At 48.7% G+C, this 60,563-nt stretch overlaps 1 protein-coding gene across 4 annotated transcripts; it reads right to left on the reverse strand.

Annotated features, from left to right (window-relative positions):
• Window positions 1–934: 934 nt before the first annotated feature.
• On the reverse strand, window positions 935–52,838 carry LOC115078780 (oocyte zinc finger protein XlCOF6-like). Of its 4 annotated transcripts, none has more exons than XM_029581824.1 (5): window positions 52,241–52,838; window positions 50,801–50,946; window positions 28,496–28,609; window positions 14,920–15,024; window positions 935–4,126 (listed from the first exon to the last, which is right to left on the reverse strand). In XM_029581824.1, exons 2-5 carry the CDS (start codon window positions 50,844–50,846, stop codon window positions 2,520–2,522), a joined length of 1,872 nt encoding a protein of 623 aa, XP_029437684.1. In that variant the 5' UTR covers window positions 50,847–50,946; window positions 52,241–52,838; the 3' UTR covers window positions 935–2,519. The 4 variants fall into 4 exon arrangements, with proteins under 4 accessions (XP_029437684.1, XP_029437677.1, XP_029437668.1 ...); XM_029581817.1 differs by having other exon boundaries at window positions 52,204–52,838; XM_029581808.1 differs by having other exon boundaries at window positions 51,537–52,838.
• Window positions 52,839–60,563: the final 7,725 nt, after the last annotated feature.

The raw sequence follows: 60,563 nt of genomic DNA on the forward strand, positions 1-60,563 counted from the left end.
GTCTCAACCTCAAAACATTCATTAACCAAACCACCAAAGATTGCTTCTACAAATTACATATCCTGAAAAGAATAAAACCGCTGTTTCACACTCAGGACTTCAGAACAATCTTGCAAGCAATAATCTTTTCCAAACTAGATTATTGCAACTCATTACTATTAGGCCTCCCAGCTTCTTACACCAAACCTTTACAAATGGTTCAGAACTCTGCAGCCAGAGTCCTTACAAATTCCAGGAAAATTGACCACATTTCACCTATTCTCAAAAACCTTCATTGGCTTCCGATCCACTATAGAATCATGTACAAAACCATTAACATCATTTACAAAACTATCAACCAACACACGCAACTCGACCTACAAATACCACTTAAAAAATTCACCTCCGCCAGGCCTATCAGGGAACACTACAAAGAGTCACTCCAAATTCCAAAGGCCAAAACCTACCAACATAAATCCTTGAGTCTCAGAGCCTTCTCATCAGCAGGTCCAGCTCTCTGGAACTCGATCCCACCTGATTTGAGACAAGAGCCATGCTCTTTAACATTTAGGAAAAGACTAAAAACTTGGCTTTTCAAAAAAGCATTTCCAAGCCTTGAATAAAACCTCCTCTCACTAGCACTAACTCGTATGCAATAATGGAATGTAAACACGAATCAACCAACCTCAAACCCTCTCTCACTAATTCCTGCTGAATATTTATCATACTATTACCATTCACAACTGTGTCATATTTATTCATTTGATTACCTATGTACCGTTTCATAGTCTTATTTTTTCACTTGCTATTCTAATGTATGAATAGGCTGAAATGTAAATATTGTGCTGTTCAATTTCTCCCCTTCCATCCCAAGTTTATTTTCCTTGTTTTTTGTAACTTTCCCTCTCCCTTTTTCTGATTCACTGTATTTAAAGTTCAAGGTTCTTATTGAAAATATTGTTTTTTACGTTACGTTATGCTTTACACTCCTTGTTATTTGTAAACCGGGTTGATGTGATGCCTATCATGAAACTCGGTATAACAAAAACAATAAATAAATAAATAAATAACCCAGTGCATACTGGAAATATTAAGTGTCCTGAGATCTACTGGCATGCTGCTTTCATCTGAGTATAGTGTGAAGTGTCCCATGGCTCTTAGGGTCTTGTGTCCTTACCATGCCATATTTCTGGGCAGAAAACGGGCGCTCAGGGTTGAGTGCCCCTTTTCTTAATGCGTGCGCAGTCACCTCCTGGGCGTGCAATGCAGTATTAAAATTAGGAGTCATGCTAAAAAGGAGGTGCTAGGGAAAATGTGTGCGTCCCTAGCTCTTCCTGGGTATTGGGTGCCCAGGAGAGGTGGCTGTTTAGCGGGTTGGGAAAATGGACGTTCAATCTACGAGCGTCCGTTCTCTGCCGCTACCGCTATAGTCATGCACAAGCTACAAGGCCTGGACTGTGCATCTTGTGTGGGTATATTGGGCAGCCAGAATTTTTTTCTTTTTTAAACTAAATCTGCTTTATTTGGTTCCTCCTACTTTGTATCACTACGATACTATTAGGAGGAATCTCAAAGCAGGATTTTTTTTTCTTCAATGTGCCCTTGACTGTGGCATACCTTTATGCCAGCCCCGGGCTGGTGTAAAATTCGCCGCGTTGCAATGGGCCCCATTGACCGCGCGGGAAATTTTCTGCATGGCGGGGATTAGCCAACAACCTCATCTACATGGAATTTACATGAGGTGAGCGCCATTAGCTACGCGCATTTTGAAAGCACGCTAATCCCCCCGATTGCATCGGGGGTTATGGATGGGCATCCGATCGCCTGTTAAGCTGTAAGCAGTATCGCAGCGGCCCCCACCCTGTCATGGAACCAAGGGACCCGGGACAGAATGAAGAATCAGCAAAGGAATTAATAAGAACGATGGATAAGTGGGGGGAGGGGGGGGGGGAACCCAATCCAAGGCCTGCCCAGAAACCTTAGGAGAAAGAGAGGTAGTTTTTTCCAGGGCGGGATGAGCCCAAGGCTGTAGAGATGATGGCAAGAAAAAGGGAGGAGCCAGCAAGCACAGGACGGGCTGTCAGACAATGCAGAAGGACAGAAAAAGCAGATCAAAAGGCGGCCAGGAAGATATCAAGAGCCTCCGAATAGAAAAAGAGGACCAGAACCACAGCCAGCAAGGGGGTAAAGAGAAGGTTTCGTCAAGAAAGGCGAAGGGAAGAGACCTACCTGAAGGCAAAAACAGACAGAAGGGAAGTATTAAAGGAAGAAGAAATCGGGGTTAGGGGGAGAAGGCTGCTTTCAGATAAGAAGCAGATTCATGAGTTCATCTTTACAAAGCAGCAAAGAAGACTGAAGTGAAATGAAAACAACGGAAAGGTCAGGCGTACATGGGGATACAGAGGAACTAACATCCGTTTTAATTATGAAGGAATGGTGGAAAGAAGCAGGTATGAGCAGAAGGGAGTTTAGAAGGAGCGGGACAGAAGAGTTGAAGAGACAAAAAAAAAAAAATCAGAACTTGCCTTTTTTTCTACTGCTCAAACTGCTTTGCCTACTTTGAAAAGGTGGGTTTTGTAATGTTTTGTGAGGTATAACTTCTGAGTGTAGGTTTTCTCACATTTAGTACATGAAAACGGTCTCTCAGCTGAGTGGTTTCTCTGGTGTTTTAAGCGATCTGAGCTACATCTGAAGGTTTTCTCACACACAGGACAGGAATACGGTCTCTCGCCCGTGTGGATTTTCTGATGTTTCAGCAGAGCTGATAAGTCCCTGCAGCTTTTCTGACACTCGCTGCACTTGTATGGGCGCTCGCCGGTGTGAGTTCTCATGTGAACTTTAAGGCACGAGCTCATAGAAAAGCTTTTCTCACATTCAGTACAAGTAAATGGTTTCTCTCCTGTGTGGGTTCTCATATGGACTCTAAAAGTTGATTTGTCTTTGAACCTTTTCTCACATACAGTACAGGGATATGGCTTCTCACCTGTGTGGACTCTGGTATGAACTATAAGATACTTCTTCAGATGGTAGCTTTTCTCACATTCACTACATTTATAGGGTCTCTCTCCGGTATGGGTTCTTAGATGACCTTGGAGCCTGGAAGTTGTAGTAAAGCACTTTTCACATTCAGTACATTTATAGGGTCTCTCTCCAGTATGGGTTCTTAGATGACCTTGGAGCCTGAAAGTTGTAGCAAAGCACTTTTCACATTCAGTACATTTATATGGTCTCTCTCCTGTATGGGTCCTTAGATGAGTTTGGAGCTGGGAAGTTGAAGTAAAGCACTTCTCACACTCGGTACACCTAAAGGGTTTCTCGCCATAGTGGAGGCCGTGTCTACTTATGTGGCTCATGAAACGTGTGTACTTGCTAAACCCTTGCCCACTTTCAGTGCATTTAAATTGTTCTACTAAATGAGCTTTTTTATGGCATGAAAAATGTGAGCTAGAGCTGAAAGTTTTACCACACACGCTACACTTGTATGGTTTCTCTCCTGTGTGAGACCTTTTATGGATTTTAAGTTGTGAACTTTTGATAAAGCTCTTCTGGCACTCAGTGCAATTATAAGGCCTCTCGCCAGTATGAATTCTTAAATGTACTTTCAGAGACCTATTTACGCTGAAGCATTTCTCACATTCAGTACATTTGTAGGGTTTTTCTCCTGTGTGAACCCTCTTATGAACCTCAAAATGACAGAGGTAGTGGAAGCTTTTGCCACATTCAGGACATGTATGTGGTCTCTGGCCTGCAGGAGCCCTCACCTGATGTTCCAGATGTGTTTTTCTTTGGAGCATTTTCTTCCTTTCAGGATCCTCACACTGTTTTCTTTTTAGGTGGGTGTCCTTATGGATTGTAAGCTGGGCTTTTTCACTGAAGCTCATCTCACATTCGGTACACGAGTACGGGCTTTTCCTTGCCTGAGCTCTGGTTTGGACCTTGGTATTCCTCAGATTACTGAAACTCCTTTCTGGTTCTCTGTGCAATCTGCTCCTCACAGGTTTTCTCCAACTCCTCTTTGTCTTGGGCTGGCTTGTGTGGGTGTTTCTCTGGTTAGAACACAGAAGAACATTTGCTTGCAGATTCACTATTTTGTGAGAGCCTGGAGATGGCACCTCTCTTCCTTCTCCATTCTGTGACCCATCTGCTCCTGAATTAAAGTGAGAATTCAGTGAATGTATTTTATTATGTGCTTAAGATGCAAAAAGCACAAGCCATTGTGGCAGCGCCAGTGCAAGCCTATTTGCACCCTAAGTAAACCTTCGCTCATTCACATCCCCAGCTTCCCTATTGGCAGCAGCTCCCTCCTACTCAGGGAAGTGGCGCCAGACAGTTTTCTAGTCTTTGGCAGTACTGCCTCTGATACAGCACTACCCTGGACCTCAACATGGGTGTGGGAGTTTGCCACCTCCAAAATCTTGGCTCTCTAGGTGACCACCCAGTTTGCTTAATGGAAGCGACCGTCCTGCAATTTTGGTAATGAACATTATGTTGCTGTGGGACCACCCCTCTCCCCCATGTTTTAATTGGTCTGATCCAACATCCTCTTTCACACTCGGGAAACCATCTACTCAGCTGAATAAAGACATTGGGGTAGATTTTCAAAGGGGTACACGCGCAAGATACGCGCGTACCCCCCCGAAAACCTACCCCAAACCCTCCCTGCGCGCGCAGAGCCTATTTTGCATAGGCTCGGCAGCGCGCGCAAGCCCCGGGACACGTATTTAACCCTCTTACATGCAAAGAAACTATTTTTAACTCTTTCCCCATGGCCCAGTTACATCCCCTACTGTTAAAACCCTGCTTATATTCGTCTCCCCTTCCCTCCACCTTCCACTCTGGTTGTACAGGCCTTTTTCACTCCCTTCCTGCTCTCCCTTTCCTTCTCTCTAGAACCCAGTCTCAACCAAAATCCATCTGCCATCCCTCCTGAAATAAATGACCTTACAGAGGATTAACAGCACCAGCCAATATTGTAGCAGTGAAATAAGCCACTTGAGAGAGAAAAACAGAAAAAAAAATCTTTAAGCCCTCATTTTTTAGTCACAGTTCTCTGGAATTCAAAATAGCTGCAATACTAGTCCTCCTTAAAACGCACTTCCTTGTCAATGCACTTATTGAAAAGTTCCTCTCCCCTCATTTCCTCTTTCCATAAACCCCTTAACTCTTTGCTGCTTTCTTGTTGCCTGCCAGTATTCTCTACCATCTTGAGAAATCTCTCTTTGGTAATGGTGTTCCCAGTTCTCTATCTGCCGCCTCTGCTTCTCCACCAGCTCTGCAACTTCATTGATGCTAATAATATCCTCAATCAATATCAGTTTGCATTCAGAAAACACCACAGCCCTGAATTACTGCTACTCTCCAGTTTTGATATTATGAGACAGGGCTTTAATCAAGGCTCACCGTTCCTTCTTTGTCTTCTCAACATATCTGCTGCATTTGACACAGTCAATCACTCCTTCCTACTCTCAAGACTGCGTTCCTTTGGTATAAATGGCTCTGTGCTGGCCTGGTTTTCCTCATACTTCAATAATAGGACCCAACAAGTCCAAATTGATTCTTTTGCCTCTGAGCATATCTGCCGCAATATTTAACCTCTACCTAACTCCTTTATGCCGCACCCTTAATAACCTTGGAGTGTAAAAAACAAAAGTGTAAAAAAAGTTAACTTACTGGTGGGAGCCGGCGGGCGCGCGTTCAAGGCGGGAGCGAGTTCATCGAGGCGGTAGCCAGCGGGCTGTCATCGAGGCGGGGGCGGGTGGGCGCACGTTCATCCAGGCGCGGTGGGAGCCGGTGGGCGTGCGTTTATCCAGGCGGCGGCGGTGGGAGCCGGCGGGCGCGCGTTCATCCGGCCGGCTGTCATCGAGGCGGGAGCCGGCGGGCGGGCGTGCAGTCATCGAGGCGGGAGCCGGCGGGCGGGTGATTGTCAGCCCTCTCCCCTCCTCCCGAAGCAAGGCGCGAAAGCAGCCTTGCTCCGGGAGGAGAGGAGACAGGACTGGCAGTGTAAAGCGGAAAAAAAAGTAGCAAGGGGAGAGAGGACGGGCAATCCTACACTCGGGATTGCCAGTCCCCCCTCCCCTCTTCCCGGAGCAAGGCTGCTTTTCGCGCCCTGCTTCGGGAGGAGGGGAGGGGGGACTGGCAATCCCGAGTGTAGGATTGCCCGTCCTCTCTCCCCTTGCTACTTTTTTTTCCGCTTTACACTGCCAGTCCTGTCTCCTCTCCTCCCGGAGCAAGGCTGCTTTTCGCGCCCTGCTTCGGGAGGAGGGGAGGGGGGACTGGCAATCCCGAGTGTAGGATTGCCCGTCCTCTCTCCCCTCGCTCTCTTGCTACTTTTTTTTTTGTTTTTTTTGCTTCGGGAGGAGGGGAGAGGACTGGGGCTGCCCCGGAGACCAGCACCCATGGACGCGGCCAGGGCAGGAGAGCAGGGGCTGGGGGAAAGTTTGCCGCCTACCCTTACCCCTGCCTCTAACGCAGGGGAAAGGGTAGGCGGTAAGTTAGCAGGTTAAATGCGCGGCAAAACTGCAGGTTAAAAAAGCGATAGTCGTGGGCGCGCGTTACTGTATGGGAGGGAATAGCTAATTCGATCGTTTACATCTCATATACATGCCACGTGCGGAAGGGGTTACCCGGTGATTTAAAGAGGCGGTAAGAATGGGTTAAAGGGGATAGTGTATCGCGGGTTGGACTAACGCGTTCGAAAAGTGAGTAGAAAGCGGGTTAGAAGCAGGGTAACCGCGGCCCCACTATACTGTATTGACCTGTTAGGGAATAGCCACTGCTATTAATTGCATCAGTGGCATGGGATCTTCTTAGTGTTTGGGTACTTGCCAGGTTCTTGTGGCCTGGATTGGCCTCTGTTGGAAACAGGATGCTGGGCTTGATGGACTCTTGGTCTGACCCAGCATGGCATGTTCTTATGTTCTTAAGATTTACACTGTGACTCTGGAAAGATTTACATAGCTCCTCAATCCTAATTGCCAATGAAATATAGGAAGCGTGATCAGACATAAAACAATTCGTCTGATCATATTTCGGCCTGAGGCAGTGATAACAGAGATCATGGCCATTAGTGATGGACATTACCTTGCCACAGATTCAGTTTCTGAATCCAGTCCTCCTCCTTCTGGCCTGACATGTTGAGGATGCAGGGCCTTGGGAATTTTTTACTCCCCCCCTCCCCCCCCCATTTTTTTTTTAGTAGTACTGAAAAGTGCTGTTGTGGATGCTGCACAGACAGCAATGCAATTAATAAGGGAAAATATGAAGATCTCAAAATTTAAGTAGTTTTAAAAAAATGTGAATGGAGAAACCGAGTACATGTCCATGCTTGTGCTCGGACAAAAAATGACTGAGGCATCTCATGAAGCAATGCTAGCATGGGAACTTCTGCACATGCTCAGTAGAGCTGAAAGGTCTACTAGCTTGGCGAGATGAGTCCATTTGGTGCTGCCAGAAAAATGCAATGAAATTGTACTTTGGAGGAAGACGAATGGCAAGACAGATTGACAGTGGCAAGATCTTCCATATCTGCTAATCTAGTTGAGAATGCTTATAAACTATATTTTTAGATGGTATCTCACAAGTCAGAGATTGAAAATAATTTAAAGCCAAAACACTGAGCTGTGTTGGTATGGATTTGGAGAAGTAGGCAAAATGGTTCATATGTGATGGGGATGTATAAACATTGCATCTTTTGGGGGCATAGTTAAAAACCTTATCTATGATATCACTAAAGAGAAAATAAGAATGAAATAATAAAGTTTGTCACTTAAGCACACTGGTAGAAAGAAAAAAAAAGGGCAGATTGGTTTCTCAAATAATTTTGGCAGTCGCTCCCAGCTCTATACTCTTATACAAATGTATTTATAATATATACCAAATAGAAAAACTAACAGTGGTACGGAGAGATAAACTCCCTTTTCAGAGATGAGAGATTCACAGTTTTGAGCAATTATAACTGGAGCAATACTGGATTTTCCCTTCCACGATTTGTAGAAACACTAGGATTAAATACAGATGTGAGTCTGTCTGTATTCCTTTGATGTTATATATCATATGTAACAGTTTTTGCTACGATGCTTCAATCTTTTGTTCAGTGAATCAGATACAGAAAGTGTATAGGAAATGACATCACTGGCAGGAGATGATGAAATAGAAGATGGCATTCCAAGTCCATTTTTTAAGAGTATTTCTAAGAAAAGGAACCATGTGTCGATTAAAAAAAACGCAGCCAACAGTACTTTGAATGGTTAAAATTCTTTTCCCCAAGGTGGGGAACTTGTTGCACAAGTTTAAGTAGCATTTAAGTCCAAATCAGATCAGAGAATTTATTCCTTGAAATAGTAGTGACTTGAATGTGAAAACCATATAGGATGAAAGTTAATGGACAATTGTTGCACATCAGAGAGAGAAGCTACTGTACATACGATACTGCTTTGGATGCTTATTTTAGGAAAAAATTGCACAAAAAAAGGTCATTAAAATATTGAGGATAAATGATAGACATCCACAGTGTGCAACTAAAGTTAGGACAATGTAAATAAACCATATCACCAAATAAAAGTGCCTGATATCTTCATATTCAACTAAATATTTTAGTTATAAAATTATTAAATAAATGCTGGGACAAACTCTAAAATAACACTGAAAATATATTTATTCTACACTCCTTAACTGCTTGCCCACAAAGCAAGCAGAAACCCAGTTGGCGGGTAGGAGGTTGCCGGGGAGAGGTGCGGACATAATATACAGACCTCCACTGCAGGCAGAAGAAATGGATAGAGACTTAAAGGAAAATTGGGTTCTTACCTGTTAATTTTCGTTCCTGTAGTACCAAGGATCAGTCCAGACCGCTGGGTTGTGTCTCCCTTCCAGCAGATGGAGTCAGAGAAAAAACTGAAAGGCACTCCCTCTTACCCTGGTGTGCCACCTGCGATCCTTCAGTATAATCCATACCATAGCAGAATGAAACATATCATAACCTCAGCATAAGAACCAATGGCTATATCAAACCACCTAATGAAAGAAACTGCATAACTTCTGGAACTTATGTACATGGAGGGAGTACTTCCATATGCAACGTAAATGCTGTCAACTTGAGAATATTCTGCAGAATAAAAAACAATAGCGAACGGACTCTCCAGATTCCATGGGCGGGCGTCTGGACTGATCCTTGGTACTACAGGAACAAAAATTAGCAGGTAAGAACTCAATTTTCCTTTCTCTGTACGTACCAGGATCAGTCCAGACCGCTGGGATGTACCCAAGCTGCCCTAAATGGGGTGGGACCTGGAGAGTCCTGCTCGAAGAACACTACTGCCAAAACAGTCGCCATCCGGAGTACGGACGTCCATACGGTAATGCTTAGCAAAAGTATGTAAAGATTTTCAAGTAGATGCTCTGCAAATTTTCTGCGGCGAAACAAACTGACTCTCCGCCCAAGATGCCGCCTGAGATCAAATTGAATGCGCTTTTAAACCTTCCGGCACTGCGCGCCCAAGACATATATATATATGTCAAAGTTATGGCTTCCTTCAACCATCTGGCAATAGTGGCTTTAGTTGCCTTATGTCCTTTCAAAGGACCACTCCATAAGATGAACAGAAGATCAGACAAACGAAAAGCATTGGTTACCTCCAGATAGCGAAGCAGAATCCACCACACATCTAATCTTCGCAAGTTGCGAGCCTGAAGCGAATTCCAATCCAAATCTGAGAAGGCAGGCAACTCCACGGTCCGATTCAAATGAAATTCCGACACGACCTTCGGTAGAAAGGAGGGCACCATCCTAAGGGATACCCCTGAATCCGGAGAAAAGATTCCCTACATGACAACGCTTGAAGCTCAGAGATGTGCCGTGCCGAAGTGATAGCCACCAGGAAAATCGTCTTAAGTATCAAGTCTTTCAAGGTGGCCTGTTTCAAAGGCTCAAACGGAAGACCGCACAAGCTCAAACGGAAGAACCAGAGGGTTCAAATGTTTAGCACCTCTCAGGAAACGAGTTACATCCGGATGAGCCGCCAGGGATGTCCCGTCAGTCTTCCCCCGCAAACATCCCAGGGCCACTACTTGAACCCTGAGAGAACTGCATGCCAAGCCTTTCTTCAGACCCTCCTGTAAGAACGCCAGATTATGGACAATTGAGGCACGCCGCAGGGACACATTCAACCCGCTACACCAGGAATCGAAAACCTTCGTGCTTGCAGGAGGATGGAAACAACGGAATCAGTATAACCTTTCTTCCTCAACTGCTGCCTCTCATAAGCCAAGCCGCTAGACAAAAGCGATCCACTTGATCGAAAAATACTGGACCTTGCCGAAGGAGATTTGGTAGATGACTGAGCTGAAGAGGACCATCCACCGCTAAGTTGATTAGATCTGCAAACCACGGCTGCCGTGGCCACTCCGGAGCCACGAGAACGACTGAGCCTGTGTGAGCCTCTATCCTTCTCAAGACCTTGCCCAACAACGGCCAGGGAGGAAAGACATACAGGAGAATGTCGCGAGGCCATGGCAGGACCAAAGCGTCGACACTTTCCGCCCCGTGTTCCCTCCTGCGACTGAAGAACCGAGCCGCCTTCGCATTTCTCTGAGTTGCCATCAGGTCCAGGCAAGGAACACCCCACCGACGAGTCACAAGATGCATTGCCTCCTTGGAAAGTTCCCACTCTCCGGGATCGAGATGCTGGCGACTGAGAAAATCCGCCTGAACGTTGTCGACCCCGGCTATGTGGGAAGCTGCCAGCCGGACCAGATGGCGCTCTGCCCAGAGCATTAGCCTATTGGCTTCCAATGCCACTGGACTACTTCTGGTTCCCCCCCGACGACTGATGTAAGCCTCCGTTGTCGCATTGTCGGACAATACTCGCAATGATAGACGGCTCACCAGGGGAAGGAAACTGCGCAATGCCAGACATACTGCCCTGGTTTCCAAGCGATTTATGGACCATTTCGTCTGCTGCCCTGTCCAGTGGCCCTGTGCTGCCCTCGACTGGCAAACTGCACCCCAGCCAGAAAGGCTCGTGTCTGTTATCACGACCACCCACTAGGGCTCCTCCAGGTCCATCCCGCACTGCACGTGGGCTGGAATCAACCACCAACGGAGACTGGACCTGGCAGGTTCCAAGAGCGGCAATCGGATTTGGAACTCTTCTGACTTCGGGTCCCAACGAGAAAGTAATGTCCTCTGCAAGGGTCTCATATGAGCAAAGGCCCAAAGGACTAATTCTAGAGTAGATGCCATAGAACCAAGCACCTGCAAGTAATCCCAAACCCGGGGTAGCGGTAGAGACAACGGCCGCCTGATCTGCCTCATTAAATTGTCAATTCACTCCTGCTTGAGAAAAACCTTGTCGATCGATGTGTCGAACCAAGCACCCAAGAAGTTCAGCACCTGGGACGGGACTAATTGGCAAAATTGATGACCCAACCAAGGGATTGGAGCCGGGCCACTACTGATTGAACTGCTGCCCTGCAAAGCTCCTCTGCCTTTGCGCAGATGAGCCAATCGTCCAGATAGGGATGAACCGAAATCCCCTCCCGCCTGAGGGCCACAGTTACTACCACCATTACTTTGATGAAGATGCGGGGAGCTGTCGCCAATCCGAACGGGAGTGCCTGAAACTGATAATGCTTGCCCAGAATCATGAACCGGAGAAACCGCCAATACTGTTCGCGGATCCCTATGTGATGATACGCTTCTGTCAGGTCTAAAGAAGCCAAATATTCGCAGGAGTGGATGGCCGCAATGTCTGAGCAGAGAGTTTCCATGCGAAAACAGAGTACCCGAAGCGGTTTGTTCACCTTCTTCAGATCCAAGATCAGGCTGAAGAAGCCTTCCTTCTTGGGAACCACGAAATATATGGAGTATCTGCCGGTCCTGCATTCCTCCGGCAGGACCGGGACAATGGCTCCCAGCGCTTTCAACCGGCCCAGGGTTTGACGCACCGCTGCCCATTTCGCGTGGGCCCCAGAGGGCAATGTCAAGAACAGGTCCCGCAATGGGCATGAAAAATCCAAAGCGTAGCCATGTTCGATGATGCTTAGGACCCACTGGTCTAAGGTAATCTTGACCCACTCCTTGAAGAATAGAGACAGGCGTCCGCCTATCACCGGAACAGAGGAGTGGGCCAGGTCACCTTAATTGGGAGGACTTGCCCCCAGAAGATCCCTGAGCACCCCCATCGCGGAGAGGCCTGCAGCCGCGAAAGGAATGAGACCAAGCCTGAGACCTCGTCGACGACTGACATGGAGTGAAGGCCAGAGCCCTGGCCTGCCGAAACTTGCGCTGTCCCTGGTACCGAGGGCGCACTGACCCAAAGTACCTGGAGGTTCTAGGCTTGTCCTCCAGTAACTTGTACACCTTATTGTCACCAGGGGATTTGATAAGGGCTTCCAGATCATCCCCAAACAAGAATTTCCCTTTAAAGGGGAGATTGCCTAGCTGGGCCTTGGAGGAAACATCGGCTGACCAGTTGCGGAGCCACAGAAGCCTTCTAGCAGAGACCGCTGAAGCCATAGTGCGCGAAGATGCCCGAAGATGACCATACAAGGCATCTGCGGTGTAAGCCACAGCTGCCTCCATGCGATCTGCCTGCTCTGCTTCAGCTGGAGGCAACTCCAGTGTGGTCAGCAACTGCTGCACCCAACGAAGAGTTGCCCTTTGCATGAGGCTACTGCAGACCGCCACCCTAATGCAAAGCGCCGAGATCTCAAAATCTGTTTCACAAGGACCTCCAGCTTCCTATCCTGAAGACCCTTAAGAGCGGCAGCCCCTGCTACCGGAATGGTCGTCCGCTTAGTGATGGCTGAAACAGCCGTGTCCACTTTAGGGACCTTAAGGGACAGCCAAGGACTCATCTGGCAGTGGGTAGAGCTTCTCCATGGCTCGCCCCACCCGAAGGCTGGCCTCGAGAGCTTCCCATTCTCGGGTCACTAGTTCCAGTAGCATCGGATGAAAAGGAAAAGCTTTAGAAGGGGCCCGAAGCCCCGAGAGAACGGGGTCCCCCTTAATAGCCTCCAAGCTCGGCTGCGGCGCCTCAATACTGAGCTCCGTCAGAACATGAGGGATTAAATGATCAAGCTCCTCCCTCCGAAACCACATGAGGTCCCTCGGGTCATCCCCCTCAACTGGGGTGGGCTCATTAACATCCCTGCCAATAGCCACGAGGAGAGGGTCCAGCGAAGGGGGATCCGGTGGATCGGAAGCTGGGGTCCTGGAAGGATCCAAAACCGCACTGTCTGCCCTCCCTCTGGAGGAGTCAGAACCCCCAGAAAGCCTAGCCACCTTCGCAGGCGAAGGCTCCTCAGCCTCGGACTCCAAAAAGGCCTTCTGCATTAAAAGCACAAATTTGGAAGAAAAGGGATGCTGTCCCTTTAAGGCCCCCCCTCCCGTGGGAGGGTCAGAGCTTGAAGGGGAGCTCGGACCCTCCCACAGGAGGGGAGCCGCTGTCTAACAGGGCTCAATTTTGGCGGAGAGAGAGGAAGAGGGATCTTCCCTCCCCCTGCATCCAGCCCTCCACTGGCGCATGGTGGAAGCAAAATGGCCGCCATTCCCACGCTAGACAGTGATGGGCAGGCAGAGACGCAAATTCCTCCCTGTGTCCGGGGAGCGCGCCGAAAACGACCCGTTGCTGCTCCTCAACGGTCCCTCCCCTCCCGGGAGTCACCGTGTACCAAAGGCCATCGCGAAAGAGCTGCACCACCGGCTCCCCGCATGCTGAACTCGGCGAACCCCGCGGCATGCCTGCGGGGAGGGAGTGAGCATGAGGCTGAAAAAAGCGGCGAAAATCGCCCTTCCGGAGCCCTGGGAAACCTGTGCGCACGGTAGCAAAACAAGTTTTTTGGGGGTTTTTTTTCAAAAACGCTGACACACAGCATACAAGGGGGAGGGACCGGCCCACCGGTTAATCCCCCTACTCACCGGCAGAAAAACGGCTCCGGGAAAACGGCTAACGGGGTATCTAACCCCAGCCGTGCCTCAACCAAGGCAGCAGCTTCGGGAGGACTGACACTGTCTCCTCCAGAAAGAAAACTAACTGCTTTTGTTCTTTGATGGGTTTTTGTTTTTTTTTAATTTAGCCACTGGTAGAAAGCAAACTCCTCTAGGTCTTACTATTGCTGGCTTGCTTTGCTTTGGGTTTTTTTAATGGATCAGGACCACAGGTTCTGTTACCCTCATCTGCTGGAGACAGAGAAATACTGAAGGATCGCAGGTGGCACACCAGGGTAAGAGGTGGTGCCTTTCAGCTTTTTTCTCTGACTCCATCTGCTGGAAGGGAGACACAACCCAGCAGTCTGGACTGATCCTGGTACGTACAGGGAATGAATGATATTCTCAAAATTGTAATGAAAGGGGAGTTGCTATTACATTTCAATCTGCCAAATGTTGACTGGGACATCCTGGCTGCAGTGTCTTCCAGGAGGAAGATCCTGGATTTTCTGCAGGGAGAATTGTTTTGTCAACTAGTACCGGAGCCCACACAGAAAGGGGGTGATACTGGATCCGGCGCTTACCAATTTCTGGCGTCATAATGGACAACCATCTGGGATCCAGCATTCACGAGTGGTGTGGTTCAGTATTAGAATATAGCTGGTGACAGGTCATTCAAAAGCTAAGGGTCTTAGACTTAAGGAAAATTTGTTTTGCTGAGATTAGGAAGTACTTACAGGAGTTGATGGGTTGGGGGAGAGAGAGAGTGACTGATGGAGGCATGGAAAAGGTTGGGGGAGAAGGCGATTCATGCAAGTTTCTTGATTTATGACAGGATTGTGGTTCTTGAAATATTTTGGACAAAGGAAAAAAAAACCCACAAAGAAAAGACTCTTCTCTTTTGAAAGGTTGCAGACCCCTGCCCTAGACCATATCCCTTCTCCAAGCTGCATGCCAGCTCTGCTTTCCTCTTGTCATACAAAACATGTTGAATCGTCTCTTACAAGACTTACCACAGCTGAGTTCACTGCATTCTCCTTCCTTCCAGTACCAGCCATCCACGCAATCCCTCTCTTGTTTAATCTGTGATAAACTGGGAAGATTCAGGTTGTTGCTACCTATTAATAAACCAATAAATGGATATTTTTAGAACGTGCATTGGGAACTGGCTCCAAGGTATCTAGAAAGGGCTTTGAACCCACTTCTCCAGAGAGGACACACACAGTCTGGGAGCTACAGCAACATAACAATGGATTTGACAAACCAAAGGCGTCATGAGCTGGTATTCAGATCAGGAGGGGGCACTCTTAATTACCTGGCATTAAAGTGAACGCAACTCAAGTAATGCTCAATAGTACACAACTATGATCTCTAAACTAAGCATATATTCCCCAAAGAGAATCTGATGGAACCCCATCAAGAATATCCTCCACCCCATGTCTAGATTGCAACATTGTAACTTAATACGACATTTTTTTTACCCCAGAAGCTTCCTCTTGCTCCAACTGGGCTTCCAGCTCAATCACCAGCCTCTATTGGGCCATAAGACCTCATTCACCCCTACTCAGCAGGGTACTTCTTCCATTAGGAAAACTAGGTGACTGCCTACATTGCTACTAATTTTGGGGGCAGAAGAAACTAGCTGTTCTGCTTACTGCTCATGCAGGGAACGTGAAGGAATGGGGAGCGGCTGGAATGCGCACAGCATAGAAAAGGAAAATTGGTTCTTACCTGCTAATTTTCGTTCCTGTAGTACCACGGATCAGTCCAGACTCCTGGGTTTTGCCTCCCCTCCAGCAGATGGAGACAGAGAAGTTTTAACGGATTCCGTTCTATACCCTTGAGGTGCCACCTAGAATCTGTCAGTATTACACTGTACCCAAGCAGAAAGATTAAACATAACTTCCACACAACCTCTCCCCCAGAAGAGCAGAGGGAATGAAAACCTGTAACTCAATGAACGAAATCATGCCCATTCTCTTACCCTGAAAAGGGGGGCATTCGATAAACTTGCAGAAAAATGACTAACAACCAGCTGAGTGGACTAACAACCGGCATGGGCGGGACTCTGGACTGATCCGTGGTACTACAGGAACGATTGATGACCCAACCAAGAGACCATAGCTTGCTCATCACTCTCTGGAGAGATCTCTCGCAGTCCTCCTGAGACTTCGCCTGGATGAGCCAATCATCCAAATACGAATGCACCAAGATCCCCTTCTTTGCGCAGAGCTGCTGCCACTACTACCATCACCATGGTGAACGTGCAAGAAAACTTGCCCAGCAGAAAGGGAAGAGCCCGAAATTGAAAAGCCGATCCAGCACCTTGAACTTTAGGAATCTTTGATGGTCCTGCCAAATTGGAATGTGCAGATACGCCTCCGTCAGATCCAAGGATGTCAGGAACTCCCCTTTGCACACCTCCGCAAGCATCATACGGAGTGTTTCCATGCGAAACTTGGGAACTCGTAGGCACCCGTCCACCTTCTGCAAGTCAAGGATAAGACGAAAGGACCCTTTCTTCTTGGGAACCACGAAGTAGAGTACCGACCCTGGCCCTGTTCCGCAGGAGGGACCGGACAAATGCCGTTGAGACTGAGTAACCTCTGAAGTGTAGCCCACACGGCCTCTCGCCTGCCGCGAGAAATTACACAAGACTCTGCAAAGGTGTCTTGTATTGGATACAAGAAATCTAGAGCGTAACTGAGCCTGACTACATCCAAGACCCACCCGTCTGAGGTAACTTTCTCCCACTCCTCGTAGAAGCTTCTGTGGGAGGGGGAGTGGGGGAGTGGGGGTCCCTGGCCTCATTGGGCAGGCTTACTGCCTCCTGAGCTCTGACCTGTACCTGCCCCGTGCCGCGCCACATGCGCAGCAGGCAGCCGTATCGGACTTCGGCGCATGTGGCGAACTGCTGGGAGATGCGGGAGAACTCCGATGAAACGGCACCCGCCTAAGAGCCGCACTCTACCACCGCCGGAAGACCAAGGCTCCGGGGGACTCGCAGCTGCCTGCCCCGAACGTGTCTCCCACACCTCGGGACGCGAGAAACTGCACTCGCCCCGAGAGGACTGAGAGAGCCCCCTCCCTCCGGTGAGCATTCGCGTCTGTTGTTGCACCTGCCAGGAGCCCTAGGCTGCTGACCCCCACACACCAGGCTCTGTCCAGTACTCCTCCTCGGGCCGTAGTACCCACTGCCCTGGACAGGTTTTGACTAACTCTGGAGGCCTACCTGAGGAATTTTAGGTTCTCCTGGATTTTTCTTTTTTGAAGTAAAAACTTTACCCAACCTTGGAGAAGCAGGACCAGAAGAACCTGGGAACAGGTTCGGAGGCCGAGGGAACCAGAAGCCTCTAGCTGTCAGGCCATCCAGCAGGGTGTGGGTGAAAAACAGGGGGATCTAACCCCCCGGATGCCCGGCTCCACTGGAGGGATGGCCCGCAACGGTGCCTAACACCTCAGGGAGCAAACGCCAGCTCTCCTACTCTAATCTAACTACACTTTTTTTTTTTTTTAAACTAAACCCTAGACTGCAGTTTGCATCTCTACCATCTGCTGGAGTCAGACAGATACTGAGAGCTGCAGGCGGCACTCTAACAGCTCAATACTGTAAAGTGCGGCCGCGGTTACCCTGCTCTTAACCTGCTTTCTACTCACTTTCCGGCCGGGTTAGCCCTTCCTGCGATTCACTATCCCCTTTAACCGATTCTTACCGCCTCTTTAAATCCCCGGGTGACCCCTTCCGCACGCGGCATGTATATTAGATGTAAACGATGGAATTAGCTATTCCCTCCCATACAGTAATGCGCGCCCTGACTCGCTATTTTACCCTGCCGTTTTGCCCCGCGTTTAACCTGCTAACTTACCGCCTACCCCTACCCCTGCGTTAGAGGCAAGGGATAAGGGTAGATGGCAAACTTTCTCACAAAAGAAAACCTAAAAATGGGTATAAATACCTTGGATGTCACTTTCCGAATCCCCCATCTCCACGCGGGCGGGCATCGAGGCGGGAGCCGGCGGGCGCGCGTTCATCCAGGCGGCAGCGGGCGCGCATTCATCCAGGCGGCGGCGGGAGCCGGCGGGCGGGCGCGCATTCATCCGGGCTGCGCTGGCAGGCGGGCGTGCGTTCATCCAGGCGGAGGGAGCCGGCGGCGAAAGCGACCTCCAGCAACCCCGCCGGCAGTGAGTGAATGCACGCCTGTGTACGCCCGTGCAATTTCGGCGCTCAAGGCAGGGCATTAGAGAACGCCGACGTCACGTGTCGTGACGCCAAACGTCGTGACATCACGCCTTGAGCGCCGAAACTGCACGGGCGTACACAGGCGCGCATTCATTCACTGCCGGTGGGGTTTGCTGGAGGCCGCTTTCGCCGCTGGCTCCCTCCACCTGGATGAACACGCGCCCGCCGGCTCCCGCCGCGCCTGAATGAACGCACGCCCACCCGCCCGCTCCCGCCTTGATGACAGCCCGCCGGCTACCGCCTCGATGAACTTGCTCCCGCCTTGAACACGCGCCCGCCGGCTCCCGCCAGTAAGTTTACTTTTTTTACACTTTTGTTTTAATTTTCGCCTGCGCCTTGCTTCGGGAGGGGGGGAACCATCCACTTCCTGGTGCCTGTCATTTCAAATGTCAGTTGCAATGACATTTGAAATGACAGGTACCAGCGCACCCAGGATACTGTATAGGCGCTGTATTAAGCGCCTATACAGTAAAATGGGTTGCGCGGGCCTAACGCTTCGCAGACGCGGCTTGCATTTGCAAGCAATTTAAATAGAGTATCGAGCGGTATGTGAGCAGGACTGGGCGTGCGGGGAACGAGGGTGCGCCCGGCACTGCCGCACTCTTTCTAACGCGGCCTTGCTGTATCGACCTGTTAGTTATGTAGCAGTGCCTCAAAGTTTGTTCTCTGACTCCATCTGCTGGTAGGGATACACAACCCACTGGTCTGGAACGATCTGAGTATGTACAGGAAAGGTTGCCTCTATCATTAAGATTGTTATTTGCTTGGTGATTTTAATGTGCATTTCTATCAGTGCCCAATGTCTTATTTGTATGTGCCTTAAGACTGTTAGCAATGCAACTGTTATGATGATTATGTAGGAATAAAAACCATAAGTTTCACCACTGTCCATACCGCAAAATGAATTTTTACTTCACATTTTGATCTTGGCCTGCATTTCAGAAATACAGAGATGCTGAACTTCTGATAAAGCTGCAATACGGGACAGACTCATCTCCTGTGCAAAGCCATTGTTTGTTTAAGCCTCTGTCAAGGAACAAATTCTTCTCTCAGCAATTAGAGAAGGGAAAAGAAAATGCTGGCCTGCTGTATGTATTGAAAGGAGACGGACCTTAAGCATCAGCAAGGCTCAGAAATACCTGGCAACCCAGCTTCCAATCCCGAGAGGAGCTCTTATCAGATCCAAGACAACTCCCAAGTCAGCTGCTACCCGGCAGAAGGTTGGTCCATCAGAGGAAGTGACGAAGAGCCAATCCCTGTCCCTGTTTATCAGATCCAAGACAACTCCCAAGTCAGCTGCTACCCGGCAGAAGGTTGGTCCATCAGAGGAAGTGAGGAAGAGCCAGTCCCTGTCCCTGTTTATCAGATGCATGAAGCTCCTGAATACGCATATGCAATCTCATAAAAGCAGCTGGGAACAGGGCATGAGACACTTTTCCAAGCAATGCTCCAGGACACTGGACTTCTTAGCTCGGGACTCTGCTAAGAAGCTCCCATTCACATCAGCAAGAAGCCGTCCAAGTCATCACTCCAAGCCCTGCCCTGCGACCAAGCACCTACACGAAGTCCAATGTCCTGGAGCATTGCTTGGAAAAGGGTCTCATGCCCTGCTACTTCAGCCAGAGCTGAACTTGCCTGGTACTTCTCAAGGAACTAGAGGCATCCTCTGCCCTTCATCGGGGTACAGAGACAGTGTTCGAGACCTCCAGCTTCTCTCAAGAATCTTCAAAGTGGTGAGACTGTGGTTTACTTCCCGATTCATATCTGGGTATTTAGTTAGAACTCTTTATATATTATAATCAAGTTCCAGCTACATAATAACATAACAATGTCGACAGAAAAGGACCAAATGGTCCATCCAGTCTGCCCAGCAAGCTTCTTATGGTAATATCTACTGCACCGTGTAGGTCACCCACAAGTTTCTCTTAGTCCGTACAGTTACCCCCAATACTTATAAGGGTAGTAATATTTACAATCAAAAATCAAGCAAAGGAAAATTAGATTACCTGATAATTTTCGTTCCTGTAGTACCAAGGATCAGTCCAGACTGCTGGGTTATGCCTCCCCTCCAGCAGATGGAGCCAGAGAAAAGCTGAAAAGCACCCCCTAGATATACTGGTGTGCCACCTGCGATCCCTCAGTAAATGCGATATCAAAGCAGAAGGAACTAAATAAACACTTCCGCCAACAAACCCTTTGGGCTCTTGATTTTTTTTTTTTTTTTGTAAAAACCACTGACCAGATCAAGCGGTAACCTCCTTAAACGACAGAAAACACAGTAGATTAGAATGCAACTCAAACAACTTACCAGTGGAATTGTGTAAACGCCTGTAAGTAAAACCTGTAAGAGCAGATCACTGCCACCAAAAACATGAGCGGAGTCTCAGACAACAGATTTGCGCGGGCGTCTGGACTGATCCTTGGTACTACAGGAACAAAAATTATCAGGTAAGAAACTAATTTTCCTTTCCCTGTACGTACCAGGATCAGTCCAGACTGCTGGGATGTACCCGAGCCGCCTTAAATGGGGTGGGACCCCGAGAGTCCCGCTCGAATCACACTGCTCCCAAAAGACTCAGTCGACGGACCACGAACATCCAATCGATAATGCCTCGCAAAAGTATGCAAGGACTTCCAGGTGGCCGCCCTGCAAATCTCCTGTGAAGAAACAAACTGGCTTTCAGCCCACGAAGTCACCTGAGAACGTAGAGAGTGAGCCTTCAGGCCATCAGGAACAGCCTTACCACACCCAATGTATGTGGATGCGATTGCGGCTTTCAACCATCGAGCAATAGCTGCCTTGGATGCCTGAAGGCCCTTCTTGGGGCCATTCCACAACACGAACAGGTGATCTGATCTCCGAAACTCATTAGTCACTTCCAAATACCTGAGGAGTACCCGGACATCCAAACGCTTCAAGTCCCGACCTTGAGTAGACCTAAGCTCCTCCTCCGAAAAGGAAGGCAATTCCACCGTCTGATTAACATGAAATGCCAAAACCACCTTTGGCAAGAAGGAAGGTACTGTGCGTAAGGAGACTCCCGACTCCGAAATCTGCAAGAACGGTTCCCTACAAGAAAGAGCCTGCAGTTCCGAAACACGACGCGCTGACGAAATGGCCACTAGGAACACCATCAACGAGGACTTCTTAAGGAGCTCAAAAGGTACCGCGCAGAGGCCACAGAGTACCAGGTTCAAGTTCCAGGAAGGACAGGGCACCTGCACCGGAGGGTGCAAGTTCCTAACTCCACGCAAAAAACGAGCAACATCCAGGTGACTTGCAAGAGAGAATCCTTCAACCTTACCTCTCAAACAACCCAGAGCCGCTACCTGAACTCTAAGCGAACTATAGGCCAAACCTTTCTTCAAACCCTCCTGCAGGAACGTAAGGATATGCCCCACCGAAGACTGTCGTGGCAAAATCTTCAAGACATCACACCATGAATCAAACATCTTCCATACTCTAGCATAAGTAAGCGTAGTCGAAGATCTACGCGCCCGAAGAAGAGTGGCAATGACCGCGTCCGGATAACCTTTTTTTCTCAATTGCCTCCGCTCATAAGCCAAGCCGCCAGACAAAAGCGATCCGCAAGATCGAAAAATACTGGACCCTGTCGAAGGAGATTCGGAAGATGACCTAATCGTAGTGGCCCGTCCACTGCCAAATTGACAAGATCCACGAACCACAGACTCCGCGGCCACTCAGGAGCCACGAGACTCACTAGTCCCAGATGGGATTCTATGCGCCTCAACACCTTTCCCACCAGGGCCACGGAGGAAACACATACAGGAGGATGTGAAGAGGCCACGGTAGCACCAGAGCATCCACGCCTTCCGACCCCTGCTCCCGCCTTCGGCTGAAGAACCGTGCCACCTTTGCATTTAGCCGAGTCGCCATCAAGTCCAGGTGCGGGACCCCCCAATGCTGGGTGATGAGATACATCGCCTCGGCCGACAGCTCCCACACCCCTGGATCTAGGAGCTGCCGACTGAGGTAATCCGCCTGGACGTTGTCCACGCCTGCAATATGGGTGGCCGTGATGCGGGACAAATGACGTTCCGCCCAGGCCATCAACACCGACGCCTCGTCCGCCACCGGACGACTTCTTGTGCCTCCTTGCCGATTGATATACGCCACCGTGGTCGCATTGTCCGACAGAACTCACACCGCTCGCCTGCGTAACATTGGGAGGAGGAGACGCAAAGCCAGCCGCACCGCCCTGGTCTCCAGTCGATTGATGGACCAAGTGGCTTGGTGAGCGGACCACGTCCCCTGCACCGCTCGGGACTGACACACCGCCCCCCAGCCGGAGAGGCTGGCATCAGTCGTCACTACTATCCAAGACGGAGGCTCTAAGTCCACCCCTTGCAGAAAGTGGTCCAGAATTAGCCACCAAGTGAGACTGGAACGGGCCGGCTCCAGCAATGGCAACTCCAGGTCGTAATCGTCGGACCTGAGATCCCAACAAGAAAGAAGTGCTCTTTGTAAAGGCCGCATATGCGCAAAAGCCCACGGTACCATTTCCAGAGTAGATACCATATGACCAATGACCTGCAAATAATCCCAGGCCATAGGTACCGGGAGGTCCATCAGGTTCCGCACCTGCGTCATCAGATTGATCATACGTTGACGTGGCAGAAAAACCTTGCCCACCAAGGTATCGAATCGGGCACCCAAGAATTCCAACTGTTGGGTCGGTTCTAGCCGGCTCTTCGCGAAGTTGACTACCCAACCTAACGACTGCAGTTGCTGTACCACCAGTCGAACCGCCCGTTTGCACAATGCTTCCAACTTCGCCCGAATGAGCCAATCGTCGAGATAGGGATGGACCAGTATTCCTTGACGGCGTAGGAAAGCTGCTACGACCACGAGAACCTTGGTGAACACTCTTGGAGCAGTCGCTAATCCGAACGGCAGGGCACAAAACTGGTAATGGTTCCCTAACACCATAAACCTCAGGTACCTCTGATGACGCTCCCAGATTCCAATGTGAAGATACGCCTCGGTCAGATCCAAAGAAGCCAAAAATTCTCCCTTGTGGACGGCCGCAATAACAGACCGTAGTGTCTCCATGCGAAAACTAGGAACGCGCAGAGCCTTGTTTACGCGCTTTAAATCCAAGATCGGCCTGAACGTGCCCTCCTTCTTTGGAACCACGAAGTATATGGAATACCGGCCAGTCTTGCACTCGGCCGGTGGAACCGGCAATACCGCCCCCAGTGTCCGCAATCGGTCCAAGGTTTGGGCGCTAACCCTCTGCTTTTCCGGAGGACTGCATGGCGATATCATAAAAAGATCCCGGAGGGGACGAGCAAAATCCAACTCGTAACCGTGCCGGATGACATCGAGGACCCATTGATCTGTCATTGTCTTGACCCATTCCTCCCAAAACCGGGACAGCCGCCCCCCGATGCAAGGAAGAGAGGAATGGGTCTGCGCGCCTTCATTGCGAAGTCTTGTTGGGGGCAAAACCTTGCGAGGATCCCGAACGCTGAGGCCGCCTGCCGCGAAAGAAAGGAGTCCAGAATTGGGACCTTGTCGCCTGCTGTTTTTGGGAAAAGGAACCAGCCCTCCCCATACGGAACCGCCGCTGACCCCGAAACCGAGCTCTGGAATTTCCAAAGTAGCAAGCCTGACGGGGCTTATCCTCCGGCAACTTATAAACTTTATTATCCCCAAGGTCCTTAATGAGTGATCCAGCTCGTCCCCAAACAACAACTTACCCTTGAAGGGGAAAGAACCCAAACGTGCCTTAGAGGAGGCATCCGCCGACCAGCAATGGAGCCACAGCAGCCGCCTGGCGGAAACCGCAGACGACATAATACGAGCCGAGATCCGCAGCAAGTCATATAAAGCGTCCGCTGTATAGGTGACCGCAGCCTCCACACAGTTGGCCTGCTCCACCTCGCCCGGAGGAAGCTCCTGCGTTGTAAGCAATTGCTGGACCCAGGGCAAATTGGCCCTCTGCACGAGACTGCTACAAGCCGCCGCCCGGACCCCTAATGCCGCAACCTCAAAGATGCGCTTCAATAAGATCTCCATCTTCCGATCTTGGAGATCCTTCAACGCAATCCCCCCCCCCCCCCCGTGACGGGGATGGTGGTGTGTTTGACCACGGCCGTGACCGCCGAATCCACTGAGGGGTTCTTGAGAAGATCCAAGGTTTCCGCCGGCAGGGGATACAGCTTGTCCATCGCCCTGCTAACTCGCAAAGAGGCTTCTGGAAAATCCCATTCCTTAGACACAATCTGAAAAACCTTGGGATGGAATGGAAAAGTTTGCGGGGGGGCCCGCAGGCCCGCCATAGCCACATCCCCCGTGGACGTGTCAGCTTCCTGATGCGGGGCCGCGATTTCCAACTCCAAGAGATGAAGGATTAAAAAGCTTAACTCGTCCTTGCCAAACAACCTGAGCACCTGGGGGTCATCTCCTTCCACAGCCCCCTGCCCGTCAACGATATCCAACCCGGGCGCCCCCGGGGAGTCCGGAGCGAGGTCCGGCACTTCCGGACCTCCGGCACCCTCCTGCGGACGAGGGCCGCGAGCCCCCTCCTTCCCCATATCTAAACTCGCCTTGGGAATCTTTGGTGGAGGGGGACCTTCCACCTCCAAACCAGCTTCTGCCTCTAAAAAGGCTTTGTGCATTAACAGCACAAACCGCAGAGAAAAAGGAACCACCGACCTTTTTAAACTGTCCCCCGCGGGCCGGGAGGGGGGGGGGGGTGTCGATGCGCCTCCAAATCGGGCGTGCTCTGTGGAGTTAAGGCAGGTGGGGAAGGAGGAGGGGAGATTTCCTCCTCCGACGCCGATTCCCCTATCTGCCGCATGGCCAAGATGGCCGCCGCCCCCCTGTCTATGGGAGGCGGGGCCGAAGCTCGGGAACCCTGAACTCACTTTTGCCGCGCTGACAAGGGGAGAGCGGATCCGCTGCGGGCAGCGCTCGGCCCCCCCGAGAGGGTCCCTCGCCCCCGGGAGCAGAGACCCTCTCGGGAGAGAGTCGCACCCCCGCCCCCCCACAGGCCGTGCAGGCCGAAGATCGCGGCATCTGGGAACCGGCCGGTGCAGCAGCAGGAAAAAGCGCGCCAAAAACCAATCAGGCAAGTACCCTGTAAGCACTCGCGCGCCGGGTGAGCCAGCCACCCCCTCCGGAGTCCTCAGCAGTAATCGCGGCAGGCCGGGGCTGTAACTGCAAGCACACTGCCTGTCCCCAACAGGGCTTAAGTGCCTTTATAAGAAAGAAAAAAATCAAATTAAAGCTCCCTTCAGGGCCCGAAGTCCTGGAATAGTGGGGGGAGGGTGACCGGCCCACCGGTAAGCTCTCCCCCAAGCTACTGGGACACACTAGCTCCGGGTAAGTCAGGGGGCAATGCCCTCTCCGCCTGCCAATTCACCTGCCTGCACGCTGCGCTGCGAACACCACACAAAATACATTAAACATACAATTCCTCGTTTGTTTGTTTTTTTAAGAAACCCCAATAAGGGAGAAACCAGTTGATCTAGCCAGTATACAATATTACATTGGTTACAACTGGAGATTCCCAGACCACAAACCTAACCAGAACAGGACCGCAGGTTATGCTATCCTTCATCTGCCGGAGTCAGAGAAACTACTGAAGGATGGCAGGTGGCACACCGGTATATCTGGGGGGTGCTTTTCAGCTTCTCTCTGGCTCCATCTGCTGGAGGGGAGGCATAACCCAGCAGTCTGGACTGATCCTGGTACGTACAGGGAACTGTAAATTACTGCTAGCAACATTTTTACTGGGCGAGGAGCCTTCCTGAAAATTCAGTCAGTGTTGCTTGAACGGGCTTTGCTTTTGGACTTGGCCGTAGAAGCAGTCCTGTGCTTTTTCTCTTATGTCTGCAAATCAGTGCCCCCGCACCGTAAAAGTCAGGGTCCAGGTTGGTTCCCATCTGAATCCAATTCTCCTTCCCCCACCCCCCCATCAAAGCGGAAAGTGATGTTGCATCAAAAGTATCAAGGCTTATTGGTTAAGGGTTGTAATCTCCGTGCTTCTGTCGCACCAAGAGAGAGTTACCCCCATGCACTCTTTTCTTCATTTCCATCCTTCAGCCTTTAGAGACCCACAGTGTTTATCCCATGCTCCTTTGAAATCTTTCACTGTTTTCGTCTTCCCCACCTCCTCTGGAAGATCATTCCAGGCATCCACCACCCTCTCCATGAAGAAATATTTCCTGACCTTGGTTCTGAGTCGTCCTCCCTGGAGTTTCATTTTGTGACCTCAGTTCTACTGATTTCTTTCCAATGGAAAAGGTTTGACAATTGTGCATCATTAAAACTTTTCAGGTATCTGAAGGTCTGTATCATATCTCCCCTGCACCTCCTCTCCTCCAGGGTGTACATCTTCAGATCCTTCAGCCTCTCCTCATAAGTCATTTGATGGAGACCTCACACCATTTTAGTCGCCCTTCTCTGGACCGCCTCCATCTCGTCTCTATTCCATTTGAGATACAGGCTCCAGAACTGAGCATAGTACTCAATCTGAGGACTCACCAAGGACCTATAGAAAGGGAATATCACCTTTTTTTTTTCCTTCCTTACTGGTTATTCCTCTCTCTATGGAGCCCAGCATCCTTCTGGCTTTAGCTACGGCCTTGTCGCATTGCTTCACTGTGCTCAGATCGCTAGACACTATCACCCCAAGGTCCCTCTCTTACTCCGAGCACGATAGTCTTTCACCCCCCATCACATACAGCTCTTTTGGATCAGCACACCCTAAATGTATGATTCTGCACTTCTTGGCTTTGAATGCCAGCTGCCATATCTTCGACCACTGTTCAAGCTTTCTTAAGCTAAGAGGATATGTTATGCTTCTACTAATCTATTCATACCTATTAAGCTATTCTTTGCTTAATGTTCATTGTAAGTTTCTAAATTGCTCTGTGATAGGATGTAGGGCTCTGTATTTATTTAAAAACATTTCTATACCGTCGTTTAGTAGTATACCATCACAACGGTTTACAGATAGGCACATAAGTAAGTCTGGTTAGGATTATAAATTAGCTAGTAGGTGCCAATAAAGTTTTGGTTACATAATTCAAATAGTATACGCTATCTGGATCGTGGATTGGAAATTCCATATATATGAGTAATAGGATATCCATATATGAGAATACTGTACTCTTAAATTAATCTTTAGGTATGAGAAAAAATAATAAAGGAGGGATAACTGCTATTTGATGACTTTTAACAGTGTGTCGGAATTCTCTCTCTTGTCCGCTAGTATTCCTTACTCCCCACTCTCATTGTGAAAAGCTTTTTTGAATAGCCATGTTTTTAAACTCTTTTTAAAGAGTTTTAGATCTTTCATTAGTCTTATTTCGAGTGGCAGTGTGTTCCATAATATTGGACCGGCTAGGGATAGTGCTCTCTCTCTTACTTGCGTCAGTTTTGCTGACTTTACAGAGGGTATGGTTAGTAGAGCTTTATTGGCTGATCTGAGATTTCTCTGGGGGACATGTAGTCGTAGTGCAGTGTTTAGCCAGTCAGTATTTTCCTCATAGATTAGTTTGTGGATTGTGCATAGTGTTTTAAATTGCACTCTTTGCTCAATTGGCAGCCAGTGTAATTCAGCGAGTGTTTGAGTGATGTGATCTCTTCTGCTTTTTCCAGTTAGTATTCTGGCTGCAGAGCTCTGTAAGATTTGTAGGGGTCTTAGTGTTGTATATGGTAATCCAAGGAAGAGTGTGTTACAATAGTCTGTGCTCGTGAATATAAGTGCTTGAAGAACAGTTCGAAAGTTCGCTTGGGTTAATAGGGGTTTTAGCCTTCTAAGCACCATGAGTTTGGCGTAACCTTCCCTAACTTTCACCGATATATGTTGCTTAAGATTGAGTTCATTGTCAATTATTACACCTAGGTTTCTGGCTTTTTCGGTTAGTTCCACTATCTGATCCTTTTTAAGTTTGATGGGATTCTGTATTAATTCAGTGGTTTTTCTTTCAAGGTGTATGAATTCTGTCTTTTCAATATTAATTATTGAGGACAGTGCAGCCCGACATTGTGTCAGTGATGAAATATAGGGGCTTTGTATCTAGTGCAGTGCAGACCGATGCAGTCAGTGACGACTGAGATGGGCGTGGGTACTGAGGCCAGCGCAGGCTGAACTAGGAATCCTGTGCTGCAGACAATGAAAAATGAAGCTATTTTAGCACTCCCCGCCCGCTGTGTATGAAAGGATCCCTCTGCTCTTCTCTCCTTCCTGTTTTGGTCAGGAGTTCAAATTCTCATGTATTGTGCTTATAGAGTGATATCTGCCATCAATCAGAGTGCCAAGCTCCGCTCTCCAGTCCCAGACTTCCCAAACCCTTCAGCGGGCGTCACTCACTTGTGCTGGAATTAGCCGCATTTTCTCCTGGCTCAGAGTCAAGGCGATTGGCGGATTCTGACTCCTCCTCTTCTTTAAGGCGCAGTGAGAACACAGACGTGATAATCGGCACAACTGGCATTGACAGAGAAAAATATTACAAAAAGGTATGAATCGCAGACAGTGAAAACAAATCAGATGGCCGGAAAAAAAACCCAAACAGCTATCTAACAGGCCGATACAGTAAAGTCCACAGGAGAGCGGGCGAACGCACAGGCCACTCTCCTGTGCACGCGATCCTGTACTTAAATGAGGCCCGGCGGTAAAAAAGGGCAAAAGGAGCAGAGGCTGTCAGCAGGTTTGACGGCAGATGCTCAATTTTGCCGGCGTCTGTTCTCGAGCTGATGGCTTGGAAACCGGCCATCCGGTTTTCGACCCGACAGCCGCGGGCCGACTTCAAATTTTTTTCTTCTTTTTTTACCCTTCTGGACCTCCGACTTAATAATCACCATGATATTAAGTCAGAGGGTGCACAGAAAAGCAGTTTTTACTGCTTTTCTGTGCACTTTCCCGGTACCCGAAGAAAGTAGCGCCTACCTTTGGGTAGGCGTTAATTTCTGAAAGCAAAATGTGCAGCTTGGCTGCAACATTTTGTTTTCTGAATCGCGCGGGAATACCTAATAGGGCCATCAACGTACATTTGCGTGTTGAGGGCGCTATTAGGTTCAGGGGATTGGACGCGCGTTTTTGGCCCCTTACTGAATAAGAGGTAACGCTAGCGCGTCGAAAACGCGCGTCCAATGGCGGGATAACAGCGCACCCATCCACACCAACTAATTCAGCTGTGAAATGAGTTCCACAGCCCACACCTCCCTGCCGACGGGAGCTTTTATACCTTGCAAAAGAACTTGGGCTTGTGTCAGCTGCAAGGAAATCCTCACGGTGCAACAGAAGTGCTCCTCATGGAAACAGGCCTCCCTGCTACTCCCTCTTTCGGGCTGATACAGTACAGTGCCCTCCGACGGAGCGCACTGTTAACCCTCTATTGGACGCGCGTTTGACGCACTAGCGTTACCCCTTATTCAGTAAGGGGCCGAAAATGCCGTCCAACCCCCCGAACCTAATAGCGCCCACAACATGCAAATGTACGTTGATGGCCCCATTAGGTATTCCCGCGCGATTCAGAAAACAAAATGTGCAGCCAAACCGCACATTTTGCTTTCAGAAACTAGCGCCTACCCAAAGGAAAGTGCACAGAAAAGCAGTTTTTACTGCTTTTCTGTGCACCCTCCGACTTAATATCATGGCGATATTAAGTCGGAGGTCCCGAAAGTTACCAAAAGTTTAAAAAAAAAAAAAAAAGTGAAGTCTGCCCGCGGCTCGAAAACCGGACGCTCAATTTTGCCGACGTCCGGTTTCCGAACCCGTGGCTGTCAGCGGGCTCGAGAACCAACGCCGGCAAAATTGAGCGTCGGCTGTCAAACCCGCTGACAGCTGCCGCTCCGGTCCAAAAGGAGGCGCTAGGGACGCGCTAGTGTCCTTAGCGCCTCCTTTTGCCTGTTTTTACCGCCGGGCCTAATGTATCGAGCGCACAGGAGAGTGGCCCGAGTTGGCATTCGCCCGCTCTCCCTCGGACTTTATTGTATTGGCCCGTTTCAGAGCTCACTGAGCTCCTCTGATCCCTGTATTCTCTACAGGACAGGGACACTGTAACCCTGAGAAGTATCTTGGGCGGTGCCAGGTGCACCCATGGTGTAACTATAGTTTGGTATGGGAAGCCTGGGGCTAGCCCAGCTCGACTCCACCAGAGAATGTGCTTTTTCAATAGCCTTTCCAACATTTTCAAATTTACTTCCTAATCAATTTTGCAACATTAGGGATCCAAAACTTTTCAAAGAACACTTAAGTCACACTTTCTAAAGATCGCTTACAGTGAACTAACAGCAGCCTGTCCGAACACATCAGTTCTCATCTCCTGCTCCAGTGAAGATGAGAAGCTCTTATTTAAATTATGTTCGGATGGTATTAGTAAATGTAATGTTTATATTTTACTGTATTTATTATGCTTGGTTTGATTTAACTTAGTGAATGTTTTTAATGTTACCCATCCCGAACTTTGGAGGGTGCAGGATACAAGTAATAGGAAAATTATATTCTTACCTGATAATTTTTGTTCCTGTAGTATCAAGGATCAGTCCAGACTGCTGGGTTATGCCTCCCGTCCAGCAGATGGAGTCAGAGAGAAACTGAAAAGGCACCACTCATATACCCTGGTGCGCCCCCTGCGATCCTTCAGTATAATCCATAACAAAGCAGTATGAATTTAGGAACAATGGCAAACTCTGTGACTAGATCAAGATAAATATGAACATGTGGAAAACGAGGAAACCAGGCAAAAGCCATGAAACATAACCATATGAAAAATAGAACAAGTGCTCGGAAAAAACAATGGAATCTGAAAAGGAAACACGACAGACGCGGGACTCTGCACTGACATGGGCGGGCGTCTGGACTGATCCTTGGTACTACAGGAACGAAAATTATCAGGTAAGAACATAATTTTCCTTTCCCTGTAGGTACCAGGATCAGTCCAGACTGCTGGGAAGTACCCAAGCTGCCCTAAACAGGGTGGGATCCTGACAGTCCCGCACGAAGCACACCACTGCCAAACGAGTCTACCGGCGGAGCGGGGACGTCCAATCGGTAATGTCTAGCAAAAGTGTGCAATGACTTCCAAGTAGCCGCCCGGCAAATTTCCTGAGAGGAAATAAAACCACTCTCAGCCCAAGACGCCGCTTGGGAACGCAGAGAATGAGCCTTAAGACCGTCCGGAACGGCGCGACCTTGAGAAATGTAAGTAGAAACAATCGCCTCCTTCAACCAGCGGGCTATAGTAGCCTTGGAAGCTTTATTGCCTTTCTTTGGACCATTCCACAAGACAAAAAGATGATCAGACAACCGAAAAGGGTTGGTAATGTCCAGGTACCGTAAGAGTGTCCTTCGAACATCCAACCTGCGAAGCTCCGGGTGCCGAGACACCTCAGCACCATCCACCGCAAAGGCCGGTAGGTCCACAGTCTGGTTGACGTGAAAGGCGGAAACTACCTTAGGCAAAAAGGAAGGAACGGTACGCAGAGAAACCCCCGAGTCAGAAATACGGAGAAAAGGTTCTCTACAGGATAACGCCTGAAGTTCAGAGATTCTGCGAGCAGAACAAATAGCGACGAGAAAAACTGTTTTGAGAGTGAGATCTTTGAGAGTAGCCCTTCGTAGCGGTTCAAACGGAGAAGTACATAGACCCCGGAGAACCAAATTTAAACTCCAAGAAGGACAGATAGGGCGTACCGGAGGTCGCAAATGTTTAACTCCTTTTAAAAATCGTGCAACGTCCGGGTGCATGGCAATGGAAAGTCTGTCAAGTTTACCGCGGTAACAGCCTAAGGCTGCCACCTGCACACGAAGAGAATTATAGGGCAAACCTTTCTTTAGACCTTCTTGCAAAAAAACCAGAATATGAGAGACCGTAGCCTGCCGTGACGATACTTTCAAACCCTGGCACCAAGAGTCAAAAACTTTCCATACCCTGACATAAGCAACCGAGGTAGAGGGCTTCCGAGCCTGTAGAAGAGTAGTAATGACCGACTCAGAATATCCCCTCTTTCTCAATTGCCGCCTCTCATAAGCCAAGCCGCTAGACAAAAGCGATCGGCCTGGTCGAAAAATACTGGACCCTGCCGTAGGAGACGAGGCAGATGACCGAGACGCAAGGGGCCGTCCACCGCTAGGTTGATGAGGTCGGCGAACCATGGCCTCCTTGGCCACTCCGGAGCTACCAGAACGACGGGTCCTGCGTGGGATTCGATCCGACACAATATTTTTCCCACCAATGGCCACGGTGGAAACACGTACAGAAGAACTTGCGCGGGCCAGGGAAGAACTAGCGCGTCCACGCCTTCCGACCCGTGTTCCCTTCTGCGACTGAAGAAGCGAACCGCCTTGGCATTCGAACGAGTCGCCATGAGGTCCAACCGGGGGGTCCCCCACCGGTGACAGATGAGTCTGAGTGCCTCGGGAGATAGTTCCCACTCTCCCGGATCTAATCGCTGCCGGCTGAGGTAGTCTGCTTGAATGTTGTCGACTCCAGCGATGTGCGACGCAGCAATCCGAGACAGGTGCTCCTCTGCCCAATCCATCAGTTGGCTGGCTTCGGTTGCTACCGGAAGACTCCTTGTACCGCCTTGCCGATTTATATACGCCACCGTGGTTGCATTGTCGGACAAAACCCGAACCGCTCTGTTCCGAATCAAAGGCAGGAAGTGCTGTAACGCTAGGCGAACCGCCCTGGTTTCCAAACGATTGATAGACCACTTGGCCTGAGAAAGCGTCCAACGTCCCTGAGCGGATTGAGACTGACAGACTGCTCCCCACCCCGTCAGACTGGCATCGGTCGTGACAATGATCCATTGGGGTGGTTCCAAATCGATGCCTTGGAGCAAGTGGACCGGATCCAACCACCATTGCAGACTGGTCCTTGCTGGGTGTAGGAGTGGCAAAGATATCTGAAACTCCTCTGATTTGGGATCCCAACGCGACAGAAGCGCCCTCTGTAGCGGCCGCATATGCGCAAAAGACCACGGAACCAAATCCAGGGTGGACGCCATATAACCAAGAACCTGTAAATAATCCCATACCACTGGCAAGGGAAGGGCTAGGAGACGACGAACGTGCGCCATCAGACGCTCCATCCTTGCCTGCGGCAGGAAAACTTTTCCCACTCTTGTATCGAACGAGGCGCCCAGAAATTCCAAACTCTGGGAGGGAATCAGTTGGCTCTTGGGATAATTGACTACCCAACCCAAGGAGTGTAGTCGGTGGAGTACTGTCTGAATTGCGACCTCGCAGAGACGACGCGATTTTGCCCGAATGAGCCAGTCGTCCAAATACGGGTGGACCAATACTCCGTCCCTCCGGAGGCTCGCTGCCACCACCACCATTACCTTGGTGAATACTCTCGGAGCGGTCGCCAGTCCGAACGGAAGGGCACAGAACTGGAAATGAGATCCCAGGACCATAAAGCGGAGAAATCGTTGATGGAACTCTTGTATTCCTATGTGCAAGTAAGCCTCTGTGAGATCTAAGGAAGCCAAATACTCTCCTTTGTGGACCGCAGCGATGACTGAGCGCAGGGTTTCCATCCGAAACCGCGGAATGCGCAATGCCTTGTTGACCCGCTTGAGATCCAGAATAGGGCGGAATGTGCCCTCCTTTTTGGGAACGATGAAATAGATGGAATAACGGCCTGTGCGTTGTTCGGCGGGCGGTACTGGCACTATGGCTCCCATCGCCTGCAACCACTGCAGGGTTTGAGCAATCCGCTGTTGTTTTACCAGAGAACCGCTGGGAGAGATAAGGAACAAATCGCGCAGGGGCCGTGCAAAATCTAAGGCGTATCCGTGAGTTATAATGTCGAGGACCCATTGGTCGGTGGTAATTGCGGCCCATTCCTCCCGAAAGTAAGAGAGTCGTCCTCCGACCTCCGGGACGGAGGAATGGACCTGCGTCCCTTCATTGAGCCGCCTTAGAGGTGGTGAAGGTATGAGACGCCCCTGCGCGGGCTGGCCTTCTACCACGAAAGGAAGGAGTCCATGCTTGGGAACGCGTAGACGGCTGTCTTGAAGCGTAAGAGGAACCCCTCCCCGATCGAAAACGGCGCTGCCCGCGAAATTGCCCGCGAAAGTTACCCGAAGTACGAAAAAATCTCGGCTTGTCCTCTGGCAACTTGAACACCTTATTCTCCTCCAAAGATCGAATAAGGTCTTCTAACTCGGTGCCAAATAATAGTTTGCCCCGAAAAGGAAAGGAACCGAGTTGGGCCTTGGAGGAAGAGTCTGCTGCCCAGTGACGCAGCCAGAGTAACCGCCGTGCGGACATCGCTGAAGACATAGACCGTGCCGAAGTGCGGAGGAGATCATAGAAGGCATCCGCGGCGTAGGCCACCGCGGATTCTATGCGGTTTGCTTGCTCAGCTTCCCCCGGAGGCAGATCCTGAGATGTCAACATCTGTTGTACCCAGCGAAGGGTAGCCCTTTGTACCATACAACTGCAAACGGCCGCCCGTACTCCCAATGCTGAAACCTCAAAGATTCGCTTAAGCAACATCTCCAACTTCCGATCTTGAAGATCCTTAAGGGCCGTACCCCCAGTTACGGGGATGGTGGTATGTTTTGCCATGGCAGTGACCGCCGAATCCACCTTTGGCACCCTAAGGAGCTCCAAAGAATCAGCAGGGAGTGGGTAAAGCTTATCCATAGCGCGGCTGACTCAGAGTAGCCTCCGGATTATCCCATTCCTTGGATACAAGCTGAAACAGTTTATTGTGAAAAGGAAAAGCATGTGAGGGTGTGCAAGCCCGTCTAACTCAAAATCCCCTGGCTGGGAATTTGTTTCAATCTGGGGTACCGGAATTCTTAGTTCTTGAAGAACATGAATGATCAAGGGATCTAATTCTTCTTTATGAAATAACCGAAGAATGAGAGGATCGTCCCCTTCAACTGGGTCAGCTGGGTCCGTACCCCCCACCTCCGTACCAGAATCCGGAACGGGTGGGTCCGGTGAAATAGGGTCCGGAGCTATATGCCGTAAAGGTTGAGGAGGAGGAGGAGGAGGGTCTGGATTTGGATCCCCTCCCAAGTTAGTAGAAATTTTGCCACATTTATCTGGGGCAGGAGCACCCTGCTCCCATTCAGCTTCGGCCTCCATATAGGCCTTATGGAGCAAAAGAACAAATTGTGAGGTAAATGGATGAGGTCTTTTTAAAGAACCTCCCTTGGCTCCCATAGGTGGCAAATCTAGAAGCCCCGATAAACCGCGGGGTCTGTGGGGGCTAAGGTCCGGTGGGGACAGCGGTGGGAGGTCCTCTCCCTCCTCCGACGAAACGGCATCGCAATCAGGCCCTTCTAAAATGGCCGCCGAATTTTCCCTCATACCGGCAGAGAGGACTGCCGCGTTTTGCCCGACGCTGCCCGAGCCCCAAGTCGCGGTGAGGGAGAGCTCCCGGCCACGGCTGGCCCCCGCGAGGAGCCCTCACCCCCGGGAAGGCACCGGGAGCAAAGGCCCTCGCGGGAGAGCCGGCGGCCCGGCTCCCCACCTGCAGCACAAACTGACCCTCTGGGCATTTTTTTTTTTTTAAAGAAGAAAAAACAGCGCGAAAAGGGGCCGGGTGACAAGCCACCCCTTCCGGAGACCACAGTGAGTAAGGCAGGCAGAGTAAAAATAAATTACCTCGTTTTTTGTTTGGTTTTTTTTTAGACGTGTATAGCGCTGCTACCGGCAGCTATGAAAAACCTCACAATTCAATTATACAATGGAGCCTGCAGAGGGTGTAGCATACCCATCTGACTAACTTCTCCGAGGAATTAAACTTCTCAGGAGGCGGAGAGGGAGAGTGACCGGCCCACCGATTAATTCTCCCCTCCTCTCACTGGGCAGGGCAGAGAGAAACTCCGGGAAAAGGCTGTAGGGCAGTGCCCTGCCTTGCCTGCTACTGCTCCTATTAACAGTGTTAAACTAGGCCTGTAATTAAATTGATCCAGTCACAGGATTCCTCAGAAAATAACAGTGTTAAACTAGGCCTGTAATTAAATTGATCCAGTCACAGGATTCCTCAGAAAATAACAGTGTTAAACTAGGCCTGTAATTAAATTGATCCAGTCACAGGATTCCTCAGAAAATAACAGTGTTAAACTAGGCCTGTAATTAAACTGATCCAGTCACAGGATTCCTCAGAAAATCGTAAGTCAAACCTGATAGGGAAAACCCCCTCCCAATTTACAGGAGATCAGGACCGCAGGTTATGCTCTCTCATCTGCTGGAGTCAGAGATATACTGAAGGATCGCAGGGGGCGCACCAGGGTATATGAGTGGTGCCTTTTCAGTTTCTCTCTGACTCCATCTGCTGGACGGGAGGCATAACCCAGCAGTCTGGACTGATCCTAGTACGTACAGGGAATTTAAATTAGACAAATAAATAAGAACTGGGGCATGTTTCTGGGGAAAAAAAAGACACACACAAACACCTACACGTGGTAAGTTAGTAATGGGTTAACAAATCTGTTCCTGATGCGTGGAGGGGTTTGCACAGCTCTTACTCACATGGAGAGGGGTTATTCTCACCTTCTTTCCCCTCTGAAGCTATAACATTGCTGCAGGGAGCTGACACCTGAAACGAGAAGCCCATTTTCTTCAGTGCTGCCTGCTTCCATTTCTTTTTACCAGGGCTTCCCAAACCTGGCCTGCCCCGAGACAGCACAGCCAGTCCGCTTTTTAAGAGTCTTCACAAGAAAAACGCACGAGATGAATTTACACATGCCGAGTCTCCAAGTACGCCAACTTGCCTCCTGCATACTCCTTGCGGACATCAGGTTAACCAGATTAGCCGTGGCGTCACTGGCCCAGGTTTGAGGAGCCCTGCATTAAACCCCGTCTGTGGGACCAGTACTTGTCAAGACACCTGGAAGCTTTGGGTGCGACTGGAAGCTGTTAGGATAAAGCCAGCCTCGAACAAAAGCCCAAAGGCAAGAGAGAGTGCGCAGTACTGAATCCCAGGGGTGGGTGGGGAGAGGTGAATCTAGTAACTCCAATCCATCGCGAGATGCAATGCCAGTCCTGGTTTTCTTACAAACTCAAGAGCCAGATGTGCTAAAAGATTTCCCCATTTTGTGTCTATGGGAGAAATGTTTATTACATGGGCCCCGCCTCCATGCTTAATTTAAAGGGGAAGTACCACAAACAGAGCTCCAGGCGTCTCTCCGGAGCACTGTGAGGAACAGGCCGACTCAGAAGAGACAGACAGCTCTGGCCTTTGGACGTCCCCTCCCTCCCATCTCATGCACATGGATGCAGTCACTAGCAGGGCTGGCCCAGCACCGCCACTGGAGATCTCTGCCCCCCTTCCTCCAGTCTGAAATAACTCCTAAGACTGTCAGTCTGCAAGATCTGTAAAGGTCGCAGATACCGACCATGTTTGCCAATCCAGTCTGCTCAACTGAGATGGACTAGCTGACCCCTGCTGAAATTCCCCAGAGGCTCCTACGAGTTGCCCTCCCACCCAGCCCCAGCAAAACTTGCCCTCCCACTTCAAGGCCCAGTACTGCCTATTCAGCCCCATCACAACCCCCCACTGTAACCCCAGGAGCAGAAGTCTGCCTTCCCCCACCCCCAGCAACAGCACAGACACCCATGGAAACTCCCCAGAGGCACCTATTACCCTCTCCCCATCCAGCCCCCCCCCCCCCCACCACCACCACCATCCTGAGCCTCTCCAGCCTCCAGAGATCAGACTCATTCTCTGAGGGCTAGGAGCTCTTCGTATCAAGTGCACACCTACAATATAACCTCTCACCAACTGGGAGATAATCATACATGTGGCACTGTGGCACTCAGTGCAAAAGACTGGACAGTCCCTCTCTCGCTCCTAGACTACTCTCTCTACATCCATCCCTACTCTCAAATTTCTGAGAGTAGGGATGGATGGAGAGAGAGAGAGAGGCACACACACACACACACACAGACTTGCCTGTACACGGTCAGGCAATTGATATAGGCCACCATTATTATAGTGTCTGAGAAGACTCGCATTGCAAACCCTCGCACCTGCAGAATGAAAGAAAGTAATGCCCTGCGAAGCGCTCTCATTTCCAATCCATCAGGACGCTTCCATCGCCGACCACTGACCTTAAGCAACAGCCCTCCCCCGATCCTTGAGGCTGGCATCCATGGTCACCACCACCCAGTCCGGAATCTCCAGTTCCACCCCTCTCTCCCAAACTGGGACGAGAAAGCCACCAGGAGGGACTGGACCTAGAGCATCCCTGACATGGTAAAGAGAGGTGAAAATCTTCTGACAGCAGATTCCATGGGACAAAAGCGCTCTCTAGAGAGGCCGCAGGTGACCCAAAGCCCACAGAACCAATTCCAATGTAGATGCCATAGAACCCAGGACCTGCAAATAATCGCACACCCTGGGCACCAAAAGTCGCAGTAACCGAAGAAGCTGAGCCTGCAACTTTGTCATCCTGTCCGAGTTAAAGGAATACCTTGCCCATGCAGGTATCAAACAGCGCCCCCAGCTAATTCAACAATTGGGATGGAACCAGACTGCTCTTCACTAGATTTAAAACCCAGCCCAGAGACTGCAACATCCTCAGGGCCCGCAGAACCAACTGACGACACTCCAATTCCAACCTCACCCAAATGAGCCAGTCATCCTGAGTGCCATGGTCACCACCACATCACCTTGATGAAAGTCCGTGGCGCCATCGCCAAGCTGAAAGGGAGAGCCCAAAATTGAAAATGCTCTTCTAGCACCATAAACCACAGAAACTTCCTATGATCTGGTCGGATGGGGATGTGCAGATAGGCTTCTGTTAAAATCCAAAAAAGCCAGATGCTTCCCCTTGTGAACTGCAGCTATCACTGCCCGCTACGTTTCCATGCAAAAATGCGTCACCCGAAGCACCGCACTGACCTTCTTCAGATCCAGAAGGTGCTCTCATTTTTTGGAAACGTACCTTCCCCAGCCCTGTTCCTGCAGGGGAACCAGCACTAGCACCTCTAGGCTTCTCAGCCATTGCAATGTATCCCGCACTGCCTCTCATTTGACACGAGATGTACAATGGGTCACTAGGTAGGCTTCTCTTACTGGCCAAGCAAATTCTAAAGCGTAGCCATCTCTTATCACCTCCTCAACCCATTGATCTGAAGTGATCATGGTCCACTCCTCGTAAAAGAGGACCAGTCTCCCCACAATGGCTTCCAAGGAAGAATGGACCAACCTGGCCTCATAGCGAGGCCTTATCTCCTCCGGCCCCTTGACCGGAACGATCCTGGGGAGGTCTACGCGTCCCCTTAAAGGACTGCTGCCTTCCCAATCCTAGGTTTTGCAAGGGATCAGAAGATTCCCTATTGGATCGTTATCTCCTCACAACTCGAATGAGAGCACGAGCCGGGAAACTCTTCTTGCGCCCTTCTTATCCTCGGGCAACTTATTCTCCTTTGATGCTTTCAAATGCTTTATCAACTGTTCCCAGTCCTCCCCAAATAACAGCTGCAACTTGAACCATACATCCTCTGACCAATTACGCACCCACAGGAGCCTCCTTGCTGCCACCGCTGAGACCATATTCCTGGCAGATATCCTTACCAAATCATAAGGCACATCCGCCTCATAGGTCACCCCCACTTCAAGTTTGCCGAGGAGACCGCATCTTTCTCCTGTGCCTCCTGCACCCAGTGCAAACAGGCTTGCTGCATAAGGCTACTGCCGCCCAAAGGCTCAAGGCCTAAACCTCAAACATCCTCTTCAAAAAGATCTCAAACTTTCGGACCCGGGAATCCTTTAACACGACTGACCTTGCCATAGGGGACGGTCATCTTCTCGGGCACCGCTGAGACCGAAGCATCCACCTTCAGGAGAATCAGGAGCTCCAAGGTCTCCCTCTGGCAGAGGATATTGCTTTGGCAAAGAGAAGGGAGTGTTGCAAACAAACACATACAGATGGAACAGCTGCCACAAAGGGACTGTTTTAAATAAGCAATAAATGCCTTCAAAATGTGTACATAGCAATATTTATTGAACAATAAGTCCATATTGCTATGTACACATTTTGAAGGCATTCATTGTAAACAAGAAAACACAGGAAAGTCTCCTGTGACAGAAGACTGGATTTATTGTTCAATAAATATTGCTATGTACACATTTTGAAGGCATTTATTGCTTATTTAAAAAAAATTCCCTTTGTGGCTGTTGTACCATCTGTATGTGTTTGTTTGCAACACTCCCTTCTCTTTGCCATTTATTTCTAGTGTGTTTGCGCATCATTCCACATTTTTTGAGGGGGATATAGCTCTGCCGTTGCCCTGCCTATTTTAAACCCAACCTCTGGAGCATCCCCTCTCCTGGATCACCAGCTTCTTCACCTTCTTGGGTAAAGAAAAAGCCTTTGGCAGACCATGCAGCCCGTCCAGGACGGGATCCACCCCCTCCACTGTCAGACTCTTCCTGCATGACTTAATCCCAAGTTCCTCCAGAACACGTGGGCCGAGCTCATAATTCCTCCTTCTGGAACAATTGGACTACCCTAGGGTCATCTCCTTCCATCACCGGAACCTCCTCTGGGTCAGTCGGACCGTAACACTGCTGCACCTCTCCCGACAGGCTTTTCCCATGGTCCGCAGCTGACGCCATGGTGCACACCGCTCCTGTACTCGTCACTGCACTGCCACCAAGTCTCCCCCTCTCCTTAAGCTATCCTGGACCCAGGGGCTGCCACTGCACCATCTCTGTTGCGTTTTGTGCTGCCCTGGCTCTGCCGCATGGACACCGACTATCTAAGAACATGCCATGCTGGGTCAGACCAAGGGTCCAGCAAGCCCAGCATCCTGTTTCCAACAGAGGCCAAACCAGGCCACAAGGACCTGGCAATTACCCAAACACTAAGAAGATCCCATGCCACTGATGCAATTAATAGCAGTGGCTATTCCCTAAGAATAATTGATTAATAGCCGTTAATGGACTTCTCCTCCAAGAACTTATCCAAACCTTTTTTGAACCCAGCTACACTAACTGCACTAACCACATCCTCTGGCAACAAATTCCAGAGCTTTATTGTGCGTTGAGTGAAAAAGAATTTTCTCCGATTAGTCTTAAATGTGCTACTTGCTAACTTCATGGAATGCCCCCTAGTCCTATTATTCGAAAGTGAAAATAACTGAGTCACATCTACTCGTTCAAGACTTCTCATGATCTTAAAGACCTCTATCATATCCCCCCTCAGCCGTCTCTTCTCCAAGCTGAACAGCCCTAACCTCTTCAGCCTTTCCTCATAGGGGAGCTGTTCCATCCTCTTTATCATTTTGGTCGCCCTTCTCTGTACCTTCTCCATTGCAACTATATCTTTTTTGAGATACGGCGACCAGTGTTTTTTTTGTTTTTAAACAAGATAGTACCACTTCTCCCAAAAACAAATAAATGGATACTTTCCTGTGTCCAGAAAGAAACCAGCATCCGGGAACAGAAGAAAGGACCTCAGAAGGAAAGAGGAAACCAGGACCCCTGGCTTTCAATCCCTCTGGATGCTTCAGGACAAGTCAGATCAGGGTTACCAGCTCCCCCGCTCATCCTGCTCTACCATAGGTTCCTTTGTGGGCCATCCCTAACACCTCAGGGAGCAAATCTTCTCTCAATTCCTTTTTTTCTTTTTCCTTTCTTTTTAAACTCCAGCCTGCAGGTTTACACCTCTACCATCTGCTGGAGACAGAGAAATACTGAGGGACTGCAGGTGGCGCTCTCGGTTATGTAGCAGTGTCTGAAAAGTTTTTATTCTCTGCCTCCATCTGCTGGTAGGGATGCAAAACCCACTTGTCTGGACTGATCTGGGGTACGAACAGGAACTCTCTGCAGATTTATTAACACAGTTAATTACAGTTAGGGTAGCAGCTGTCATACTTTCTTAGTCTGCCTGAGTTTGAAGCCTGAACCTCTCACACCGACAGCTTGGTGATACTATCCCCAAATCCTGGAGCATAAGTAAAACTGAAATAAAAGCACAGAAAAATCCTGCTAGGCTGTCTCTCTAAGAACATTAAAACCGGCCACCAGTAAATGCTGGATTTTGAACGCTCTTGCAGTTTTGGTACAGGATATACACAGCTGTCAGCAGCCACAGGACGGGCTCCAGCCACTTCTCCAGCCAGGTCCTGAGTGGCGACAGCACAGCAGTCAGCGTGGCCAGTTCTGCAGTGCATGTGGCCGCTTGACGTATGCCGAGCAGTCACGCACACCTTAAAGGAATATTAGACAGGAGCCCAGCAAACAGAAGTATTGAGTATAAGAGGCTGGAGCAGAAGACAGGCTAAAAGTAAATACAGAACACTAAGCTAATAGAGGAACCGAACTTAAGTGAAAAGACAATGAGCAAATGAATTTTGTTCCCAAAACTATTTTCAGAATAATTTCTCAACAAATTAATCAGCATTTCCATATGCCCAGAACTAGAAGTCCAGATGCTTGTTAAGTACACAAATAATTAAAGTTTTGATTTGTTCTTTTATTCCTGGTACCATTTTGAAATTGATAAGAAATTCAAGTTAACTTTTTGTGTAAAACTAAAATTCATCAAGCCACAAATTATAGTGGCAGTTGTTTTACTTATGGAAACAGCTTTAAGCAGGATCCATGTCAAACATATAGTTTTCCATGTTTAATCTTAGAAACATAGAAGTGACGGCAGAAGAAGACCAAACCGCCCATCCAGTCTGCTCAGCAAGCTTTCACACCTATTTGTTTTCATACTTATCTGTTACTCTGACCGCTGAGGTCAGGGCCCTTATTGGTAACTTTTTGGTTACAATTCCCTTCCACCCCCACCATCGATGCAGACAGCAGTGCTGGAGCTGCATCTAAGTGAAGTATCCAGCTAATTGGTTTGGGGTAGTAACCGCCATAATAAGCAAGCTACTCCCGTTTGTTTACCCTGCATGTGCAATTCAGCCATTGTTGGTTGTCTGAATAAAAATTCTCTTTACTTAATTCCCTCTGTTGCTGAAGCAGTGAGCTGCACTAGATACTTATTCCAAGTCAAGTATCAGGCTTAATTGATTCGGGGTAGTAGCCACCGTAACAAGCAAGCTACACCCATGCTTATTTGTTTACCCAGACTATGTAATTCATTCCTTGTTTGGTTGATGCTGAATATAAATCATCTTTTCTTCATTCCCCCTGCCATTGAAGGAGAGAGCTATGCTGGATGTGCACTGAAAATGAAGTATCAGACTTATTTGATTTGGGGTAGTAACCGCTGTAACAAGCAAGCTACTCCCCTGCTTTTTTGTGGATGCAAATCCTTTTTTCCACATTTCCTCTTGCCGTTGAAGCATAGAGCAATATTGGAGTCGCATTAACTGTGTGTATATTTATTGAATAAGGATATTAATCTCCAGGTAGTAGCCGTCATTCCCGCAAGCAAGCCACCCCTTGCCTCTTCTCTTCATTCACATCCTCTAGACCAGTGGTTCTCAACCCTGTCCTGGGGACCCCCCCAGCCAGTCGGGTTTTCAGGATATCCACAATTTATTTATTTATTTATTTTTGGGTTTTTTATATACCGATCTTCTTGCATTGGATGCAAATCAAACCGGTTTACAGTGAAACAATTCAGCTTGCCTAAGAGCATTACATGGAACAGAAGAACAAAAGAACATAGAACAATAAGAGTGCATATTAGCATTACATAAAAACGAGAAACTTTTAACCATTTAAACATTAACCTTTGGTAAAATTCTTATGTGAGATGTATGAAAAAGAGCCATCAGTATTAAAACGAAATCAGGCGGATAATAGTCCCGATTGAGAAGTAAAACTGGGAAGGGGGTGTGGGTGGACATAGGTAAGGGAAGATTGGAAGGGCGAGAAGACAAGAAGGTGTAGGATAGGGGAAGATTGGAAGGGAAGATTGGAAGGGCGAGAAGACAAGAAGGTGTAGGATAGGGGAAGATTTAAGGATGAATTAATAACATTTGGAACCAATCAATGTTGATGCGGGTAGTACATTGTGGTCCATCAGGGAAACGCAAGGCTGAATAGCCAAGTTTTCAGTTTTTTCTTGAAAGAAATCTGGCAGGGGTCTTGTCTGAGTTCTGGTGGGAGTGTGTTCCAATGGGTAGGACCTGCAGTGGATAGTGCCCTATTACTTAGCGAGGTTTTGGCTTGAGGGACGAAAAGGGTGCCTTGGTAAGCTTTTCTGATCGGTCTCGTGGATTTGTTGCTGCGTAGCTGAAATGTAAGATCCATTGGGGCTGAGTTGTATAAGGATTTAAGCATAATGGTCAGAGATTTGTATAGAATTCTGTATTTGATCGTAGCCAATGGAGGTTGTAGAGGATAGGTGTGATATGGTCTCTCTTATTAGAGTTAGTCAAGATCCTGGCCGCAGAGTTCTGTAACATCTGTAGAGGCTTAATGGTGGTAGCTGGTAGACCGAGTAACAGAGAGTTACAGTAGTCAATTTTAGTCAGAATGACAGATTGTAGAACCAGGTGGAAATCTTGAGAGTGCAGGAGCGGTTTTAGCTTTTTCAGAACTTGTAATTTAAAGAAGCAATCTTTTGTTGTGTTGTTTACAAATCTTTTAAGGTTGAGCTGATTGTCGAGGAGCACTCCTAGGTCTCTTACAATGAATATATGTATGAGAGAAAATTTGCATACACTGCCTCCATAACATGCAAATTTTCTCTCATGCATATTCATTGTGGATATCCTGAAAACCCGACTGGCTGGGGGGGGGGTCCCCAGGACAGGGTTGAGAACCACTGCTCTAGACTTTATGGATCCACAGTGTTTATCCCACGTCCCTTTGAAATCCTTCACAGTTTTGGTCTTCACCACTTCCTCCGGAAGGGCATTCCAGGCATCCACCACCCTCTCCGTGAAGAAATACTTCCTGACATTGGTTCTGAGTCTTCCTCCCTGGAGTTTTAAATCGTGACCCCTGGTTCTGCTGATTTTTTTGCAACAGAAAAGGTTTGTCATTGTCTTTGGATCATTAAAACATTTCAAGTATCTGAAAGTCTGTATTATATCACCTCTGCTCCTCCTTTCCTCCAGGGTGTACATATTTAGATTCTTCAATCTCTCCTCATAAGTCATTCTATGAAGACCTTCCACCTTTTTGGTTGCCCTTCTTTGGACCGCCTCCATCCTGTCTCTGTCCCTTCGGAGATACGGTCTCCAGAACTGAACACAGTACTCCAGGTGAGGCCTCACCAAGGACCTGTACAAGGGGATAATCACGTCCCTTTTCTTACTCGATATTCCTCTCTCTATGCAGCCCAGCATTCTTCTGGCTTTAGCTATCGCCTTGTCACATTGTTTCGCCGACTTCAGATGATTAGAGACTATCACCCCGAGGTCTCTCTCCTGCTCCGTACATATCAGCCCTACTCCCCCCATCAAATACAGTTCTTTCGGATTTCCACACCCCATGTGCATGACTCTGCACTTCTTGGCATTGAATCTCAGCTGCCATGTCTTTGACCATTCTTCCAGCTTCCTTAAATCCCGTCTCATTCTCTCCACTCCTTCCGGCATGTCCACTCTGTTGAAGATCTTAGTGTCATCTGCAAAAAGACAAACCTTACCTTCTATCCCATCTGCAATGTCACTCACAAAGATATTGAACAGGACCGGTCCCAACACCGATCCCTGCAGCACTCCGCTCAACATCGCTCTCTCTTCAGAGTAAGTTCCATTTACCATCACACATTGTCTTCTGTCCGTCAACCAGTTTGCAATCCAGGTCACCACCTTGGCACTCACTCCTAAGCTTCTTATTTTATTCACCAGTCTCCTGTGTAGGACCGTATCAAAAAAGCCTTGCGGAAATCCAAGTAGATGACATCGAGCGCTCTTCCTTGATCCAATTCCTTCCTTCAAAAAGTCAATCAGATTTGTCTGACAGGATCTTCCCCTGGTGAATCCATGCTGCCTCTGGTCCAGCAATTCTTGCGACTGTAGATAGTTCACTATTCTTTCTTTCAACAGTGATTCCATTACTTTTCCCACCACCGAGGTGAGGCTGACCGGTCTGTAGTTACCAGCCTCTTCTCTGTTCCCACTCTTGTGAAGCGGGACCACCACCGCTCTTCTCCAATCACTCGGCACCACTCCCGTTTCTAGGGATCTATTGAACAGGTCACACAGTGGACCCGCCAGCACATCTCTGAGCTCCCTCCGTATCCTGGGATGAATCTCATCAGGCCCCATGGCTTTGTCCACTTTCAGTTTCCTCAGCTCTTCCCATACATTTTCTACTGTAAATGAAGTTACATCTACTCCATTCCCCTCCAGTTTCTTGTTAACTAGCGACGGTCCTTCTCCAGGGTCCTCTTTAGTGAACACCGAACTGAAGTATTTGTTTAATATTTCTTCCATTTCATCGTCTCTCTCCACACATTGATTCTTTTCATCTTTCAATTTCACTATACCACTTTGGACTTTTCTCCTTTCACTGATGTATCTGAAAAATGTTTTGTCACCTCTCTTTACCTCTTTGGCAATCCTCTATTCCGCTTGACTTTTTGCCATCTTGATTACTTTCTTCGTCTCCCTCAGTACTACCAGATATTCTTTCTTGTGCTCCTCCCTTTGGGATCTTTTATATTTCTTGAATGCTGTTCTTTTAGCCTTTATTTTGTCAGCCACCTCCTTTGAGAACCAGATAGGTTTCATTTTTCTTTTGCTTTTCTTTACTTTTCTAACATATAGATTAGTTGCCTTGGTAACTGCTCCTTTTAGATTGGTCCACTGTTGATCCACATCTCTCTTGTTCTCCCAGCCTTTCAGTTCTTCCTCCAGGTACTTCCCCATGTCATCAAAGTCCGTGTTTTTGAACTGCAAAACTCGGGTCTTTGTGCTTCTTTTCCGTATCCTTTTTGTGATATTAAACCATACCGTATGATGATCACTGCTGCTGAGGTGGGCGCCCACCTGGACATCAGAGACATTATCTCCATTAGTGAGCACTAAGTCGAGTATAGCTCCTTCTCTCGTGGGTTCCATTACCATTTGTTTGAACAAAGCTACTTGCAGGGCAACCACTATTTCTCTACTATTATTAGATTCTGCAGATGGGATTCTCCAGTCTACATCAGGCATATTAAAGTCTCCAACGATCACCACTTCTCCCTTCTTTCCCATCTTTTGGATGTCTTCAATCAGATCTCTGTCCAGTTCTTCCTTTTGGTTTGGAGGCCTGTAAATCACTCCAATAGAAATGGAAGCCCCCATCATCTTTTTTTAGGTTGGCCCATAGTGCTTCTTCATTGCCCCATCTTCCTTGCAGCTCAGATGCTTGGATATTGTTTCTGACATAAAGAGCCACTCCTCCCCCTTTCCTGTCCTCTCTGTCTTTCCTTAACAAGTTATAGCCCGGTATTGCCGTATCCCAGTCATGAGATTCCGTAAACCACGTTTCCGTGACAGCAACAACGTCCAAGTCCGCCTCCACCATTAGGGCTTGCAATCTGGGATTTTATTGCCCAAACTACGAGCATTTGTGCTCATAGCTTTCTTCGTTCAGGTTACTGCTGTTCCTGGACTCCTTTTGTGTCCTCTTTATTTGAGTTTTGTTATCCACTTTTCCCTTTGTGCAAGGGGAAAGATTAGTGCCTCTGATTGAGTCATCCATCTCAGTGAGCTTTGTTCTTTGGTTTCTGATCTGGAATTTCTGTATGCATTGGGTTTCTTCTCTCTTTTCAGATAACACTTCAATCTTTTTCTCAAGAACGTCTTCAGTATTTAGTACAGAGAAGGAATTTTGTGCTTGTTGCACTTGATACAGTGTGTGTCTCTGCATCACAGGTCTGATTCTACCAGAGCCCACTGTAGTACTGTTTTTTTGAGTTCCTTAATGCCCTATGCGAGTGGGGGGGGGGGGGGGTAGAGTTGTGGGATGCACAGCTGTCAATAATGGGTGTCTGTGGGTCACAGGACTTATCCTTCCTGAGCCCACAGTAAATCTCTTTTTCCTTGACTTTTGGTTATTCTGTGGTAATGGGTAATTAATTCCTGAATAATGAAAAGTAGCTGGGACTTTCTTTATTGAAGCTAATTCAGCTTTAACTTCAGCCAGTTCCTTTTCCAAGGTAGAGAGTTGTGAACAAATGGGGCAAGCCTTAAGTTTCCATATGATTACCTTCAATATAAAGGCTCCACAACAGTTGCATTGTATAGTCCTCATTTTTTTTTGTAAATTTGATGGATAACACTTAAGGAATTACCAGCCTATAAAGGTGAGAAATTATGTATGCAGGTAGATTATATCAGAAACAAAGCCCCAGGGGTGGGAGGGAGTCAAACAGTTACCCTTGGTAAAGGTTGCTCTCAGGACCCTGTATCTGCTATTGCATTTGACAATAGCCTCCCACAAAGATCGATACTCTTAAGGCCGCGGTAGAAACAGTGCGGCAGTGCCGGGCGCACCCGCGGTTGCCGCACGCACAGTGCAGCTCGCATACCGCTCGATCCCGTATGCAAATAGCTTGCAAATGCAAGCTGCGTCTAGGAAGCGTCCGTGAAGCGTTAGGCCCGCGCAACCCATTTTAATGTATAGAGCGCCTATACAGTGTCCTGGGTGCTCGGGCCTAACGCTTCACGGCCACGCTGGTATCTGTCATTTCAAATGGCATTTGAAATGACAGGTACCAGGAAGTGGACAGTTCTCCGATGCTTGGCAAACTTTCCCCCAGCCCCCGCTCGGTCTCCGGTGCAGCCCCAGTCCTGTCCCCTCCTCCCGAAGCAAAAAAAAAAACCGAAAAAGTAGCAAGAGAGCGAGGGGAGAGACGGGCAATCCTAGGTTCGGGCCTGCTAGTCCCTTCTCCTCTCCTCCCGAAGCAGGGCGCGAAAAGCAGCCTTGCTCTGGGAGGAGGGGGGGGCAGTTTAAAGCGACGAAGCGACTTACTTTTGCAGCCCCCCCCCCTCCGGACATCGGCGACGACCGCGGCTCCAGCCTCCAGCTGTCAGACAGACGCATCGCACGTGGGAAAGCGGCCCCTATGCGTGCAATTGGCTGCTCAAGACGTGACGTCACGACGTTTGGCGTCACGGCATGTGACGTCACGTCTTGAGCAGCCAATTGCACACATAGGGGCCGCTTTCCCACGTGCGATGCGTCTGTCTGACAGCTGGAGGCAGGAGCCGCGGTCGTCGCCGATGTCCGGAGGGGGGGACTGCAAAAGTAAGTCGCTTCGTCGCTTTAAACTGCCCCCCCCCTCCTCCCAGAGCAAGGCTGCTTTTCGCGCCCTGCTTCAGGAGGAGAGAACAAGGGACTGGCAGGCCCGAGCGTAGGATTGCCCGTCTCTCCCCTCGCTCTCTTGCTACTTTTTTTTTGGGTTTTTTGTTTTTTTTTGCTTCAGGAGGAGGGGACAGGACTGGGGCTGCACCGGAGACCGGATGCAGCCAGGGCAGGTGAGCGGGGGCTGGGGGAAAGTTTGCCGTCTACCCTTATCCCTGCCTCTAACGCTGGGGTAAGGGTAGGCGGTAAGTTAGCAGGGTAAACGCGGGGCAAAACGGCAGGGTAAAAAAGCGATAGTCGGGGCGCGCGTTACTGTATGGGAGGGAATAGCTAATTCGCTCGTTTACATTTAATATACATGCCGCGTGCGGAAGCGGTTACCCGGGGATTTTAAGAGGCGGAAGGGATGAGTTAAAGGGGATTGTGTATCGCGGGAAGGGCTAACGCGGCCGGAAAGTGAGTAGAAGGCGAGTTAGGAGCAGGGTAACCGCGGCCCCACTTTACTGTATCGATCTGACAGATTGGCTTACTATGTTAAACTTTCTTATGTAGCTGGACACAAGAAGCTTTAGTATCTCCTGTGTTCTGGCTGAGCAAGCCCTCAAATGATCTAATTGCCCCCCTGCTGGTTCTGTGAGTCTGCTGCCCAAGCTGCTTACAGCAAGGCTGATTCAGTAATGCTTTCAGTTTTGCTTTAAAACTCACATCAATTTTTGGCCCCAATGTTTATATCTAGACAAGCAGTGATTTTTTATAACAGCTATATGTAGTTAAAGATAGAGATTAAAGTGTAGAGTAATTATAGAGACAGGAGTATCTCAACAGGAATTTCTTTTTTTGTTTGTTTTTTTTTTGTCTTGAAATAATTAACCCACAGCAAAATTAATATACAATCTCAATAACTAAAAGCAGAGAGAGAGTGAGAAATATGAAGTACAGACAGCAATATATTCTATCACAAAAGCACTCTGAAATTAGAAATTAAAATATTCCTTATCTGTTAGCTGGATGCTTGAACAGATGCTTGAATAGAATCTTTACAATGTAACATCTTATACTATGACACATTTTTTTTTTTTTATAACTTTGTATGCCAGAAAACTTTATAAGTAAAACACAACACAGCCTATGACCCATTTTATATAAATGTATTTTATGTCCATTTTTTGCAAAATTGTTTTTGATTTAATTTTGTGCATCAGACTTCATAATGGTTCAAGCAAAATATTTAAGAAACATATGCATGCAATATATTGCTACTCAAATATAATCATTTATTAATTCCCAATTTTCACATTCCTTCCTGAGGGTTTTTTCCCGTCTATTCAACATTCAGGGAAAATTTACATCTCAACACGTCATGAAAAACATCAGGCATGGGTCAGGGCTGAGCTTTCAAGCACACATCACAGAATAGATAAGGACATTAGTGTTTATCAGGTTGCCCATTCCCTCACCTATTGCAACTCTGCAGACCCTACCTGGATACACAACAGTCTGCTGAATGTTTCTCACCCGCTCAGCCATTGCCAGGAAGGTTTTATTGCCTCAGACACCAATTTGGATACAAGATGCAGAAAACCTACAAGCGATGATACAGCAGCGGCCACCTCCCCTTCGCAGAAGTCTAGTCAGAAAGTTAACAGAGGGTCAGTGGCTGTTTACCATTCAGCATTTATTTCTGCTCCCTGCTTTATTTCACCCTGCCCCAGAGCCAGCATACAGAGAGGAAGATGGACGATTGATCTCCTCTCTGGGGGGAGATGGTTGATCTATTCCTGATTTTCTTCCTGAACATACATGGATATGCAGTCCCTGCTTCTCCTGAGGAAATGAGAACTACAAATATGCATACAGCGAGGTAAAACCAGAACTGGATTTACCTGATTGGTTTATCTGGGGTAGGTACTAACCGTGATCCCGGAAAAACAAGTCAAGGAAAAGAAATTCCAAACTATGTAACACTAACGATTTTTATTCGTCTGTTAATGTAAAATAAATTGTCACTCCCTCCCTGTAAGGAATGAGGTAAGCGAGAATAAGGTAAAAGTAAAATAATATGTTTATTGATATACAATCTTAACAATTCTAAGCATTAAGATATACAGTTCTAAGCATAAAAATATTGCTAAGCATAAAAATATACAGTTCTAAGCATAAAAATATTGCTAAGCATATACATCTGTATCCGTGCACTGCATTTCGGCCAATACTCACAACACCCTTTTCATCCACCTGACTGAGAGAGAGCCCACCACAGGCAAAAGGGGTCCCGTCACTTTGTACGTCTACAAAGGACACGCATCACTTTGCATGCCAGCAAAGTAAAAGCAAGTTTCTCGCTCTCCCCTTTTTTCAGCCATAGCTGTTTGCCTTTTATAGCCTAATGTAAACAAGTGTGCATGCCAAACTAGACTGTGTGTATGTGGGGCAGGATTACTCACTAGCCTAGCAACAGCCCCAGTCTAAACTATGCATGCCAGACTCAAGGATGGATGGTCAGGTCTCTGGGCCAAATGTCAGTGCTGCAGCTGATTCTGCAGTTTCCCTTACACTCCCCCAAACAAACTAAGAGACAGTCAAGATGTAGATGCTTGACGCGCATTAAGGAGTTCATGAACTCACGGCTCCTGGCTGTACTTTTTATCCTGTGCATTTAAGGATCTGTAGACTCCTGCTCTTTCAAGAGAAGGTGCAAATAAAATAAAAATCCATAAATTAGGTGCAGCAGATCGGAACTAGCTCGGACTGACCCGGGTCCAACAGATTAAATTCCTGCTCGATCGCTGCCGGTGAACAGCCCTACCCTGGGTGCAAGTCATTCCCACCCCCTCTCTAGAGCCTCTGAGCAGCGGTCATGGCCCCACTCCTGCTTCACACTCACGAGATGTGGGGGGGGGAGGGGGGGAACCTCTGCTGACCTCGGAGATTCATTCACCGACCCCCCTCAGCGGCGATCTCTCAACACACCCTCCCTCTCGCTAGGAGCAAGCGGACTCTCTCTACGCCGCTCCTCCTCTGTCTCTATGGTTGCAATAAGACTCTCTGTCATACCTGTCCTCCTCTCTGTGGTAATGAGGAGGATCTATCCCCGGTCTCTCGTGTGATTGGAGGACTCTTCCCTGCCCCTGCTGTAACGTCTCTATGGTAAGAAGCGTGGACAGTGTGCAGGTCTGTCTCTATGATGAGGGGGAGGAGCCTCTTCCCCCTTCTCCTCTTACGCCATTGTGATTGAGGGGGGACGATGTCGTGGTTCCCTGGCTTGTTTTATTATATCAGTAAACTTAAGTGAAATACAGTAACCAGGAGGCCTGCATCATTGCTAAAAATACAAATGAGGAGCCGAGCAGTGTCGTAACTGCTTTTGCCTCCTCTCTCCCACCGCCTGCCTTTTTTTTTTCTTTTATATCATTTAGTATATTGCTTTCATAGCACATGTAAAATTATCCTGCCAATAAAGTTATCTAAATCTGAAATTCTCAAATGCACACTGAGTGGTTACCAGGAGCCACAAAATAGTGCAGGGGTTGCCAACCTTTCATGCACCAAGAGCCAAGAAATTGGAATGTGATCAAAGAGCCTACTAACATTGTCTAGAGACAAGAGCAGGGTTGCCAGGTTTTCATGAAAGAAAACGCTACTTTCCAAAAAAAAACCAAAAAACAAGCCCAAAACACATGAGATTAAAACTACTTTTATTAGAAGACATTTATACAAAACACTTAAAAATACTTTTGTGAGTGTAATGGAGGAAATACAGTGGCTGTGTGAGCAAAGGCTCAGAAACATTGCTTTTTCAGTGGGCAAGACAGGGGCAGAGCTGAATCCTTTTTCTCTTTATTTTATTTTCTTTGTTTCTTATAAAATAGAGTTAATATAGAGAAACTGCAAATTGCTAGAAACTGGCTTAGCTGCATGCAAGCAACTTACAAGAGAAACCCAGCAACACCCCCTCCCCCTTTCCTTACTTGGCAACAATAATGCATAAGAAGAAATTAGAAACCCCAATCTGCTGAGAGTAGCACATATAGTACAGACAGGGGAAGGGAGCATGTGAATAAGGGATTGTCGGAGAGAGAGGAATGTTGCAAGCAGAGATAAGACTACCCCTCCCCATACCTGGCTTTAGCAAGATCTTTTGCATAGAAAAGCGCAACTTAGAAACTGCAGGTAGACAAAGGCATCATGAACAGTATCTTATTGGGCAAGGGAATTTGCACATACACAAGGGAAAAGGATGGGGAGAGAGGGGGCTTGCATAAGCAAGAAAAATGTATAAAATTAACTGCTTGAGCCCATGGGGGTGTGCCTACCTCTGTATGACACCCGTACTTGCAAGTCTGTGAAATAAAAAAAAACACCTTACACTGTTTCACTAAACTTGGGTTCACTTTCTTTCCTTCCAAGAAGGATTTGTTTGTTTGTTTCAATAGTATTTAAACCCCCCCCCTAAAATGTCCATCAGATTTTTGTGGATTACATGACATTGCACAGAGAGTTCCTGACAGTGTGCACTAAACTCACAATTCATTATTCAGTAATGGCTTCTATCTAATCACCCTTCCATGCAGGCCCGGTGTATGGTTGACTGGTGCACCACCACTCCAGTCTCAGCCACTGAACTCTGTAGCTCCTTCAAAGTGAAAAAAAAACCCCACAATGACCCCTTACACTCAGTCCCCCATCCCCCCAGCACATCTGATCCCACACACTCATTCCCCCCCAGCACATGCCTGGCCCCCACACACTCATCCCTCCAGATACCTCTTCTTTTTTATTGTTGCCAGTTAAATGTTTCAAAATCTTCCTTGGTCATCAGATGCTGTTGCTTGCCGTCAGTGCCGGTCTGCCCACGTGCTCCGCTGACGGTAGACAGGCCTCATCGGCAGCAGCAGCCAATCAAAAGGACAGCTGGGCTCAAGTCCCACCCACCAAGCCCAAAAAACCAAGACTGACAGAAAAAAAGGCCCAATAATAAGGAACCCGCGAAGTGGAAAAAAAAAAATCGCTAGAAAAAAAGCCCAAACTTGCAGGAAATAAGTAAGGTTGGCACCACTGGACAAGAGGTATTGGTGGGGTAGGGGGAGTATCCGCTTCCTACAGTATCTCTCCCTCTCTCAGTCTGCCCACCCTGCCTCTACTGGTTTCTCTCTCAATCCCATCCTCGCAACGTAATCAGCTTTGACATAATCACTGGAGGGAGGACATTAAGTAAAACTACTACAGTAGCATATAACTTTAAAAAGGGAGACTGATAGAATGAAGAAATTAAAAGGAGCTGTTACAAGGGTTAAAATTTGCATAAGAATATAAGATATGCCATACTGGGTCAGACCAAGGGTCCATCAAGTCCAGTATCCTGTTTCCAACAGTGGCCAATCCAAGTCACAAGTACCTGGCAAGTACTCAAACATTAAATAAATCTCAAACTACTATTGCTTATTAATTAATAGCAGTTTATGGATTTTTTCCCTAGGAACTTATCCAAACCTTTTTTAAACCCAGTTACACTAACTGCTGTAACCACATCCTCTGGCAATGAATTCCAGAGCTTAACTGTACGCTGAGTGAAAAATAATTTTCTTTGATTTGTTTTAAATGAGCTATTTGCTGACTTCATGGATTGCCCCCTAGTTCTTCTATTATCAGAGAGAGTAAATAACCAATTTACATTAACTTGTTCAAGTCCTTTCATGATTTTGTAGACCTCTATCATATCCCCCTTTAGTCGTCTCCTCCAAAGTGAATAGCCCTAACATCTTTAGCCTTTCCTCATAGGGCAGCTGTTCCATGCCCTATATCATTTTGGTCCCCCTTCTCTGCACTTTCTCCAGTGCAGCTATATCCTTTTTGAGATGCGGCAACCAGAATTGCACACATTATTCAAGATGCTGTCTCACTATGGAGCAATACAGAGGCATTATGACAGCCAACATTTTATTTGCTATTTCCTTCTTAATAATTCCTAACATTTTGTTTGCTTTTTTGATCGCCACAGCACACTGAGCCAACAGTTTCAATATATTATGTTATGAATTTGCTGCCCGCGGGTTTCCCCGCGAGCAGGCACTCACCCCATGCTGCTTCTCTTCACCTGATGCGGCCGGGCGCCGCCGTCAAGCCTACCACGAGGCTGGAGCCGCGGACTTGTTTCTCCTGCGGCCCGGAGGCCACCCTTGGGTCTTGTCTTCGTCGTGGCAGGAGCCACGGACTTTGCTTGACCATCTTCGCGGCTGGGAGCCGCCGCCAACGTCTTTGTGATCTTCGCGGCTTGGAGGCCGCATCCCCGGGCTGGAATAGCGGCTGGAGCCGCCCCCGGGGTCTCCTGCAGCGGCTGGAGCCGCTGCCGTCATCGGGCCTGCTCCTAGGCCCAGCCCTGCGTCTGTACGCGATGACGCTGTGCAGGCCGCTGTCCGCAGTCCTGCACAGCCCTGCTTCCTGCTCCTTAGGTGCTAGCACGCGCCTCTGCAAGATTTAAAGGGCCAGGCACAGGAAGTGTGCTGGCTCCACCTAGGGAGTGGACTTCCTCTACCAGCCCTATAAAAGGGCTGCTCTGTCAGTCAGTCTTTGTCTTGCATCAGAGTTGCTTCACTCTGGAGGTTCCTGCCTCCCAGAGCTCTGTCTGGTCTTTTTCGTCTTCTCCATGGAGTTCTTGTTGTTACGTCATGCCATGTCCAGTTACGTCTTCGTTGCCTGAGGTCCCCGTCCAGGTGTCCTGGTGTCTCGCTTTGATCCTCCGTTTCCTGATGTTCCAGGTTCCTTGATGTCCTGCTCCTGTGTCTTCGTCTTCAGCGCTCTTGAGCCTTCTGGTCCTGTAGGCCGGGGGTCCCTCGGATGATGTTGTGCCAGAGTATGGACTAGCCTGCAGGTGGACGGATGTCCTGTGCTCCTGAGCTGTCATGTCCTGCCAGCCGTTGGTGGAGCTTCGGATGACACCGGCTCCGTTGTTGGAGTTCTGCTTCGACTGGACCCTTCCCTGCGCTCGTCCTGTTCCCAGCGTGGTCCGTGACCAGCCTCCTCGGGCTGTGTAGGATGTGCAGTGGGACAGGGTGGCCTGCGACTCAGTCCCGCGGGTGGGCTGAGTAGGGCGCCCTGAGAGACAGTGCGAATGTCCTTCCGCCCACCTTCTCGTCTTGTGTGGACTTCATCAAGTTCCTCGTCTCGTCCTAGATGCCGTTGCATCAGTCTTGGTGTCATGTCATGTCTTGTTCCTGATGTCGTCGCATCGACCATTGGTCCGTGATGTCTTCGCATCAGCCTTGGTGTCATATCTTCGTCCGCGATGCCGTTGCATCGATCCTGCTGTCATGTCTTCGTGTCAAGGTCCGTCTGCCCTCAATTTCAGGCCAGGCCTGCTGCTTACTGCTGTTCCATGCAGTAGATCCGAAAGGGCTCGGAATGGTCGGAGGACCATTCACATTCCAACATCATCCTGTTGTTGGCCTTGGGAGCTTGCAGGCCTGGCAGAGGGTAAGACCGTCAGCCATGGTGGAACACGCCGTCAACCCTCGGTCCGGTCCTGGATCCGTCTGGTGTGCCCATGGGCGGAGGCCCATGGGCACACTAAAACACCCCCCCTACGTAACAGAATGCAAGGCCTTTCGAGGCTGCCTTCGTAACATATTATCCACTATGATGCCTAGATCTCTTTCCTGGGTGGTAAATCCTAAGATAAAACCTAACACTGTGTAACTACAGCAAGGGTTATTTTTCCCTATATGCATCACTTTGCACTTATCCATGTTAAATTTAATCTGCCATTTGGAAGCCCAATCTTCCAGTCTTGCATGGTCCTCCTGCAATTTATCACAATGCACTTGAGATTTAACTACTCAGCATAATTTTGTGTCATCCGCAAATTTGATCACCTCACTCGTTGTACCCCTTTCCAGATCATTTATAAATATATTAAAAAGCACCGGTCCAAGTACAGATCCCTGAGGCATGCCACTGTTTACCTTTTTCCACTGTGAAAAATTACCATTTAATCCTACTCTCTGTTGCCTGTCTTTTAACATCGCCTCCTATCCTATGACTTTTTAGTTCCGTGTGCGTGCGCTAGGGGGCAGGGCCGACGCCAAGAAGGACGCTGAGCCCCAGCGCGAGGAGCACTGCGAGGTGGAAGGCCCCGATGGGCCTGGGGACGCTCATGGATCCTGCAGTTGAGCAGAGCTGGGATTGAGAGAGGAGCTGGTAGACGGTTGCGCCAGGTAAGCAGGCCCAGCTGCGGCACCAGCGCAGCCTGGAAGTGCAACATATTACAACAGGATATCCGACACAGAAGCCTGGGTAGGAACAACCTGACAGTCCAGACACCAGGATTCAAAAACCTTCCACACTCTAACATACGTGAGGTTGGTGGATGTTTTACGCAATCGCAGAAGGGTAGTCACTACAGTGGGCGAATAACCTTTGCGACTCAGCTGATGCCTTTCAAAAGCCATACCGCTAGACAGAAGCGATTGACTGCTTCCAAACAAACGGGCCCTTGATGCAGCAGGTCTGGGAGAACTGGAAACCGCAGTGGCCCCACCACTACTAGATGTAGAAGGTCCGCAAACCATGGACGTCTTGACCATTCTGGAGCTACCAAGATTACTTCCCCTGGATGGATTTCTATCCGTCTGAGCACTTTGCCGATCAACAGCCATGGAGGGAAGACGTACGGCCAGGGCAGAACCAGGGCATCTACCCCTTCTCCTCCCCTCTCTCTGTGACGACCGTAAAAACGTGGGGCTTTGGCATTCCGAAACGTTGCCATGAGATCCATGCTGGGTAGGCCCCACGTGTCGCATATGAGCTGAAACGCCTTGTCCACCAACTCCCATTCCCCGGGATTGAGACGGTTCCGACTGAGAAAGTCTGCCTGAACGTTGTCGACGCCGGCTATGTGAGACGCCGCAATGCTGACTAAGTGCTGCTCCGCCCAGCTTATCAACTTTCAGGCTTCTATCGCCACTGGCTGACTTCTGGTTCCTCCTTGGCGACTGATGTATGCCACTGTGGTCGCATTGTCTGACAGAATTCTGACCGACCTCCCTTGAAGGAGAGGATGGAACTCCTGTAACGCTAACCATACCGCTCTCGTCTCCAGACAACTGATCGACCACTGTGATTCGTCGGGAGTCCAAAATCCTTGTACCGATCTCCCCTGGCATACCGCCCCCCCAACCAGAGAGACTGGCATCTGTGGTGACCATCGTCCACGCTGGCACTTCCAGGGGAACTCCTCGAGATAAATTGTCTGCTACCAGTCACCAATCGAGACTGGATCGCTCAGTATCCATAAGCGGAAGAGGCAGATGAAAAAGTTTGAAGACTGGGTTCCATCGGGAAAGCAACGCGGACTGTAAAAGCCTCATATGAGCAAAGACCCAGGGTACCAGTTCCAGGGTCGAAGTCATGGTACCGAGAACCTGCAAATAATCTCGGATCCTGGGTGGCTGCTTGAGTAATAGGTCTCTCACCTGACCTTGCAGCTTGGAGATGCACTCCGTGGTAAGAAAAACTCTGCCCTGCTAAGTGTCGAATAGAGCACCCAAATATTCCAAGGACTGAGTGGGTACTAACCGACTCTTGGCGAGCCTGACCACCCAGCCTAGCGATTGCAGGAGTCAGAACACTTTGCGAATCACCACCCGGGCAAGAGATTCTGATTTTGCCCGAATCAGTCAGTTGTCCAAGTAAGGATGCACCAAAAGCCCCTACCTCCGGAGATAGGCCACCACCACCACCATCACTTTGGTGAAAGTCCTGGGCGCGGTGGCAAGTCCGAAGGGCAGCGCTTGAAACTGGAAGTGCTGACCCAGCACCGAGAATCGGAGAAACCTCTGATGGTCTGGACGGACGCCGATATAGAGGTACGCTTCCGTGAGATCCAAGGACGCCAGAAACTCGCCTTTTTGCACCAAGGCAATGACAGAACGGAGCGTCTCCATGCGAAAACATGGCACTCAAAGACATCTGTTTACCCTTTTCAGGTTCAGGATAGGCTGCAAGGAATCCTCCTTCTTTGGCACTACGAAGTAAAATGGAGTACCGTCCTTTTCTTCTTGCCTCTGGAGGAACGGAGACGATGGCCCCTAGCTGGAGAAGGCGCTGCAAGGTGTCCTGCACTGCTTTCCATTTGGTTTGGTAACCGCAGGGAGAGATGAGAAACCAGTCCCGGGGGCGCCGGGCAAAATCTAAAGTGTAGCCTTGCTTTATCACGGTAAGAACCCACTGATCCAAAGTTACCTTGGCCCATTCCTCGAAAAACAGGGACATTCTGCCCCCTACAGCTGGTACCGAGTGTATATATTACCTGACTTTGGTAAGACGCTTCTCTGCTACAGGACACACAAGGATATCACAAGTAATTTAGTAAAAGCAAAGATAAATTTATTATTGCATATCCTTGGGAGACACAGCCAGACCTTCAACACAGGGGAAAGCACTACAGCCTGTCTCTCCCAGTATCTTGTAAGATCTGTATTATATAGGTTTAAACCATACAAAGAATGCCTGTGAGCCTATGGTGATAATCACTTACGCAATATGACAGTGAAATAAACTACTTTAACCTGAAAACTCTCCACCCACATTGAGGTCCCTTTGTCACTTAGCCTTGCTTTTGACAGACGTGTTCTGCTTCTTCTGAGTTTCTTTTGTCCTGTCAGTATATCAATCATTTCATCTCCAGGGGGCAGGGAGAAACTCTGATATCAGTTGAGCCTCTCAGATAATCCAAGAATGTGGCCTCAGCCATTTGCTATCTGTAATCTCATGACCTTTGAGCATAGGCTTTGCAGAGCCTAAATGTATTCCAGATATCTTCCAAAGTCTTGAATCTCAGGTCAGTTAAAGGTTTGCAAGCAGGCCACAGACAATGAAGGATTCTGGGAGCTGAGTGAGCAATAGTCTTAGCATTAGTCTCCATATTAGGCTGCCCATATATCACGAGGAATGGACCGGCATCCCTTCTTAAGAACATAAGAACATGCCATACTGGGTCAGACCAAGGGTCCATCAAGCCCAGCATCCTGTCTCCAACAGTGGCCAATCCAGGCCATAAGAACATGGCAAGTACCCAAAAACTAAGTCTATTCCATGTTACCGTTGCTAGTAACAGCAGTGGCTATTTTCCAAGTCAACCCAATTAATAGCAGGTAATGAACTTCTCCTCCAAGAACTTATCCAATTCTTTTTTAAACACAGCTATACTAACTGCACTAACCACATCCTCTGGCAACAAATTCCAGAGTT

The sequence above is a fragment of the Rhinatrema bivittatum genome, chromosome 1 (assembly GCF_901001135.1).
Source record: "Rhinatrema bivittatum chromosome 1, aRhiBiv1.1, whole genome shotgun sequence".
NCBI classification, from domain to species: domain Eukaryota; kingdom Metazoa; phylum Chordata; class Amphibia; order Gymnophiona; family Rhinatrematidae; genus Rhinatrema; species Rhinatrema bivittatum.

What these genes read in the sequence shown, in the direction of transcription:
- LOC115078780 (XM_029581798.1), bottom strand. Translation starts at nt 36,710, where the DNA reads ATGGGCTTCTCGTTTCAGGTGTCAGCTCCCTGCAGCAATGTTATAGCT. An exon ending in AGCTTCAGAGGGGAAAGAAG is followed by an intron (nt 28,610 to 36,646) that starts GTGAGAATAACC and finishes TGTCAATGCCAG; the next exon opens with TTGTGCCGATTATCACGTCT. An exon ending in ATGCAGTGAACTCAGCTGTG is followed by an intron (nt 4,127 to 14,919) that starts GTAAGTCTTGTA and finishes ACTTTAATTCAG; the next exon opens with GAGCAGATGGGTCACAGAAT.